This window comes from Neovison vison, chromosome 3 (assembly GCF_020171115.1).
Source record: "Neovison vison isolate M4711 chromosome 3, ASM_NN_V1, whole genome shotgun sequence".
In the NCBI taxonomy this organism is placed as follows: domain Eukaryota; kingdom Metazoa; phylum Chordata; class Mammalia; order Carnivora; family Mustelidae; genus Neogale; species Neogale vison.
Window position 1 is genome coordinate 5214720 of NC_058093.1, and position 72089 is coordinate 5286808.

General features: G+C 38.3%; 1 protein-coding gene across 1 annotated transcript; it reads right to left on the minus strand.

The window, feature by feature from the left end:
- Positions 1 to 31856: 31856 nt before the first annotated feature.
- Positions 31857 to 32196, minus strand: LOC122901706 (60S ribosomal protein L37-like). The gene has a single exon (XM_044240818.1). The coding sequence runs from the start codon at positions 32194 to 32196 to the stop codon at positions 31903 to 31905; it is 294 nt and encodes a 97-aa protein (XP_044096753.1). The 3' UTR covers positions 31857 to 31902.
- Between the last annotated feature and the right edge of the window lie 39893 nt (positions 32197 to 72089).

Here is a 72089-nt window from a genome sequence, read left to right on the forward strand (position 1 = left end):
TGACATCATGGTGATTTAAAATAACGAACTATGATAAATAAAAATATGACAACTTTGAAAAAAGAAGATTCTCATTTAAATCTTATTCTCAGTCTAGAGAATAGATGTGACCACCTATGTCAGAGGGTCTGGTGAAAATGCGACATGGCATCACAAACGCTAAGGGCTCTGTAACCATGCTGCCAGAGTAGTGGTAGGTCATTCTATCACACGGAACCCCCTGAATTAAATGGTGAAATGAGAGCTCTCTCTTCCTGAACAGATAGAAAAATCATCCCACCTCGTGTTGACCAGATTGAGTTTACACAGGCACGGAGAGAGAAAAACCCCTCTGACAGAACAAATGAACAATGAGACCATACTTGAAGACGTTTCTTCCATGCGCATCAACCATTGGGGGGCAGCTTTGGCAAGAGATGCAGAGGCAGGAAGCCCATGGATTTCCTTCAGCACTCTTCTTTTGCTTGCCTATAAGTCTGTCTTTGCAGAACCAGATATCTGGACAACCGGAAATCTTTCAGCTACCGGAGGCAAAGATTCTCGGCTGGGATGGTAAAAGTGGTGATGGTTTTGGTAAGATCCTTCAGCCTGTCTGAAAAATAGAAACTATCTGAGCTAAAAATGCACTTACATTTGGACAATTTGGAGGTTATTTGGTTTGGCCATCAGTAATTCAAAATAGGAAGTATTTTATGAATCATATTCAACAGAGAGAGCTATAAATGCTCAAAGGTGGTATTGTTCCACTGTCAAAAAATATATCCAGGATATATCTAAAAACACTGTGCAATTCAAAACCCCTATGCAAACATAAGGTATAAATCTCAGTTTATAATGTGAAAGTATACTAAATGTTTTACATTTCTTGGCAAAGTGTCTCAAGATCTGCTGGGAAGTTATAACTGTATTTATTTTATTTTCACGAGTGTCATCACACTTTGAGCAGCTGTGACAATTTACTGTTGGAATAACTCCATCCCAAAATTATTACTGTAAATTGAAGTCCTATTTTTCTGTCCCAAGTGTATTCTTAATATTAACAGTTGGTAATTAGTCTGTCCTTTGCTGAGACACTGAATAGTTTTGAAGAGCATTCTGTACATTTAATCAGGAGAACACTTTCCCTGCAAAAGCAGAGTATAAAATAGACCATTAATTGAATTGTGATAGTTTTCACTAATTGCTGATGATATCTCCATTCTGTTGCTTTTACAGTACATTCATTAATATTATAAGGATAAGGTTTTTTTTTTTTTTCCCCTTGTAATTCCTTCTTGAAAAACCCAACTTTGGAGAAAATACAAGATATAGATGCAAAAGCAAAGATTAAGTTATTACAAACTTATTTTAAAAAGATAGATGAAGATGACATATTTTTCTTTAGAAAACTGCTAAGCAAACTGGTCATTCTTTATAACAAAATCTGCTTGCCTGGGGCATATGCAAGTGAGCACATTCTGTTTCTCCACACCAGGTAGGTCCTCACAGTCCGTACACAGGCAGCGTGCTGTAGAGGTGGACAGCAGACACTAGAGTCAATGTTAACGAGAATTAATCCTAGCAGGATAACGATACTTTTAAGCATCTTCTTTCCATTTTGCTTCGATCTTGATCATCAAGCGCTTTTAACTGATGTTCCCTTACTGTTCCCATTTCATGTTGCCATGAGGCTTAGGTAGATGTACATTTGCAAAATTTCATTAAATTATTTTATGTCATTGAAGCAGATTGTCTTTATAATTCATTACATTTTTACTTATGAGTGTTCCTTCCAAACCCATGCTACTTATGACAAAGTAAAGCACCATAAATCTTTTCATTAAGTTCTAAATTAAAATTTTGTTCCAGGGGATAATGGAAGGTTATGGTAGGTTAATGGTTACAGTAAAATAAAATAGGGGACAAGATATAGGAAGTGATATTTAAATTTATCATATTGGGTTAATAATGGAGATCCTGCTTACCCAAGAAGTGAAATAATTTCAGTTAAGACCAAATTAAAATTTGATTAAATTACTTTCCTTATTTTCATATAATTAAAATGTCATATATTAGATTTTGATACAACTCTGCATTTTATACCAAGAGGATTTATTTACCTGAAGGCATCATGTTTATACTTGACAATTTTTTTGTCACTATTTTGAGTGATCATTAGTCACAAAATTGATAAGATTTTATTAAGAGTGGATATTTGGATCATTTCAGAGCTTTACTTTTTTTTTCCAATGCTTTGCTTTTTATAATCATGACTTACAAAAATATGTGAGAGACTTAAAAATTGTCTCATTAAAATGGTTACAAATAATTAAAAGGCACAACCTGCTGGCTTCTTAATAGGTCACTCAAGTGCACATATCTGTGCTCACAAAGTGGAGAATGCACTTTATTTAGAATAATAGAACTAATAATAGACCCTTCTGTAAGATGTTATTACAATAGAAATTTAAGGGATTTTTGCTAAACCAACCCAGAAAACTAACAAATGAAGAAATTATCAAATGCTCGTGCTGAAGTTACTCCTGTATATATCTTTAAAATAGATTTGACTGGAGTCAGAAACAATATATGGACTATCAGCTTCAAAGTGAATTGTACATACACTCCTTCATTTATGCCAAATCATTTTAATAGTACTTTGTTTGGGTAGTAGTTAATATCGCCTGGATACGAGCCAGGGGGAGAAAATGATTATGATAATACATTCGGTTACTAAATAGGCTGGATACTTCCAAGCCTCCAATGATACAGCTGTTACCGACGGTGGCTTTGCTGGTTCATCAGATGTTTGGCCGCTGGGGATTGCCCATGTGAATCGAATCTGACAGAGGCGTCTGCTTCACCTCAAATGTAATGATGCGAGTGTGTCACTTATTAAGGACTCCAGGAAAAATGCACATGGCATTCGCCCTTAAGCAACTAGAGCTCCTGTCCAAGTATCATCCCCATTTATGGTAACAATAAGTCATTCACTGATTGAATAATGATTCACGAGTGAATGCAAGTGCCCTGCATATCGAATAGTCGTGTGTGTGTGTACACGTACATCACACGCATACTGAATGGTCGTGTGTGTGTGTAGATGTACATCACACGCATATTGAACGATCGTGTGGGTGTGTAGATGTACATCACACGCATATTGAATGGTCGTGTGTGTGTGTACACATGTATATCACACGCATATTGAATGGTCGTGTGTGTGTGTGCACGTACATCACACGCATACCGAATGGTCGTGTGTGTGTGTGCACGTACATCACACGCATACCGAATGGTCGTGTGTGTGTGTGCACGTACATCACACGCATACCGAATGGTCGTGTGTGTGTGTGCACGTACATCACACGCATACCGAATGGTCGTGTGTGTGTGTGCACGTACATCACACGCATACCGAATGGTCGTGTGTGTGTGTGCACGTACATCACACGCATACCGATTGGTCGTGTGTGTGTGTGCACACGTACATCACACGCATACCGATTGGTCGTGTGTGTGTGTGCACGTACATCACACGCATACCGATTGGTCGTGTGTGTGTGTGCACACGTACATCACACACATACCGATTGGTCGTGTGTGTGTGTGCACGTACATCACACGCATATTGAATGGTCGTGTGTGTGTGCACATACATCACACGCATATTGAATGGTCGTGTGTGTGTGTGCACGTACATCACACGCATATTGAATGGTCGTGTGTGTGTGCACATACATCACACGCATATTGAATGGTCGTGTGTGTGTGTGCACGTACATCACACGCATATTGAATGGTCGTGTGTGTGTGCACATACATCACACGCACATTGAATGGTCGTGTGTGTGTACACGTACATCACACGCATATTGAATGGTCTGTGTGTGTGTGTAGACGTACATCACACGTATAATGAATGGTCTGTGTGTGTGCACCCGTACATCACATACATCATATACGCTTCGGCTTGGGCCATTAGAAATTTAACATCCATCAGCACAGACAACACCATTTAAGAAACTGAGTCTGATTTGTTAGTAGTTCCCCGAAGTGGAGATAAAAAAGTCATTTGTAAGTAAAAGATGAACTATATTATCCATGTCTTTTCAGCCATAGTGCCATGAGATAGTGGGGGAAAAAATCTGGGTTTAAATCTACTTGAGATGATTTCAACTATTTTATACTGCAGTTGACTTTTGGTTTACTTTTTCTGGAATATTGTGTCCGTTGATTAACCTGAGGCAGGCTTTAAATAAACACACTTGTGACCCTTTTATATTGAACAAGTTGGAGTTCTTGGTGTGGGGTATCTGATGCATTGATTCTTGGCAGCAAATTTCAAGGTTGTGGGAAAATAAAAAGGACAGAAGCTTCATTTTGTGGGTGGATACGAGAAACCAGACTCTCTCCCTCCTTCGGTCGGATCAGTCAGCTGCCCGAATATCGACTTTGTGCAGATGGCGGAGGCCGGTCTTTGGGTTCAGGGCTGCCCTTGGAAAAGAGGGAAGGATGGAAAGGTAAGCAGCAGCGCCGTGTCACAGCGTTGTGAGGCCTTCGTGATGAACAATACCCCACAGACACCAGAGCACCGGCTGAGGGTTTGTTAACTGTATACAAAGGGAAACAGTTCTTTAAACGTGCTTTTGAAAATCAATAAGATTAAAGTCCATTTTGAAAAATGGATCTCACTTCTCTTACGGCTCATGGTAAGGAGTTACCAAGAGCAACTCTTCAAATTTTAAAAGAAGCCTGCCATGGCAGGAAGAAGAGCTCAGAGGAAATGATTTCTATGTTCTTAGTGAATTAGTGATGAAACAATGCATCTTAAAAATAGCTCTATAATAGTATGGGGCAAAAATTATCTACTAGGTTCTTCCTCTTTTCCATCAGTTAGATTGATTGCTGTTAGTGACCTGTTAGTCTCCCCTGGGTCTGTATTATTCACAGACTAAGACTTATGCAGACATAACTAGGTCACCTTAATTACCTGTGGAAATAAGGTGTACTTGTAAAAGTTTCACAGTGATAATTACTCCAAAATGCCAAAATTGTACATGCAAACCTTGGAATCTTGGAGGTACATGCTGTAAATTATTACACAATCATGAGGAATCAAACCAAATGTTTTGTGTGTGTGTATCTCCTCCCCCAATTCTCCAGCATTCCTCAACATCTTTCTTTTACCATAATAAAAATACAATCTTTGCCAAGCAATATATTGACTGTACACCTTACGAATTAGCTGTCAGAATTTTTTTCTTCTTCCTCAGTTCCTTTGCAGTGTTTAAGAAAATCAACAGAGTATTGTAAAGGAACAAAAGAAAGCTAATCATTTTTTTAAAAATCCAAAATGATAACACAGAAGCCTTCTTAATCAGCACGTTTTTTTTTTCTTCCCTGCAGACATTTCTGTACCTGTCATTTTGTCATAGAAATAAAATGAGGAAGATTAGAAAATTCATGGTCTTTTTAAACAGTGAGGGAATGATGAGTAGGAATGTTTCACATTTTCATGAGTAGTTATAAATTTTTTTAAATTCTTGTTCACCACTATATTTAAAAGAACAATAATTTCATTGACCATCCAAAACCCTTGCATATGCCTAAAGGCCAAAGGAACACTGCAGTTTGAGTAACGTTAGCAATTTTGAATTCTGAAAGTTTCTTGAAAATTTTAATGAATTAATCTGTAGAGTAGATTACTAATGTTGGAGATCAGTATTTTCAATGGGGATAATGAAATAAGAACTTTTCAATTATTCCACAAAAAAATTAACTGACTATTTTTAAGCCAATCAACTTAATAGTAGGGGGATTGATTTTTATATTTGAATTATAACATATTTCCTGAATTTTATGGTGTATAATAGCATGAAATTTTTACAAAGGATTGTAGAAAAAAACGTTTTTGAAAGGAATTTTTTTTTTTACCTTGAAAGTGAATGGATTTATAAGAAGGTCACCTAGCAAATATTTAAAGACCGGTAGCTACTTAGGGAGTCCCAAGCGATCCACATTGCAAGCATTAAGAATTTTAGGTTTCTGATATGAGGCAGAAGACAGCAGAATATTTCAACTGAATCTTTTCCCCCATTCTTAAAAGTTCTTATGCTGACAACTGTCCCCAAAACAGAATTTTGTCATCATTGTTACTTTTCTTCTTTTTCTGAGTCTAAATTGGTAGTGATAAGTGCAATTTTCCTAAAAGAATATATTAAGCAAGAATTGGTGCTGCGTTGGGTGATTCTTAAGGAAAGAGCATAATCTGGTTTCTGGAAATGGGATTTTTCTATTTTAAAAGCCTCCTCACACTCTGCCCTACTCAACAAAGTGCTTTATTCATTCATAATACTTCTTAAAACACTGCTCAGGTACTGTCTGCAAGCCTAACTCTACTTTGAGCTTGGGTGGCCTGTTAAATTTATTTTTTGCAATATTCATCTATCTGGCAACTTCCTGAGGCCCCATTAGCAATTTCCTAAAATCCTAATCCCAGCTGGTTTGTAAGTGTTAACACTTGCTGCGGAACAGACAGAGGAGAGTCCGTGCTGAGCAGCCCCATCGTAAGAAAGTGTAACGGCCACCATTTACCAAGCACTAATCCCAGCTTCATTTGTTTACCCTTGTGAGGTCCATTCCGTCATTATCATTGCTTTACTGATTATGAACTTGAGGGTTAGAGACAAGAAACACGTCCAAGGGTGCTCTGCTGGGGCTGGAATCTGACCTCTGGTCTTGCCGATCTGGTCTAGGAGTTAAGCCTCCAAGGGCTCTGCCACATCAGCAATGGCACGAGGACGAGAAACAGCCTCCACGTTGCTCCACGGCCGCTGCTAGACATCGCATTGCTTGGGAAACCGAGTGGAACCCATTTTGGCTGAAGATGGTGAGAAGCAGGCCTTCTGTATCATTCAAATATGCCCTCTTTATGTTTGTTTGTTTGTTTTTCCTCTAGTGTGAGGTTCCATGAAGTCCTAAGAGAGGGTCCCCTGAGATGAAAAAAGTCATCTGTTTTAAATTTGCTAATCGGATTTCATTTTCATCTCATGGTCCCAGAAACTGTGAGAGATACTCTCAGTAATTTGCTTGCTGGCTTCTAAATCTATATGCTCCAAAGTCAAGAGTCGTTGAGGTGTATCATCTAGGACTGTGGAATGCTCTCTCAAGTGTTGTTGTGTTTCAGGGACATGGCAGTTATGGTCCCTAATTTGACTCCTTTTCGAGTAGAGAAGTTTACTCATTAATTTCTTGCATCGTAAAATTGCCTCTGACTTCTGCAGTGCTCTTATCTACGTGATCTCCTGTGGGGGTCTCGGCATTATGATGAGACAGGAATTATTATTCCCATTTTAGAGATGAGAGCTTTAATGATGAGTGTGTTCACATGATGTGTCCCAGGTAATAAAACTAGGAAGTGGAACACTCTGAACTGGGTCAAGTGCTTCTTCTACTCTAGTGTAGCTCTTGTCACTCAGTGCAAGCAGAGAAGTGTGATCAGTGCTTTCACATCCCTGGACACAAGTGAAAAAACCCCAAACCGTAATCCAGACGTCCTGAATCATAATCTGCAGTATCAGAATTTAGGCATCTATGTTTTCTGAACACTACTCTGTTTAGGATTGAGAACTCATGTCCTAAACAATACTCCTCTTTTTTGTTTGTTGATCCATTTCCATTTTTTTTAGTTGTGGTAAAAAAAAAACATAATATTAAATTTGGCATTTTAATCACTATTCAAAGTGTTAAACACATTCACACTATTCAACAACAGATCTCTAGAATTTTCGTCTTGTAAGACTGAAACTTTAAAACCATTAAACACTAATTCCCCCTCTTTATTTCCATTATTGTATTTTGAAATAGTTTCAACCATCAGGAAAGTTGAAAGTATGGAATTAATTTTTTTTTCCCCCTGAAGAATTTGAGGTTAAGTTGCAGTACATTTCCTACGTACAGGGCCATTTTCCTTCATAACCGCAGCACAGCCATCCAAGCCAGGAAATGAACACGAAACCATCATTTAATATCAAATACACAGACCCTGTTCAAGTTTTGCCAATTTTCCTAATGATGTCTTTTATGGTAATAAGATCCAGTTTGAGAATCACATGTTGCTTTTAGTTGTATGTCTTTCATTTCCTTCAGTTTGAAACAGTTCTTCAATATTTGACTTTCATGATCTTGACTCTTAACGAAGTTTCTAAGTCAGTAATGTTGCACAATTGATCCCAAATTGCATGTCTGTTTTTCCTCAATTTGGAATAAAGTTATACCTTGCAAGAAAACCATAGAAGTGATGCTGTGTCCTTCTTAATGAATTCTGTCAAGTAGTCCATGTTTTTGATGTGTCCCATTACTGGTGATGGTAACTTTCACCTCAATATTCAGTGATATTTTTTAAGCTTCTCCACTATAAAGGTACAATTTAAAATTTGTGATGAGTAAGTATTTTCTGGGGTAGTACTTTGAGACAACGTATGTTTTGTGTTTCTCATTGATCTTTTACACACTAGTTTTAGCTTCTATTCTTTGGCTAAGGTAATTATGGCTATGGGAGTGGCCAAATGGTGATTACAAGATTTCATTCTACTTTTCCTAGTTGATATTCTACTATAAGAGAAAGCTTTGACCTCCTTCTTTTCTTAGTTGTTTATTTATATCTCTGTGCACTTGGATTCCTGTTTTAGTCAATGGAACATCATCTGTTAGTACCATTATTATTCTTTTAACACTGGACTCACTCTAGATTTGGCTGAGAGAAACTTATTCAAGCTGTCTTCTTATTTACTACATTAGTTTTTGAGTCCTTCTTTATTTTTTGCACAATGATATGTTCCAGAGTTATTCTATTTTTCCCTGGACTATTATTTACCCTAGTCTTGTAATCAGCAATTATAGGGTAGCCTCAGGTCCTGGTCATGGAGATCATATTTGGTATATGTGCTGCCGAAGCGAGCACATGGAGATCATATTTGGAAACCAAGGTCTGGGCTCTACGTTTACTCAATGCTTTATGGAAGAAGTGAGTCGCTGCTAAAGGTCTTCTCAGTGGACACCTATTTATTTGTATTTTATTTTTATCTTTCAATAAATATATGAAAATCATTGTGTTTACACTAATATTTCTAATTACAATCTGATACCCATGGTCTTTATTCTAGTTTTCTACTTTCCTATACTCATAACTCCCTCATTGAACAGTGAAAACCCTTTTTTATTTATTGACTTACTATAAGAATGCTCTGCGCATGTGACCCATTTTCTGTTATCAGTGCCACCTCTACCTGCTCTCGCACAGATGTCTTTTCAGCTCTGCTCAGGCTCCCACACCTCAGCCTACTGTCTACGATGCCTACTGTCCTGTGTTGATGTCCGCTTTGTTGGGCTCCCCGTAACAGATTTTAGACAAAGCTTCTCTGGAAAGAAGGAAAGAAAGAAATAAAGAGGAAAGGAGAGAAAGAAGGAAGGAAAGTAGGAGAGGAGGAAGGAAAGAAATTGATCAGTAAACATCTTCAAAGCAAACTCTTGTGCACCGTTGGTGGGAATGCAAACTGGTACAGGCACTGTGGAAAATTGTACGGAGGTCCTCAAAAAAAAGTAAAAAATACAATTACCGTATGATCCACTAATTCCAATACTGCACATTTACCCAAAGAAAACGAAAACACCAATTTGAAAAGATACATGCACCCCTGTGTTTGTTGAAACATATTTACGATAACCAAGATATGGAGGTTGTGTAAGTGTCCTTGTTAGAGTCATGGATAAAGAAGCTACAAGAGATATACTTCTACATACACCGAGGATTTGTTTTTTTATTACACACTGTATTTAACAGAGAGTTTTAATGGTGAATTCATCGAGATATGCTATCTAACTCTTGAAAGAATGGAGGAATGAATAAAGGACTTCACTGGTTGCAATGAAGTCTGAGAAACAGTTCATAAAAATTAGTATGTCCAAAATATAGTAACAACTCGAGGTTTAAGACAACTTATTTCTTTGCTGTATTAAACTAGCAATTTGCCACTAACTGTAAGAATTTACAATTTTAAATGGAGGCAAGCCTGCTAAAAGAAAGAGCACAACAATATCTGGTGCTAAACGTAAGGTTATATCGATGTCTTTAATGCATATGTGGAGGCAAAACTCCTGAGCCCTTCCTTCCACCTTCCCTCACCATTTTGCTTAACCGAATAATAACTTTACTTTCACAATATATGTACTGGAGATAGATCAAGGTTTTGAGTTTTATTTTTCACTCAGTGGTTACTTAAGGTTGAAAAACGACTTTCATATTTAAATATCAATATAGTCATCTGCAAAACGGTATGAGTTTTATGTTTTTTTTTTTTACTTTTGTGGAAATAAATGAGAACTATTTTGAATGCTTCAAAGTGCTCCTCAAGTCAAATGTTTCATTTCATAGCTTAAGGATTTGCATGTAAAATATTTAAAATTATCCATAATTATTTTTTATGTATCCTACTCAGTCCATCAATCTTGAAGTGTACTACTGGATTCCATGGTGCGTTGTAACATACCAGTAGCAAGTCAATCAGCAGGATCTCTGTTCTGGTGACTTCTTATTGGACCTCAGAAACTGGGAGAATTCCCTTGAGTTTGCCAACAGATTCCTCAAAATTAGTATTTTAGAGGTCTATATACACTGATGTGTATATATACACTGATGATACTTTACTTTGGAGCACATTAGCATGACACATTAGCATGAGTTTGGAAGTATCTGATGAAATTCAGAAGAAAAAATAACCACATGTATTAAAATGTACATGAACAACACGTATAGAAAGAAGAGATGTACAAATGTTAAGGGAAAGAAGTCACACACAAGAACCTCAGCCTTATTATTTTGTTTATGCAGTACAAATACTGGAGAAGTTAATCTCTACAGCTGGGTATTGCATAGAAAGTAACAAAAGAAGACTTTCTAGCATGCTGGTATTTTTCTATTTCTTACTCTAAATGCTGATTTCAATGTTTGTGAAAAATTTTTAAAAACTGCATTACAATGTGATATTGGTGTTTGGTATGTTATCCTTCAATAACAAGTTTTAGAAAGAATCATGCCCGTGTTTCAGAACAGGGGCAAGTCTTCACTTGGCCGTGTTCAACTCTCCATCAGACTTTTCATTTCTACTAAGATATAAAAAGTACAGTTATTTGATGCATCTCTAAGAAGAAAAAAAATTTGCTGAGGATCTCACAGACCTTGTGGGTCACCCTTAGGAGATGTTTTTGGGGGCCAAGAACTCAGTCACCTCTGAGGTAGATTTGGCAAGGTCATTTGTCATTCTCAAATGAGCATGGTCTTGGCACCTGCTCATCAGCAAAGACGGCCACTGTTGGAAACTCTCTTTTAACAAAGGTTCTCTGCTTCTGATGGAATGGATTATGATACAGAGGAAAAGGTCAAGTAAAATGCATTGACCATATAAATAATCAATACAGGTGACTGATCCAATAATGTCATGATTGATATGACTTGTTGATTTTGTAGTTTGAAGACTATGACAAGCATTATTGTCTGGTTGTATGAAGCCTACAGGACTGTGTCTCATATAACTGTCTTCAAATTTAGCTTGGACTTGCATTCTGGGAATTCTGGATGCTTATTTTTTAGTGGGTGTATTTCTCCCTTTGATCTGATTCATTTTTGTTGTTGTTGATGATGGTGGTAATGACTTTTTGTTTTGTTTCTCCTTTTTTTTCAGGAGTTAGGAATAATATCCTTATGGATTCTATCATCTTTCATATTAGCTTTCAATACAAAATGACATGCTGCACAGCCACAATGATTCATCCAGCTTTCTACAGAACAATTTGTGATTGAACTGGTGAATATGTTTTGCCCTTAGGGAATACTAAATATGGTTAATGTTGAACTTTATCTCATTTCTCTTTTTCTCCTGTGTGCATATGTAAAATAAAACTGCACATAAAAACTGGGCAACAGAATTGTTGTTCATAAAAATAATCAAGGTAGGCATCTGGTTAAGACATGTGTTCAATTGTTTTTTTTCAGCTTAAATAGAGCTCAGCATTTTCAATGTTTGGGAAGTAATTCTCTCATTTTTATCAAGCAAATCTCAGTCTAGATTATTTATCCCTCCAAAAATAACTCATTAGAATAACTTTTAATAGGGAATATCTTCTATTTCTTAATCTGTTTAGTGACTTGCTCTAAGTTTATTCCTAATTAAGGTAAAATTTTAAGAGACTATTCTCATATTTATGCCAGTTTTCTTAAATCTCATAAATCACTTATATAGTTGACTTAGTTTAACTACTGAATCAGTAGATACACCATTGAAACAGGGTATAATTGTCATTATTTTGTCAGTACGTACCTCAACCACCATGGCTCATTTCTAAACCAGTAACTTTCAACCGGTGAATGGTTTAAAATTCATCAAGTGCCCTAAATGCTTGAGAGGTATATCTTGACACTAAAATTCAGGGTCAGAGTTGTCCGGTAATATTACTTATGAACTTAAATAAGTCCTTAGCTTTTGTAATCATCATCTTTTCTCTTTATTTGGGATCTCTTTCTGCCTAGAATGACCATGAAATACTTATCATGTCCTATGACTTGGCCAGGGCCACCTCGCCACGAATAGGTGGGCAGTAATGAAGAAACAGGAATTTGGTATTAGGAAAATCTAAGTCATCCAAGAGAGGCACGTTCAGGTGGGATTCTGATCCAGGCCTTAGTAGGACAAGTAGAAGCAAGCTTAGGAGAGAAACCAGAACTGTGAGCAGTGGAGGGAGACTAAGTGAGGCACACCGGCGACTTGGAACATAGCTAGAATTATTTCCAGGTTTTGTTTTTTTTTTTTAAGTAACACATAATACGTTATTTGCTTCAGGGATACAGGTCTATGAATCCTCTATGAATCTATGAATTCAATCTATGATTCATCAGTCTTACACAATTCGGAGCACTCCCGTAGCACATGCCCTCCCCAGTGTCCATCATCCGACCACCCATTCCTCCCACCCCCACCCCCTCCAGCAACCTTTAGTTTGTTTCTTGAGATTAAGAGTCTCTTAAGGTTTTTTCCCCTCCCCCATCCCATCTTGTTTCTTTTTTTCTCTCTCTTCCCCACAAGACCCCCTATCCTGCCTCTCAAATAAAGGCGGTTCTGGACCAGAGCTCTATATTTTCCAATTTTATTTTATTTTGTGTTTTTAAACTAGAAATATTTGCATCACAGAGAAAAGTATAGAGAATAATTTAACAAATACCTATGTATCAGTAAACAACTTTAGAAAAAATGCATGTTTTTGACATATTTTATTTTTTAAAGTAAAGAAAAACATCACACTTGCTCTCACAATCTCTCTCTTTCAAATAAATAAAATCTTAAGAAAAAAAGAGGGAGCACCTGGGTGTCTCAGTCAATTGTCTGCCTTCAGCTCAGATCATGATCCCAGGATCCTAGTTATATGTGATTTTTTTGAAAAAATAATCACATTTTCAATATTTTCCAAGGAAAAATATCCTGAAATATATTTTCTGCTATTCTTTTAAAAATAATTTACGGTTTTGTTTTTCTGTTTTATTTTATTTGAAATTTGAGATAGAAATATATATTTTTATATGAAATTTGAGATATAACTATGTATATTTATATATATGTAAAAATACTTATTTTTTTAAGAGAGAGAGAGGAAACAATCAGGAGGAGCAACAGAAGGAGAGGAGGAAGCAGGCTCCCCACTGAGCAGGGAACCTGATGTGGTGTTTTTTCCCAGGACCCCAAGATCATGACTTGAGCTGAAGGCAGACACTTAACCTACTGAGCCCCCCAGGCGCCCAGAAATATATTTTTTTAGCAAACAGATAATCCATCATCTGATTTACAGATCATTGATTCATTCCCTACTGATTTGAGGTAGGGAACTTCCACATAGAACTCTCCGAGAGAGGTGTGGGTCTGCCTCTGGACAGTGTTCCGGTGGGGTCTGTACATTTCTGTGAAGTCACTGTATGCTGACTTACTATAGCTTTACCGTAAGCCTTAATATACGCTTCTACACATTCCCTAAACAATTTTTTCTTTGTTATTATTGTTCTATATATTTTTGTCTCTTATCTTTCCTAGGAACTTTATGATCAAATTGTCAAGTTTCATTAAATGGCTGCTGGTGTTTTGATTGGACTTGTATTGAACTTACAGATTGATTTGGAGAAAACTCACCATCTACATGGCATAAACCCTTCAGTCCTCTTTATAGGTACAAGCTTTTCCTATGATTTTCAGTAAAGATTTATAATTTTCTCCATAAAGACTTCTTTATTTTTCCAGATTTGTTTCAAGAATACCTTACATTTTTATTGTTGTGGTGAATGTTATTTTATTATAATATTTTACTTGTTTATGTACATGTATGAGATTATTACTTTTGCATTCTTACCATGTTTTCATCAATTTCATCAAACTTAACTGTAGGTTTATTAAAAAATTTCACTGTATATTTTCTAGGTAAAAATAATTAAAATCCAAAGTACACCAACAGTTGTATTCTTCCGAGGTTAATACTTCCCTGCTCCCTACTCCCACTCCTTATTTTGCTCTGCTGGATAGGACTCCTCAAACAAGGTAAAAAAGTAGAGATCATAATGAATATGTCAGTTTTTTCCTTGGCTGAAATGTCAATGCTTTTAAAGTTTTCCTGGTAATACAATGTTTAATCTAGCTTATATTGTTGTCTTGAGTTCTGCGCATTTGCTCAACAGCTTAGGAAAATCACTTACTATTTTAGATTTTCAGGAGTATCTATCAGGAGTAAGTATGAAATTTTGTCAAATGCTTTTTCAGGATCTATTGAAATGACTATCATATTTTTTTCTTCTTTAATTTATTAACGTGGTGTTTTCACAGCTTAGTTTGGTTAGCCGAATTTTCACTGACATGAACAACAACAATAATAAACACCTGATAAATTTGATACATTATTATTTTACACAGTTTTTGAATCTTTTTAGGTATTATCTATTTTTTTCTCATCTCTTTATATTTTTTATTCTTCCTTTTTGTCTTCCATCTTTCCCTTATATTTCTCTTCTGTCTGCATTTTTTTCCTTTCTCCCTTTCTTCCTGCTTATTGCCATATATTATAAATCTAGAAATCCATGTTATAGCAATTGCTTTGCGCAACCGTGTCATGTGAAAAAAAAGTGAAGAATTGAGAACAAATCTGTAGTCTTTTATTTATTTTTTTGCTTGTATATTTAATATTCACAGTGCTCTTCCTTTCTTCCTATAGATTGGATTTAGCGTCCAATGTCCCTTCTCAGTCTGAAGGATTTGTGTTTTTAGAATTTCTTATAAAACAAGTTTGGCAATAATACATTCTTTTAGTCTTTGTAAAGACAAGTTTTTATTTGATTTGCATTTTAAAATAGATGGATACTTATCAGAATGCCTCGGTGACTCAGTCAGTTGAGCGTCCGACTCTTGGTTCCAGCTCAGGTCGTGATCTCTGGGTCCTGGAGCCCCTCCCAGGGCAGTAGTCTGCTTGAGAGCCCATCTTTCCTCTCCTCTGCCCCCCACCACTGTCTCTCCCTTTCTCTCTCTCTCTCTCTCAAATACATAAGTAAAATCTTAAAAAGAATTAAAAAATAAAATAGATATATAATTCTTGGTAGGTGGTTTTTGTTTTCCAGTGCTTGGAATAGCCGTTCCATCGCTTCTGGCCACCACAGTTTCTGAGGGAAGTCAGCCTGTGTTTACAACATTATCCTATACATTTTGAACACTTTTCTCTTGTTTTCAAAATCCCTTTTCATCTTTGTTTCTCAACAGTTTGACTGTGTGTCTCTGTGTGAACCTGTCTTTATTGAAATTGGATTTTAATTTTTTTTTAGCATTTATTGTTAGGTGAATTGTCTTTTTGAAAAATCCTATTTGGGATGGTTTCGACTATTATTTCTTCAAATATTTCTTTTTACATCTTTCACTCCGTCCTTTCCTTTTGTAACTCTCATTGCTTGTATGTTGGTGTAATTGATATTGTTCCCCAGGTTTATGAGACTTTGTTTACTCTTATTGAATTTTTTTCTTCTCTGCTGTTCAGACTGCATAATTTCTATTGCTCTATTTTCATGTTTATTAATTATTTCTTGCCTTCTCCAATCTGCTAGTGAGCACTTCATGTTAATTTTGCATTTTATTTGTTGTACTTTTCAACTCCACAAATTTCATGGACTCGACTCACTTTTAAAAATAATTTTTACTCATTTTTGAAATTAGCCATTCACTACAATATTGTTACCATGTTATCTTTTCTTTAAGCATTTCTTCTTATTATTTCCATCTACCAATAACAGCTGCTTTAAAGTCTTTCTTGGTCTAAAATCTTGGGGCACTCAGAAAAATTTCTGTGACTACCATTTTTCTTTCTGTGTTTGGGTCAAACTTTCTTGTTTCTTCCATGTCTCTTGATTTTTAGTTGAACACTAGATATTTTTGAAATTATATGAACAATTTTAGATTTGGCTGTCATCTCCTCCCAACCTGGGGGGTTCTTTTTGTTGTTGTTGGTGGTGGTGATTTTTTTTCTGTTTTGTAAACTTGCCTATACTAAATCCGTGAAGCACCTCTCTTTGAAAACGTAAGGTCATTGACCTCTGCTTACATTTTTGGTTGATTTTATTTTTAAGTGATGGTGCCTGTGTTGGCAGAAGTAAAAAATCATCCAAACGTTGGTCAGAATTTGTGCTTCAAAAATTTAAGCCAGTAAAGCTTCAACCATGGCTGATGGGTTTGCCCATGGGCTGAAGGGTTCATTCAAACTTCAGGTCATTTTAAAATCTGCCTCACCTTGTGCTTTGCCGAGCTCCGTTGTCACTCTTCCGAGTGTTCACTTGGTCCCCCCAGTCCTGTGGACTAGATACGTGCAGGAGGCATGTGTCCACCCTGGTCACTTCTGCACACGTGCATAGCCGTGGTGGTTCCCCGACATCTGGTAGTCTCACCTCCGAATCCTCTGTTCAGTTCTCAGCTAATCCATCGTCCCTGCCTGTTTTCTTGCTGCTGAACCAACCCGGACGACACTTAAGTCAAATGGGTGTCTTCCAGCAGGAGCCGCCGCAGCAAAGCGGCTCGTTTTCAGGGCTTGCCATACCCGTGCCTTGGCCGAAGGACCGTGATGCCTGCACACAGGCTGCGAGTGGGGAGACAGGGAAGGAGCCATGGGGCGAGGATGCCGCACGCCTGCACGGTCATTACCCGAAGTTCACCTTAATAAATGTGTGTTTTTCTTTCATGCACAAACACTTCTCAGTTTGTTATGTACCTTTGGCCAGATTTCTGAGTGCCAATAAAATTGTTGGCTTCAAACATTTTGTCCTGCTTTATAGCTGCTTTTTAGCAAGTAGATTTGTCAGCCTCCCGACTCCATCATGTGAGAAGGCAAACCTCTATGGTGGCTTTTTTATGCTCGATGATGACAGGACAATCTAATTTTCCAAGTGAGTACATCCTTTGAGTTCATTCATAAGTATTTCAAGCACCTCTGAGGTCTACACACTTCCTTTCCATGGACTTTTTGTTGTTATTCCTGAACCAGCAAGATGTTCTACTGTCCCCAGAATTGTTTTTGTTTCCAATGTGAATTTGGCCCCGATCTGCCTTTTCTTGGCCAAGCCAGCAGATTCTTTTAGGAAAATCAGGTTTGTCTTATTGACTTACCAGCTTTTGGTAGACTTGAGATATTGGTTAGAAAATTATTGTATCTTAGATTTCTCTCACTGTGTTAATAAACTCTTAATTCCGCTCCCAGCTCTGCCACAACAGCCCCCACATGCCTGGTTTGAGCTTCCTTTTAACATGCACACTTATAGTGAAAAAACATGAACTTAGCTGTCAGTGGCACATAGTTATTGAGTGACCTGGAATAGGTTCCCTTGTTCCTGTTTTTAGACTTTTCTTGATACTAACATACAATTTACTATTATTTTTGTTTCTAGTTCTGTATTGTGATAGCTTTTCTTTTCAGGAACAAACGATTTCTGTGTAAAAGTTTGGGCAGTCCTAGCCTCCTGAGAGAATACCTCAATGATTATTAAGTGATGAGCATATAATTGCGAGTTTCCCGGGCGATCATAAATAGCAGTTTCTGCCTCACCCTGATGCTCACATCAGTGGTCTGGAGAGGGAGAGGGAAGAGTATATCAGCTCCCACTCCTTCTTGCCAGATGCTGTGGTTGATCTGCATTAGTTTACTGGAATTGATGCAGTTCTCACAGTAAAGCTAAGAAGCAGGTACCATAAATATTCACATTTTTAAAGTCAAGAAAGCGAGGCATAGGACATAGCTTGAACCTTTAGTGAAGAGACCACTATGGTTCGGCCACTCACTGACCAGAAAGGTGTTGGCTCCATACAGCCAGGATGGCTTTCCTGCTCCGTAGAGAACCCGGTGCTAAGGGGGATGTGAAAAATGCTGAATCGGTGTTGCACGGAGTTGCAAATGGCAGAAATTTCAAGTAATAACAGCTTAAGTTAGGGACCCATCTTTTTTTTTTTTTTCATTCCCCAATAAACCAAGAAATAGCCTGGCCCTGGAGGGCGTGTGTCCTCACCACAGTGTGTCTATGCCTTTTTTATCTCCCTGCTTTGCTTGCGCGTTTTGTCTTCGGGATCTCAAGACGGATGGTGACTCTTCAGATGCCACACCAGTGTTCCCGAGAAAGACGGTGAAGGGCAAAGGGCCGAAGAGATAAGCTTGTGCCTTTGTAAACTTTGATTCCATGACCTGAATGCGTTGAAGGGTAACATTACCGAACATTAGATGCTTTCTGATGTGACACAGCATGAAGTATCCACACAGAATTAATATTATTTTTTGTAAAGTTTTCTTGCCAAGAAGTTGAACCAAGATCTAAGCAAGAAAAAGCTACACTAACTTCCAATTGACAGTGAATACAAAGCCAAAGAAATGACACAAGAGGAAACAATCATAAATATTCAGAATATAGGCCATTCTGTGGGAAACGTCATCCGGTTTTTTTCAACAATTCAAATCGTTGAGGAAAAAAAAATAAGATTTATTTATTCACTTGGGAGAGAGAGTGAGAGGGAGTGTGCACACATGGTGGGGAGGGCCAGAGGGAGAGAGAAACGTCCAAGTAGACTCCCTGGTAAGCAGGGAGCCCCATGCAGGCCTCCAGCTCCTGACCCTGATCATGACCTGAGCCGATATCAAGAGTTGGACGCTTAAGAACTGGGCCATCCAGGCACCCTGAGAAAATTTATTTTAAAAAGATTTAGGTAGATTATCCTAGATTAAGGGACAATTAGAAGACATTGCAATTAAATACAATGAGTAATCTTTATTTGGATCCTGATTCCAAATGGTGTTTTGTGGAGAGAACTGGAAAAATTTGAATGGGCCATAATTTTCCATAGTGTTAACAAAATATCATTGATTTTGCGGGTGTGATAGTGGCATCATAGTTTCTGCACAGAAAAATACTTTGAAAGACGTGTATGGAAGTATTTAGAAGTAAAATGATATGGTCAGATGTGTGCCTTAAATACTACAGCACCAAGAATATGGATGATAAATGGAAAACAAAGCTGAAAGAAGGTGGTAGAGGAAGGCAGGCAGCCTGGGGCCAATCCACAGACTCTACCCAAGTACACTTCAGTGCATGGATTAAAACAGAAAAGAAAAAAATAAAAGTGAAAAAAAACTATGTTAAAAATAGGAAACAGCCCTAAAGTGTCAGACTTTTTTTCATTCCAGGTTTTTTTTTTCTCTCCCCCCACTCCACTTCCAGGCTATCTTGTGCTAATCTGCAAATTCCCTGGTATTTTACTTTGGAGGCGATTCATCTCTTTCTCCTCTGCCTTTCACATGTGACAGTTACTCACTTCTCCTTGATTTCAACAACAGCCACTCAGGTACATTTGACCATGGCCAGACTTCACCGACATTTGGGGACATAGCAGATAGTCATGCAGTAGAAATGAAAATAACTTAAAATAAGGTTCAAGCTTTGGCCTCTTACCTGATTTCTCAGTTCCTGCTCTCCTCTTTGTCCTCCATGATAGTGCCCAGAAAGTTCCCTGTACATGACTAGACAGAAGACTGAGCTTTCTGTTCCAGTTGTCAGTTGTCTGGGAAATGATTTACCTGCTCTTCTGAGCTTCATCTTTTCTCTGTCCCACACCAATCTCTGTAAGAAGGAGGTATAACGAGATTTGCCTTTTCATTGGCATAAACTATGCTAGCACACTATCTTACCACCCCACACCCCAACCAAAGCAAAACTAGCTATGGTAATTTTTGTTTAAATATTTTTCTCTCTATTTCAAATATATTTACTTAATTGAAATCATAACTTAATGTGAGCAGAATACTGGGTGTGTGTTACCAGTCCTGGAGGAGGACTGTAGACATTTCTGCCCATGCCCATTGTATCTCTCCAATGGAGTCATCAAGGAAGATATGGTACAGTCAAGCACTAGAAGAAACAATGTTTCACTTACCTAGAGAACAGACAAAGCAAGATCAGCTTCGGTATTGGCTGTCAGTCCCAAAGATCAATGGGTGTCTCCAGGTGGGAGGCTCAGGGATTAGTGCAGGAGTGCTCCTTCTGTGCTGCAGTACAAGGGCCTCGGGAGGACCGATACAACAGTGGGACTGCCCAGGTGCCCTATGATGCACACACCTTAACCAGAGACACCAAACATGCTCACTGCGTTTATAACAAGGAAAGATACTCCCACACAAGGCGATAAGCCGACATAGGTTGTGTGGACCCTTTATCTCTTGGTAAGGAAGGCCAGGCCCAAGGCACATATTTATAGGGCCGAGGGCTGAAAGACAATGCACATGAGACAGCTTTTCCAATGCTTTAAATGCTATTTTAATTATTTTAAATTTTCATGCTCTTAAGTGTTATTGGCAATTTAACCATTGTTGTACTGTGTCAATTTTCAAAAAATTAAAAGTTTTTATATATCCTTTGTTATTGTCATTTGCTGTGCAAGATAGATTAGCTATATTCTTCTGTCTTCACAATCACATCATTTAAGAACACTTTGATGTGAAGACTTTTTCTTACTTGGATTGCTAGAACAAAGTACACTCAGTAACAGTCATCACTGTGATAATAATATTAAATTGTAATGCTGACCAAGCAGTTCAAGGTTTCAGTTTTTCCATCTGTAAAAAAAAAAAGAAATTAAGATAGGCACTCATTACTGACCCCACCAACTTTAAGTTTTTATTAAAACTGTACATTTTCTTTCGTTTTCCAAAAACAGAGGGAACTCAATAGTGTAAAAAGATTAACTAACATTCCAAGGACTGTATTAAAAGAGACGGCACATTTTGGTTTCTGTTCTCTTAATACCTTTGACTAAGAAGATGAAGTTCCTAACATTTACTTTTCCAAGTTAAGTAAAATCCTGTATGGACAATAACCCCAGCTATAGGCATTACGCTTGCTCCAGAAAAGTCACACACCCCATCAAAACTTTTGTATTCATGCATAGAGTTGAAAATGGGGAGCTGCGTTCCCTTTTTGGAGCAGTGGTTTTAAAAAGACAGACATCAAGCTAGACACAAAAGTAAAGGTCTATTAAGCGATGGTAATGTCATACCTCTTCAATGCCTTTAAAGGTATAATATCTGCAGACTTTGAATCAATCTGCTTGAATGGTATCATCTATGAGCTCTAACAAATGTACAAAAATAGAGAACAAGATTCCCATCCACAATGTGTTCACCAGCTCCGAGATGATGAAGAATGAAACACGGATGGGCTGGAGATTTATAAAGAGACGATGGCGGCAGGATTCCCAAGGAGCTTTTGAGTGGAAATTTGAACAGGATGAGTTCAAGCGGGAAGGGCAGAAGAAATGGTTTAAGGAAGAACAGACTCACAGTTTCAAGAAAGGCACTCTATGTGCGGATTGCTGGGAAGCCATGAAGCCATGAAGAATGGGGTCATTCTTCCTTGATCCGTGCTTCAGGTTGACCAAGTCTGAATTGTAGATCCATGAATAACAGTCTTCTAAGTGGTTACACTCGAACTGAATGCGCTTAGACCCATAACATAGAATCTATGAATAATTTAAACAGTGCTGATCTGACATCTTCTTTTGAACTACCTGTGGGAAAAAAAAAAAACTCCTTGCTTAATCAATTACATGATAAACTCTGAAATTCCTATGATTGCATAAATTTTCATTATTAGAATCACCAATTTTTAAACAATTGCAGTTATCCCATTACAAATCATTCCCTTATACATAGTATACCAAGTTTCTCAACGTTCTTCACCAGAAAAATCCCTTGTTAATTGATTATTTTTATAATACTTGAATCAGCATTATTTTTTGAATCAAGTAATATTTTTGTTACTTAACTTTGTATTTCTACAACATTTGTCTTAATTGACTACAATTTATTTATTATGGCAAATCGTGAGCTTAGTATGTACCACACACTGTATGAAGCACGTAATTTCTTATTTAATATGGAAACTATCTTATTAAATATGTTGTGTTTTCAATCTCCTTTTACAACTGGAAAAACTGAGGGTTATTGAAGGCAAATGACCTTCTGAAGTTCCTACTGCTAGTGAATTCTAGATCTTGGACTAAATTCCATGTCTCTCTATCTCCCAGAATAATCATCTTCTGATATCTCATATAACATGCTAACACACCCCAATCACTCTTTACCAATCCCAGGACTCAAAAACTCTTTCTGGTTCTTTTCCACATTACAAATTTGCAATTACAAACAAATTTTTAAACATTGATCAGTCAGTATGAATTCAGTGAGTTTCAACTAAATTTAGCACCTTTACTAGATTCTGTGGTTAAATTGCCAATATCAACTCTACCCTAGCTGATAATGTAAGCAAGTCATAGTGATCCCAACTCTCTTGCTTTACCAGTGAGGGGAAAAGCAAGGATGTTGTCCACTTTGGGGAAAGATACGATCATGGAAGTGTGAGGCCATTCTATTCACTTGGGAGCAACTGGTGTTAAGGTAAGTCCAGCACGAAGAAGAAGAGGAAGAACTTGAGTCGTCGATCGCATCGTGGGCCACCACATCAACTCTCTGAGCCCAGCCCTGCTTAGACGCTGTTGTGAGTTTATACATTTAATATTTTTAAGCTAGGTTGAGTAGGGTCCCCTGTTCCTTGCATGTGAAAAGTAGGAGTAGTAAGAGCTCAGGCTTGACAGGTATAGGATCAAAATAGAATGAATTTAAAAGCCAGAGAAAAGCGTGGGGCTGGCTCTGTCGAAAATAGGGAGCCATTCTCAGTTTTTGAAGTGTCGACGGCATGATGCAGGATGTCCTTAATATCACAGGCTTGGAAGCCTGACGCAACATGGATTCCTCGGTGGAGTGTGGTGGCTAATTTTAAAGGCATAAAGTGAATAAAGTTTGTGTTAGAGAGAAGACAGGAGATGAACATAAGCTATGGTAAGAAAAACAGGATTTTTCTTCATTCATGCCAGGTTGTTAGCTAGAGTCCTAGGATAAAAAAGAAGGAAATGACAGAGATGAATAACTTTGTTTAGATAATAATAACAAATAATATTTACATAGAGTCTCTCTAGATGCCTATCATTGTTCTAGGTGTTTCACATACATTAACCCATTTAATTATCAAGCAGTTATCATCATCAGGCTTTTGGAGAAAACAGAGTGACTTGCACTTCAAACATTAGCTTTCACAACAGTGAATCATAGAGGCAATAAGCGTAATATCGCATAAATTCAAAAAGCACTTTTTAAGACTATCATCAAGAATTCCAGTACTGTACTGAATTAATGTGCCTTTAATTTACACTTGTAACATAAAGGGTGTAGATAAAAAAGGACCCCTCCACTCGAAACCCCGGAATTTGGCAGAGACTTCGTGCTTACTCTGAGGGTTACCAAAAAGTGTGTCTCAAACAGGGTTCATGTGTGATGGATTTCTGTCAGTTTATCACACTCTTATTTTATTTTTGTCTAACGTGATAGAAACTCTGAACATTAAGCTGTGTGCACATTATGTAGATGCTTCTCACCATCAGTAGGTAACCTATTGCTCTGCAAAGGATTCTCTTTTAAAAGTGGAGGATTTTTACTAAGTTCCTTTAAATGCATAATCACTTTAAAAAGTGGGGAAGAGTTCAGGGCTGTGGTAAACTCCGGTTCTTCTGTGTGTTTTATTCTCAGAGTAACTTGCTGCCTAGCTCAGCCTTGCCTTATGGATAGAGAAACACCTCTGCAGTCACGCCAGGGAAAAGCCTCCTTTCTTCAATCTATCAGCTGGAGATCTTTGACAGTCTTCTTTGGGGACAATTAGTGACATCATTAACCTACAGTTAATTCAAATCTGGGTTTCAACTGATTTAATCAGACTATCAAAGGCAAATCTGAGTAACTTGAGGCTTTTATGCCGTGGGGTGATAAAAGAAAGAAAATAAACACAAGGAATGAGGGGCCGGACCCTGTCTGTTCTGGGTGCTGACCGAACCACACCGCCGTACCGTGTTTGAATTCTAGGACCTATTTCCATATTTGGGCATAAACAAATAATACAAATATAAAGAAATGAACTTTACCAAATGAAATGTATACATTATACATTCTAATGTATGCACTGCCCACGAGGAATGTATGATCTTAAGACAAATATTTTATCCGGACAAAACAGTTTCAAGATGCACAATTCAAACTATGTTTCAGACTATGTTTTCAAACTATGTTTTCTTAGCCTCAAGTCATTTCCAGAACATGTATAGCTGCAGAGCTTAAATTTAACCAACTAACATATTTAAGTCATCACAAGCTTATAAAATTCTGATAAATTTACATCATCAGCCAATACTTAATTTAAAATTATAAGCATGCTAATATTTAGTATACATTAATTTCTTATTAACTTTTCCTGTTTTTGTGTTTCTGTATTTATTAACCAGCACCTACTATGTACCGAGAATAGGAATACAAGGAAAAGTGGTGCTGACCTCACCCCGAAGTCACTCTCTGATGAGACACAGGTGACATGGAGACAGCATATTTTACTTCCAAAGTTGTTTTTGTTTTTAATAGATTGGCCGTTTCTTTTTTTTTTTTTTTTTAAGATTTTATTTTATTTGACAGAGAGAGATCACAAGTAGGCAGAGAGGCAGGCAGAGAGAGGAGGAAGCAGGCTCCCTGTCCAGTAGAGAGCCTGATGCGGGACTCGATCCCAGGACCCTGAGATCATGACCTGAGCTGAAGGCAGAGGCTTAACCCACTGAGCCACCCAGGTGCCCCCTGGCCGTTTCTTTTTATGAACTATTTTGTGTTACCGTATGCCTCTGAGTTTTGAAGTTTTTGCAAAACAGTCTTAACTTTTCAAGTCCTCAGGGACAACATCTCCATTTGTAAATTTTCGGCCTCATGTGAAGACATATGCATTTTTACACTTTTCTTGAGTTTCCTGTGATATTATCTTCATGCCAAATGACACAAATGACACAAATGAAAATAATTTACTTGTACTACAATGATATACTTTATATAATTTAAACTCATATTTGTATCACTGACTTTACCCTATTTCTTACTTTGCAGTAATTTAAAATAAGTAACTACATAAAATAAAGTGAAGGAAATGTCAAAAATTGTATGAAGGGAACACAGTCCACCAAAATTTGTTATCTTCATTTCCTCTGTTTTCCTTTTTTTCCAAAATTGAAGTGGGGGTATTCCCTCGTTACCGGCACTAGGTGGAAAGAATTCCAATCCTTCACTTTAATCCGACATTAACTGCAAGTCCGATGTGGATTTGGAGAGGACAGATAATAAGTCTACACTCTCTATGGTAAAATGAGTAGATTATTTTTTTACCTGAGCATAAAAACAAGTATATGAAGATGCATTTTCAATAACTAGGTAAGTTAGATTGAGAAGAATATGTTGAAAAGATTAATCTTTGTTTAAAGTCTTCAAGAGGGGCGCCTGGCTGGTCGGTTGTTGGGCGTCTGCCTTGGGCTGGGAGTCACGGTCCCAGGGTGCTGGGACCGAGCCCGCCTCCGGCTCCCTGCTCAGCTGGAGGCCTGCTTCTCCCTGCCCCACTCCCCCTGCTTGTGTTCGCCTCTCTCGCTGTGTCTCTCTGTGTCCAATAAATAAATAAATTCTTTTAAAAAAATAAGAATAAAGTCTTCAGGCGTCTGTTCAGGTAGGGTACAAGAGAACTATTATGTCTTCTCTTAAATGTCCTCAATGCTTTTCTGAATTTTGATACTCTTCACTCTGCAGCATCCAGCAGAGTATTTTATGTAAAAACGGGTGTTGAGTGTGTGGGCTGAGGATGAATAAAAATACTTTGCTTGGAGAGACCGCGACTTGGGTCATCTTTCTTTCCCTCCCACCCCAGTCTCTGAAAACGCGGCTGAAAGCAATTCAGTTCGTGTTTTATCCGGGGTGATGCTCTGCCCCACATCCGCTCCGGACGGCGAGGGAGCGGCCAAGGGGGTCCCGAGGCAGAATCCGACTCATCCAGGGTCCGTTTCCGTTCCTCCTGCAGGGAAGACGACACCTGCTTGCGCAGCTTCCCGGGGTGGACATCCTTTGTCCTTCGTGCGGTTACTGCGCATGTTCCCCATGGGTTAAATGAGGGGAATGCCCCAGAGTTTTAAACTTTGATGCCCCATTAAGATGAATACGCACCTAATGAGCTGAAAAATGACCCCTGCTGCTTCCCCCCACCCTTGCCCCGCGCTACCATGGGGAACCCGCTGGTCCGGTGGGGCGTGTGTCTGCGCTCTGAAACCGCGGGCCATGAAATGTGGCCAAGGACCGTCTTCCATCACACGTTTAGTGTCTTAACAATATAAGCAACAAGTGGTGCTTCAATTAATAGGGAAGAAAGGACAGTTTGCCTTTTAATCAGGAATGCAGCAGTCTCGGGCCATTTGGCTAGAAACAGGACATAAAGACAAAACCCAGTGGCTAATATTCATGGGCCCCGTGTAGTTAGTCCTGTCAGTAATTCCTGTAACCACCTTCACATATACACATATGCCCCAAATATGTAGAATATTCTGAAAAACAAGCAGTTTTTGTCCCCTTAGTAACTCTTGAGGCTTATAAAAAAAAGGCTATAATACAGCGATTTAAGGCTGTCTGAATTTAAAATATGTCTTTGCTGCTTAGGTGAGGTGATATAAGAATGAAGCAATTTCAGGGGACAACACCAGGAGCTGAAGCCAATTATATTTCAGTGTTATTCACGGATATTCCTACCTGCCAAGTGGAGTGAAGCAAGTTAGTATTCACACTGTGATCTAGGAGCACGGATATGAAGCTCAATTTTCTCTCGAGGGAAATCTTCTAACAAACAGTTGACAGAGCAAAACACAGTTAGAACAAATGAAAAACCTAATAAATATGATGCAAATATTTTTTTTAAACAGGCATTTTATAATGTGCAATTCCCAGCAAAATTTCAGCTTCTATGTAAAGAAATCATTGCAGAAAACAATATGGGAACGTTATTCTTGAGCGCAGTTTACTCCTAAAAGATCTCTTGCATTGAGTCAAAGTTGTATTTTTCTTATTTACTGAATTTTTGCAGCTTAGGAAAATAAATGTAATTGCATTTAGTTAAGTATGACACAATTGACCAGATTAATGCTTATATTAAAATGTATAATAAATGCTGAAAAATTTTGTGTTCTTAGTCATATGTCAAATTTTATTCTAGTTTAAGAAAATTAATTGATCTGGGGCACCTGGTTGGCTCAGTCCCTGGAGTGTGTGACTCTTGATCTCAGGGCTGTGAGTTTAAGCCTCACGTTGGGTGTAGTGGTTACTTAAAAAGTAAAAGGAAAGGAAAAAAAAAAGAAAATTAATTGATCTTAGAGAGATAAATTAAAAGATATAATTCTTCTTCTTTAAATAGTGCTTAACTTTACTAAATGTCAGAGCAAAGAATAAATTCCAATTCAAAGCTAAGAGTTTATGCTTTTTTAGATCCATAAGAATTTTCATGTGTATAGAGTTATAAATGCACAGAAAATAATATAGTCTATTCCTATTATCTTGGAATCAGTATTTTCTAAGACTTTTGAGGGTTACATGAAAAGAAATGTCTCAGAGTATAAATATGACAAAAATTAAATGATTACCAAAAAAAATATAACAGAGCCCATTTTTCTAGTCAGAATTTAATAAGTGAGCTGGAATTTGTTGGTCTCTAAACCTAAATTTTCACGATTATGTTTGGTGAATGTAAGCACTTCAGATCACCGAAAATTAATGTAGATATTTATTTATTAAATTTATTTATATAAATTTATTATTATTATTTATTAAAGATTATATTTATTAAATATTTTATTTATTTGAGATAGAGAGAGAACAAGCAAGAGAGAGCACAAGGAGGATGATGGGCCGAGGGAGAAGCAGGTCCCCGCTGAGCAGAGAGGCTGATGCGGGGCTCGATCCTGAGACTCCAAAATCATGACCTGAGCCGAAGGCAGAGGCTTAAGGATTAAGCCACCCAGACACCCCTTAATGTAGATATTTATTTAGCCTAAATTAAATATTTCCTGGATTTCTCATTAAAACAAAAAAGAATATGTTTCTTTTATAACTTTGGAACCTCCTTCCTTATAAATTATTATAATTATTTGAAATCTATATTGGACATTATTTACACTTCCTACATTTAAGCTTAATATTATGGTCCAGATTATGGCCCAGCAATGCAATATAGCCCAATGCTCTGTCCAATAAAGGTTTTCATCATTGTATTGTTTCCTGGACAAATGATTCACTTTTTACACACTGAGTCCTGGAATCATTATGATTAAAATGCAGACAGAAAATTTATTCTTATCAATAACTGCAATTATTTAAAAATTTAGATACTACTTCAGATGTCAGTAATTTCAAAATAAATAAGAAAGTAATTAAAATATTTTAGTCACTTAAAACATTTTAAAAAGGTGTTTTCTTTAGAATTTTCCTTTCACTTATCCTTGGTGGAAGCAACAATTTTCTAATGATAAGCTGGCATCATTAAATCAATAATCATTTTATCACATAGGAGATACATTTGAAGCTTAAAGCATACACTGTACTGTAAAAAAGTCGAGAAGCATATTTAACTTTGCTTTTATGTTCCACGTGCAACACATTCTGAGTATTGATGTGTACGCAATCTTTGTTTTCAAATTCCCTTCTCTGATCACATATTTTATATTTGACAGAAAACGTAGAGATCAATAGACATGAAGGAAATACTGAGAGAAATAGGAGTATATTCAAAATGACTTCTGGTGGTGGGTATTATAGAGGGCACGGCTTGCATGGAGCACTGGGTGTGGTGAAAAAATAATGAATACTGTTTTTCTGAAAATAAATAAATTGGAAAAAAAAATCCTCATATAAAAAAAAAATGACTTCCGATGATTCATGAACGACAGATATAGATGAGGTAAGAGACAATTGTCAGTGCTATGAGAATAAAAAATGACCCTTTTTTAAAAAAAGGTTTTATTTATTTATTTGAGAGGAAATGAGAGAGAGCATGAGAGGGGGAGGGTCAGAGGGAGAAGCAGACTCCCCACTGAGCAGGGAGCCCGATGCGAGACTGGACCCTGGGCCTCCAGGATCGTGACCTGAGCTGAGGGCAGTCGCTTAACCATCTGAGCCACCCAGGCACCCACAATGACCCTTTCCTAGGAAACTCTTTTCAGTGTGTATAAATGTAGTTCTTTACATTTTATTTTTGAATCCTAGAGAATATTTTCTCAAAATGGACATCATTGCCTTCAATTCTTAGCTGGAATACGTAATATCTGTAATACTATGTATTCATTATTACTAACTTTGGTTATTTTTATTTCCCACCCTTGCCTTTATAAGGAAAATGTTGGCTATATGTCATGCTTTGAAGAGTTCAACTTTGCTATTGATTCAGAAAGTCCACTCGAAAGGAGGAGGCTGCCGTCTTAGCCCAGTCGGTTGACGATAAACCTGTGGAGGCCGTTAAGGTATGTGTGAACGATTTTGGGACGTGTAACTGCACACTGGTAGGCCTGTGCTTGTCAGAGCAGTGCTTTATTTTTCCAAGTATAACTGATTTAGGATTTTCCTAAAATCCTCTTATGTGCCGTTATCATATGTCATATTTCACGTATTGTTTTCATTTACTCAAATACCAGCGCAGACAAGATAGATAGCAGCCTTTCCTGTGCTATCTCATTGAAAAAAAATACTAGGAAGACAGCAGCTATTGTCTATAGATAATTTACACAAACTCCAAGCTCGGGAGCATGTAACTCTGTCGTATTTTACACAAATATATCGAAAACTCACTGTGGCCTGCAGTGCTTCTTTGTGGAAACAGCCATAGTAACAATATATTGGAGAGTAAGTGTTTGCTTGTTCATACCAGAGGAAGGAGAAGAGCAGAAGAGAGACAACAGAGTTTATACAATTATCTTTCCCCTTTGAATTTTATTTATGTCCTGGGTGTGTTGTAAATTACACTTAGCGTATCTAGAACGCACTTACAGAAGCCACTGCACTCTGTAGAGTCAGACGAAAGCAGGAACATGACCCATTGATACAGCAAGCTTCCTTTACTCCTCTTTGTCTAACAATGCAATTGTGTTTTTGATAGGATGCGGGAACCCGCTCCTGATTCTTAACAATCCTGTTTCATATCACAGTGGCACAGATCTTCTCTGTGGTGTCGTCCACTTAGGAAGAAATTATGTCCAAAAGGGATTAGAATCCTGGATTTTCTAACCTTGTCTGAACAGTGAGTCCAATGGCAGGCCGCGTCTCACACATCCAAGTTGATTTGTAATGATTCAACTAAGTGCTGACGTGAAGGAAGCCTTCGGTGACTACCAGTGCTTGCTCTTTTTCTCCCCAATGGCTATCTACAAATCATCTCACATACCACAGTGCAGGGCTAGAAGCTAAAAAAATGAATACACCGGTAATTTCTTTTTGACAATGGCTTGACACCGGCTGATGGGAGCAGCTAACAGTATGACCTCCAGACTGTTAGCTCTGCTGAAAGAGATTCACTTGAAACACCCATGGGGTTATGGATTCTTGCTAATAGCAGCAATAGAATGGATGATAAAATTATGGCAGGGTGGAAATGCTTTCTCAATTAATTTCCCATCATGTTAAGGCCATTATCGTTGGATGTCATCTAGCAAAATGGGGGAAATTCTAGTACCTTTGAAAATTTCCCTTTAAAAAAAGTTTCTCTTAGTTAGAATGCTGTATAATAGAAGATAATAGTGAGCCAGACTCTTAGAATTGTTTGTCTTCAGATAAAACTTTTATACATAATGATTAACAAGCCCTGACAACTGAGTTTGGGCTAAAAGTTACACATGTGGGAAAGGATAAAAATGTGCACTTATGGGTGGAGTAGATTTTAATGAGGAAATTCAGAAAACTCAAGTGATAGGTTAAATTACTCTGCAAAGCAGCAAAAGAACCATATGAATGATAGGGCATTAGTGTAGGTTCTAGTGGGTTTCTTATGGCTTTAGGATGGTTCCCATTTTAGCTGATGAACAAATACAAACAGAGAAGAAATATTCTTCATTCCTAGGCCATGTTCATTTAGACAAACTCACAAAAAGCAGTATTACTGAGTATAATACTTCAATTACATGACCATTTATTAAGTCACACTTAGATGTAGCGTGAACAAAAGGAATTCCTCAATATTAGGTGGGCAAGTGAGAGTTACGAGAGACAAAGTGAGGTGTTATTTTCCACGCACAAACATGTAAAGACAGGGTGATGAAGAAACTAACTTAAAACTTTAGGTATAAGTTAAAATTTTTTTTTTTTTTAAACCATGATGTTTGTTCTGACTAATTGTTGAAATCCTTAAGATGAACTGGATGCTGCAACAGCTGCCCTCTTGGGCTTAGGTGTTTTTCCTTCACGGAACCCATGCCTGAATCTGCGGTATACAATTTTTAGGTGCCTCGTGCGACCGGTCCCAGTGGTGTTCCGTCTTTTAGCCTTGGCCTTCCAGTTATACTTTCTCTTGCGCTTGGCAGGGTAGCCGCACTTGCCACACGTGCACTTCTGAAGGTGGTAGGCCTTGGAGCCACCGCGGCGGCACAACGTGTGTGTCTTATTGCGACGCTTTCCAAACGATGACGTCCTCTTCGTCATCTTGTTTCCGCGGCAGGCCCCCGGTATAAGTTAAATTTTATCAAAGTGGTCAGTGTTTTTTTGTTTTTTTGTTTTTTCCCCCCCAAAAAATGGCGCTCATGGAAATCTAAGTCACAGATTGTTTCTCGGTCATCAGCATCACTTTTTGTCAGTACTCCTTGTTTGTATAATAACATGAGTATTATATTAATGCTGAATAATAACCAAAAATGCATTTATTGATCTGTCTTAAATGTCCAAGTAGAATAAGGTATACCTTGTTAAGAAATTATTTAAATATCTTTCTACGGGTCAAGGTTTCATTTGATATCCAAGAAATACATTTGCCCAGAAGAGACATTATTTAAGGAGAAAAACAACTCAGAGTCAGAAGGAAAACTATGAAGTGAGGTTTAAAATCAGGAAAAATATATGGCACAAAGATTCTTTGCACATCATTTAATGAAGCTATTGACAGTGTGGCATCCATCTAATGCAAGTCTGATCTTTTCATTCTTTATATCAGGCGATTTCACCTATTTAACATTCTTTCATGTCTCTAGAGAGATTATTATAAAATCTGATTGCATTTCTGGAAAGATAACATTTTGGTGCTGAGCCTGTATTTTCCCTTCTTACTTATCCTGGTATGTGTACACACCTGTCACTTGACTCAGATACGTGGTATCCATAGATATTCATGTCTCACTGCTTTGTACATACACATCTTACTCAATTATACTTGGTAATGTTATTTTAATAAGTTTCAGCTCAGCTCCTATCTTTGTGCTAATGAATTCTTTGTGCAAAAATATTTGGTACTAAAAGACAATTTATAGATGATCTAAACTTATCCCCTCAATATATTGATTAAAACCTTGCAACTCAAAGAAAGCAGGTACTTGGCTCATGTTACTTACGCTTCTTAGTAACAGGATGGAAACTAAATCTTTGATATCTACTTCAGTGCTGTTTCAGTTAAAATGTTGAACTTCCTGCACTATTTAAACCAATGTAATCTATGTGAGTTCATGTCTGTAGTTAAAATCTGTTGTTTGTTTCATACTTCATTTTTTCATTAACTACATTTTATCATTATATCATTTAACTCCTCTTTTTATATAATTAATAAATTATTTTAACTTATATTCTCAATTTTTATCATGTATACACTATGGCCTTTTGATAAATGTTAAAATTTTGTCTATATATGGTTTTATGACACAAAGTAAAAAATACACATTCCTTGAAAAATGTGCATAGTAAAGACTACTGATATTTGCAGACTAACAATATTTAGGACAATATTCTCTTGCAGAGAACTAAAAAATAGTAATACATAATAGTACTTTCTACTGGTGGTAGTTTACATTCATTTCAAAACAAGCAGTAGTTCAGAGATAGTGTAAAGAACATTGAATATTGAGTGGAATGGTGAAAAAACACTAACAAAAATCAAGAGATTAAGGGTGTGTGTGTGTGTTTCTTGTTGTGTTATACTCATATAATCAGAAGAGGATCGGATTATCAAAACTGCACAGTGACTAAGACCATAAGCACTGGAATCAGATAGCAATATGTTTGAAAGCTAGCTTTGTCATTTTCTAATTGTGAAACGTGAACCAAACTGCTTAATCTTTCTAAGTCTTCATTAAATTCTCTGTAAACTTAGAACAATAATCCCTAATGTGATATATTCTAATACCGTTCAACAATTTATCATCCACTCCGTCTCCACCTTGGGGTAGAGCACGCTTCCTTGACTCCCTGACTTTGGGCTTGGCTATGTGATTTGCTGAGGCTGTGGAATGTGTTGAGGCTTAGGGCATGGAACTGTACACGTGGTTTCCTGGATCCGAGCTGTCCTCTCCTGCTGCCGAGATCCGCTGCAAGAAGAACATACCTTAGGATTAGTGGACCAAACAGGATGGAAAAGCATTTGGAGAATACCAGACCAGCACTGCTGAGATAGCTCAGGGAATAAAAAAAAGATAGATGAGGAAACAGAGTAACGGTTTTGATTGGAGGCATACACTTAGAATTAATACTTTTTGTCTCTATGTTGCATTGCGTTTGATATTCCTGGTGATCCCACTCCTTTCTACTTTCCTTCTTGACTTGCTTTTCTAAACTTAGGTTCTTGCACACTGAAAAAAAATCTGGCTTTTTTTTTTTTTTTCCCTCTGCGGGATTTACTTGTTTTTCTTCCAGGAGGAGTAAAATTCTGTCTCTTCACCATATTGCCAATCATCCTATAGTAATCTTTCTTCTTTATTTTCCCAATATTTTCTGCTGAAACCCTTATCAATTTTATTTAATTTTTCTCTTGTTCTAATTTATGGCTGAGCATGTTCAGGGAAGCGCAACTATCAAAAGCAGCAGACATGTGTCATTTTCTTCCTGCTGCCTACTTTCAAGGAGTAATTAATTTACTGTAGCTCTTACACTTAGAGACTATTTTGGTTTAGAAAATCTATTAGAATCCTCTTATGTATAAAGTAACCTTTAGATATTGTTATGTGGCCATTGTGGTCAAATATTAACAGGAAGATGGTAACAAATTTATGAATGCATAATTGCACAAAAACTAGAATGGAAATGTTACCTTCAAACTACTGACCCGTCAGACTGATTATTTTACTTGATTTTACATAACCCCTCAATGTTATATAAATGAACATTTTTCTTTCTATCAGATTATAAGTGTATTTTTTTATCATAAAGTTGGAAATAGTAGAAAAAAATATTTACTAGAAAACTGTTTAGTAACACATAAAGTTACCCTGTCAAAAATTTGACTCCAGTACTATTTCTAAAGTGTAAAATCATGATTGTAGGTATTGAAATATTTGAACTGAATATATAGTATGCTTTCATTATATTTTGTATATTTAATACATTAATTATTATAAATATACCTGATGTATTTATAACATGTCATACATCATACATTTAATTTATCTTATCCATATTTTCTGCTTGGACCCCTCTCTACCTTCCCTACTGGAAAGGAAACAAAATATGTGTTAAAATGCTCTAAAATATCATGATACCCTGGATAATCACTCAGTAACTATGACTTGATACAATTGATAATTCATGTTTAGGGAAAAAAGGTTTTATCAGCTTACATTTCAATCATCTAAGATGGAACCCACAAAAGAAGTTAATGTAATCAGAGTGGATCGTATTGCGTAGGCATCTGGAACAATACAAAAACAAACGAGTCATACCTGTCTGTGAAACCATCCATTTTTGTGGCTAATGAGTGAATAATGGAGGTTTTTCATAAAAAAAAAAGAAAAGAATTCATTGATGACTCTGTTAAAGTACTGAACAGCTTTAATCCATTAACTGAATTGTCTTAAATCAGTTTTGTTTGAAGATCAATCATACTGATACTAAATAGCATTTTCAAACCTTTCAAATTTCTCAAAAGAATTACGATTATAAGTGTATATGAACCTATGGAGGGTGTCCCTCTTCTGCTTCTGTAACATGTTATTCAAAAGGAAGAACGTTGAAGATCAGTATTCCTTACTGTAGGAATCCACAGAGATTTTGTGAAAATTTCAAGTTTCTTTTTTTTAAAGATTTTATTTATTTATTTATTTGACACAGAGAGAGAGATCACAAGTAGGCAGAGAGGCAGGCAGAGAGAGAGGGGGGAGCAGGCTCTGCGCTGAGCAGAGAACCCAACGTGGGGCTCAATATGTGACATTTTGTTTTGATTTTTTTTAATGTCCCACTCTTTCACGTTAGTTTCTGAAATTTTGTGGAGTAAGAATCATCCCAGTAACTTATCACTGTATTTGCATTAAGTAGGTATTGAAGGAAGTTTGGCTGGAGAGAAACAAGCAGAAGTATGCCAGGGTTCAACTCCTGTTGATTCATATATACTTACATATAAACTTGACATATAAACTTGACTAGCTCCATGACGGTGAATAGAAACAGGTTTGGAAAGATACGGAGCTAACGGTGTACTAGATAGTACTAGAGCTAGTACTACCAGGTGGTTTATAACTGGAGAGATTTTGAAGTTAGGCTGTTGTTCTTGTTCTAGAAAATATGTTTAAATCAGATGATCTAAAGGGAAAGAAAGAAAAGGCAAAAATAGAAGGGAAAAGTGTATCAGAAATTATATGAAGTGAGTTTGATTTTTCCTTTTACTTGGATGGATAATTAAGTTAAAGGAGTTCTTGAGCGGGCCCTGGAGGACTGCAGGCCACCTTGGACCTGTGTGTGCAAAGATACCTGGGTGAGGCAAGGTGAAGCCTGAAGGAAGGGTCCAAAAGGAGATGGCGTCCAATTTCACAGCTAAAGCTGATCGTACGCTTGATGGATAGTCAGCCGGAGGGTGGAATGACCACAGGATTAGTGATTCATAGCGTACAGGACTTTTGAGTTCTCTGACTTGCCACTCTTCATACATTATTGAAGAAGGTCAGAGGTGTCCCCGCTGACAACTATTGCGTCAGCTGTTCAGTTCTCGGGGGACAAGGGTGACATTTGGTCTCTAGCTACTACCGTTCTCTACTTAGGCCTTTGTTGAGGGAGAAAATAGGCATATGTCGCAAGCAGATGGCATTGACGCGCTCCTGTAGAAGGTCATTGGCTACAGCAGAACACTGTAACTCCTAGAATCACCAGATTTGCAGTAAGCCCCAGAAGAAACAAAAATGTTTGCAAAAGCCTTTTTCTTTTTTTTGAAGAGGAGATTGTTCAGTAATGATGAAGACAGTCAACTACATGAATTTTTCACCGTACTTGCATTGCCAACGTCTTTTAAATCCATTTTCTCTTTTTTTCCCTCATACACTCTCCAAATTTGTTTCATTTGGTCACGTATTGGATGAGGTCTGCTTCATGTTTGCAAGTGATTGCGTGTGTGTGTACGTGTGTTGTAGATCCAGATGTTGAAAACGAACTCTGCTCTAGGGTTTGTACTGATATTACTCTGGTGAATAATTCATCAAACAGCGTCTTAGTAAAAATCTGTTCTTGGTTTCCTCAGAGCTTTTAAAGTTATCCTTTCAGGATATGTATAAATTATTTCTATATTATTAAGTATTTTCAAAATAGAATATAAATTACTTCCACATTAGTAACTCGTGAATTGCTAGTGGATCAAAACCACATGAATCTCCTCTTGTCCCTGCTTTCAAATGAATTAATTAGATTTACTTTTGTGTTAGTTGGAACAGTCGTTATAACGGAGTCACTACCAGGTAGAGGCCAATAGTAGTTTTGTGTTCTTAAAAAATTAAATATATTTTTCTATCTGAGTTTTCATCCATTTTAATGTTTAGTGTCTGTGAATGTTGGTGTACATAGGATTCCACACAAAATTATCATACAGGGTCTCAAATATAACCCCTTTGAACATGAAGAACATGAAGTTATTTGTCTTAAAAATATTTAATTTTTTTTCAGTAAGAATTAGGGCTTTAGAGCAATGAATACAGGTTGATATTTATAGGAAGCTGGATGCTATCAAATTAATACAATCTTGACATACTATTTTAACCTTCAGTTTTTATGATTTAGTCTCAGAATATTTTCTAGTCCTTTAAGTTCAGAGATGAAGAATGGTACACATTTTCCTGAGACACATTTGTGTCTTAGCCCTCAGAGGCTGTTTCCTTATGTAAACAAATTACTTAGCTTGAGGAAAATTGTTATGAAAATAAATAAAAAGTAATATAACAAATAATATTGAACTTCAGTTTTATCATCTGTATAACAGGAATAAAATTTGTCACTATGAAAATTTAAATGAGAATTCTTTCTGTGCTAAGGAATAGTGTCTTCTTTTCACTTTCTCTTGAGTGCACATGTATATACAATAAATGCATAAAGAATATATGCATAAAAACAATACATTGTGTTATTATATTACATATTATCACATTATAATATAGAATAACAAAACCTTAATCTCAGTTTCACTATATACACAATAAATGCTAGACATACAGAGGTATAATTTTCTACTGTTCACAAGATACATTATTGATAGAAGGTCTCACAATGGAAGTAGAAATGGGTCCTTGTCCTAACTTTATTCTCTCTGGTATCTATGTCACAATGCCAGGGACTTGTTCCTCATCCTGAACGGCACCTAAGGGTCTCACCTAAGGGTCTTATTTAACACATAAAAGAGAGAATTCAGAGCGCCCTTGGGGGAACCATCTGTAACCAGAAATTCTCCAGTGAGCCTGAAATTTCCCTCTGGGTTACGCGTGGGAAATGGCGGCATGACACTTCCACTTTTCCATATTCCTGGGAGATGGAAGGTGTGAAAATTGTAGTCTATCAGTCCTCACGGAGACCATTCCCCACCACCCTCAGGAAGCTTACTTAGATGGTTTCTTTTTCTTACTTCCCCACTCTTTCTTTCTCTCTTTCTCCCCCAACCCACCCTCACTGTAATCTTCTCAGAAGAATTAAGAAGATACTTGGACTTTCTACTATAATTTTATTAAGTGAAAAATTTTATGAGGACTTCTACTGTTGTTAAGTAAACTCTAAACTATCATATTTTTTCATGAGTGTAAACATTAAGGCCTTTATTGGTTTTACATGTTTTTGTTTTGTTTCATTTTGTTTTGTGGTTTGTTTGGTTTTTGCCAGAAAAAAAAAAATGAAGTGTTTATGTTTGGTTTGGATTGCTGTTTTTTTGAAATACAGTTTTCTTGTTCCCGGGGATTGGCCATGCAAAGAGTATGATGTCTAGGGAGTAAAAATCTGTTAGCTGAACATATCGATTTAATTCTGATTAATTTTTATGCAGACCAAACTTGCTTACAATAAAACTTATCAGAAAGCCATGCATCATTATCAAACACCTTAAAATGAATGGAGCCTAGCAAACTCTAAAGTGTAGTTCAACAAATCATTTTTTAAATGTTTTATAACAGTTTGTCACGTTTATTATTTCAAAATGTTGGCTCTCAGGCTCTATTACTAATGGGTATATCTTCTGAAATACTGTCACCAGCCAGAGACATGTAATAGTTCTGCTCGACTTTTAAAGTTAATATAAAAATATGGTCAATATAGTCTCTAATCAGCTTTTTAATTCTCATAAGTGAATTTTCTTTTTAAATATACTCACAAAACTAGCATAATGATTGAACATCTGATTTGCAAATAATACTGCCATTTAAATGTCGTTGGTAGAATAATAGAATCAACCTGGTTTGTATGAATAATAGTTTGAATATTTCCTTTTAGAAAACATGGTAAGCTTTGCAAACCCACTGAAATTTGTTTTTGTGTTTTGATGTCTTTTCCCACAGAAAGCTGAAATATACTAATTCCTTTTATCCCATCACTCAGTTATTTTATTGCAAGGAGGCAGGATCATGACAGAACAATGTTGCAATCTGACATACCTCCTTTACTATTAATCATAATACAAAATTCAGAATTAATGTTCCTGGAAAATCTACTTGTCGAGGCTAGAACTGCTTCTATCATATTCAGATTTCCTTAACTCCGCACCAAATGCAGATCATTGGAGCTAGACAAATTGGGCCTCTATCCATAAAATGCTGAATAATTTAATTGACTAAGCTTAAAAAAACTGATTAACAGAAGAGGATGAAAAAAGACAATGAAATGTAAAATAAACATCTGTATTCAAATTTCAAAAGTCCCAACAAACAATATACCTCCTAGGTTTCCAAGACCATTTTGTGCCAAAGGGCTTACTGAGTCTTTGTTTACAACCAATTCAATTTTTTCCAAAGGGAGGAAATCTACCATTAATCTTTAATTTACCTTCTTGTGCATTTTTCAATAGAACACTTAAAACTTTCCTTTATGGAGAAAATTTCCATGTTAAGCCATATTCTCAATGCCTTAAGACTGGAAGAAATTCAAATTAAGGATCAGAATGTGAGTTTTGAAAATGGTTTATGTAATGCAGGTTTAGTTTACTGAACCATGAATTAAAGTTACTGGTTTGTGGTACATGCAGTATTAAATGCATTTTCCACCTCTTTAATTTTAAGCTAATGTTATATAATTCTAAAACGATTATCATCTATTTTTAAGTATTGTATTAGCAAAACACATAAGAAGTATAAGGATGAACCAAGTGAAAGCACAATGTTCAATGAAGAAAAGTGATCAAATATTGGCAATCTATATCCATGGTTCAAATCAATACAAAAATGAATTATTATACATATATATTTCAAAAAAATATTTTCACCAAGGCATTTCCTCACTTATTAAAGATAATTATTAAAGATGATTTATAAAGATATTAAAGATAATATTAAAGGTAATCTTTTGAACTCTTAGTGCAAAATCCTCTTCACGTATTTAGTATCTAATCCACACAAAACACTTACTTGCCAGAAACAATTATTAGCTCCATTTTACAAGTGAGGAGATCTTTCTTGTTATGTCCCAGATCAGTATAAAGGTGGCAATGGGAGTCTGGACCCAGTCTATCTGGCTGTAAAGCCTGTGTTTTCAACCCTTAAAATAAAGATGAAGCAGAGCGTAATCAGTTTTGCAACATGCTCAGGTTCAAAATGTGAATTTACTTCCATGTAAGAAAGGGAACAATTTGGGCATAATGCAAATTTCAGTTTGTTTATTCAGGATTTCAACTGAGAAACAGCAAGTAAATGCAGAACACTACAAGACCCAAACCAAGCCACTTAGGAACGCATACACGGCACCACACGCAAACCCCAAACACCGATCATTCATGTCTGATGTTTTAAACTTCCTTTCCAGTCTCAGATAACCTTCCTTCCTCCACCATGAGCCATAACTCACAAGCGGCAACCCTTTCAATGACAACTACTGCAAGCAAGTTTCAAGTCTTTTTTTTTTTTTTTCCTTCAGGTCTTTTTCAAGGTAAAGTGCCATGTTCATTATGGCATATGTGTGTTTTTAAACTATTTAGTGAGTGTAAAATTGTCCTTTTTTATGATTTTATGCCTATTGTTAAATTCCTTTCTGATGAAATTGGTTAGTATGTATTGCTAACTCCATTTTTGCCATAAACCTGGAGGTTTTAGTGGCCGATTTTGTATAGTGCAGTGATTTGTAGGAACATATGTCTTGTTACAACTGATTTGACAGTAACCTATTTCACAATCAGAGGACTAAAAAGGCATTTCCTCAGTTTCACTTGCCTGTTAAGCAAAGAGCAAAGTTTTAAACTCTATCCCAAACGCAGAATTGTCTCTACTACATCTGGCTGATATGTCTGAAGAGCAATACACCTAAATTGATACATTTGAATCAGAGTTGTTGTTGTTGTTGTTGTTGTTGTTTACATTGCAATTATTTTAACCCACCGAGGCACCCAGGCACCCAAGTTGCAATTATTTTAAAGTTGGAACCTTCTTACATTGCCTTTAAGTTAGAATTCATACGATGTTTAATTCTATAACATCTTCTATTTCTTTATTTTAAGTAAGCTCTACACCCAGGGGGGCTTAAACTCATAAACCCAAGATCAAGAGTCACACGCTTTACTGACTGAGCCAGCCGACACCTCTTCATATAATGTTTAATACTGGAAGCATGACATATTTTTACCCTAAGAACAAGGCTGGTCTATGTAAAACACTTTTCAAATGATTTTACGAGGCTTTTGAGAATAATTCATTGTTCCCATTAGAATTAAATTGTCAATATATTTTACTTGCTTATTTTAATGTAGATGATTCTTGTTTTAGAAATCAGTTCTCATATATTTGACCAGGATCTTGGGAAGTTGGCATGGATAATAAAAAGTCTAAATTGGGGTGCTGGGGCAACTCGGTTGAGCAGACAACTCTCGATGAGTGCTGAGGTCCTGATCTCAGGATCCTGACACAGAGGTTCCCCCCCCACCCCTGCCACCATAGGCTTTGAGCTCAGCACACTCTTCTTGTGATTCTCTCCCTCTCCCCCCACTCATTCACTTGCCTCTCTCTTTCTCAAATAAATGAATAAATACAGTCTTTTTTGTTTTTTAAGTGTAACTTTATTTTTGGATCTTTGAATTGATGGCTTTGAATTCCCACCAGTCTCCCCTCCTGTAGCCCCACTTCTGGGCAAGCCAATAAGAAAGCCCAGAAGCTCCCATCTTTTGGCATTAACAGGAAGTTCAAACCACACAAGCCCCAGTCCACACATGGCAAACAAAGTTTATCTCCTCATAGCTCTTTAAGACATTTTCTGACCTGCTTGGGAGCCTGTCCTTGTCTCCCCAGAAAGCTTCATCACGTCTGTGATAAATCTCTTCATACCTTCTCCATGCATTTGTGGCACAATCTATATCAACAGCCAAAATAATCTGGGGTGGCAAGGTCTCCATTTACCTTTGCAGGGTGACTACACAGCATAAAACCATTCTAGGCCTATTCCAGTATCAGAGTCTCTCATAGTCAAACAAAATATATCCTGTCTCTTGGGAATGCTTCTCAGAAAAACTACTTTGCTCAGTATATTGCTGGGTCAAAATGTCATATACAGTATTTTGGTATAATGCAGAGAAAGGATATGGATATAAATATCTATTTATCTATATAACTATACACAAACGCATGCGCACACACACACACATATATATTGAAGAAAGTGGAAAAGTATCAATGGATGACAAAACCACACTCTTATGTATCAATGTTTTAATCTTACAATATAAACAATTATATTATATTCTTATATTTTACACCTCCAGATAACAAAAGCTTAGTTTAGGACATTAAAGTGGTTTATCTATAATTAGTTTTATTTCTGCAAGATAGATATTACCTAAAGAAGAAAAAAAAACTGTTCCTCAGAACCACTGGGCATTTATAGGTAGCTCAACTGACTAGAAGTAGGGGAGATAGTATTAATGTGCGGGTGTGACCAACCAATGAGGAACTTTCCTCAAATGAGTAGAATACATTTCGCATACATGTGCCATTTGTACCTATATTTATGCAAAAACACTCATTTACAGCATTTGTATTCCAAAAAGAGTGAAAGGAGAGAAGTAAACTTATTCTTTGGGGAATTCAGATGGGCTCATTGAAAGGAGAGAATCCGGGACGCCTGGGTGGCTCAGTTGGTTAAGCAGCTGCCTTCGGCTCAGGTCATGATCCCAGCGTCCTGGGATCAAGTCCCACATCGGGCTCCTTGCTCAGCAAGGAGCCTGCTTCTCCCTCTGCCTCTGCCTGCCATTCTGTCTGCCTGTGCTCGATCTCTCTCCCTCTCTCTCTCTGATAATAAATAAATAAAATCTTTAAAAAAAAAAAAAAAAGAGAATCCATTTAGAAACATGGGAAAATGTGCATTAGAAGAATAGCTTGCAATCGGGTCAGGAGAACGTTGTAGTCACCATCATGAGGCACATGTCCGACTGTGACCCAGAACTTCATATCCACTTAATTGGAGAAATGAAAATTTTACCTACAGAAAAATAAAAGAAAACCATATTATTTCTCTAGAGATATCTCCCCCAAACCTGTAAAATATCTCCAAAACTCATCCATTGGCTTAAAGGTAAATGGAAGTTAAGTCTGGTATCTGTATCAATTATCTATAGAGCTCTATCAATATCTATACACATATCTATTTTATACCCATATCAGAAAGTGAAAAAAGAGGGACGCCTGGGTGGCGCAGTTGGTTGGACGACTGCCTCCGGCTCAGGGCGTGATCCTGGAGTCCCGGGATCGAGTCCCACATCAGGCTCCCAGCTCCATGGGGAGTCTGCTTCGCTCTCTGACCTTCTCCTCGCTCATGCTCTCTCTCACTGTCTCTCTCTCTCAAATAAATAAATAAAATCTTAAAAAAAAAAATTATAAGAAAGTGAAAAAAGAAAGTAAAAAAACAAAACAGTAAAGAAAGTAAGACAAGAGAACTGTCATAAATCAACAGACAGTTGCTCTGAGATAACCGGTCAGTGCAAGTCTGTACTTAACCTGTGTTTAATTTATTCGATCAGGTGACTCCCAATGTAGTGTAAATGATGACCCACTTGAAATGGAAAAAATAGGTGTGAAGCTGAAGTAGACATGTTTTCTCTGATTTGAAAATGGAAAAGTAAAGACAAATCCACTTCAGTATTTTAGAAACTTTTTCTGGTACCAAGCACTTGAGCATTAGAAGATGTCTTCATGTCACTAATACTGTATTGAATCTGTTCCCTCTAGAATGGTAGGACTTGGCAGCTATGGGGAAATCTAAGGGTCAGACGTATGGAAGTGGTTCTCACTCCTCTGAGTAGTTTCCAATATTGCTTCTACTCCAAGAAAACCTGTGTGTTGGGAAGTTAGCGCCCCATATCCCCAAAGCTCATCTGCTTGATAAATTCCCTTCTGCCCACAATAGAGGGGGAAAAAAAAAGATGATAACTTTTAAAATAAAGAACAAATATACACTGTGTTCCATATTCGAGGCCATGGAAATGAACAGCCTCTAACACAAATCAAATACTACAAACCGCCTCTCAACTCTTTTACCCGCTGTTGTCCTTTTCTGAAACTCAATTCCTTTCCAATTGATGACTCTTTCTCATAACAGTACGTTTCCCCTTTGTTTCATTTCAGAGTAAACTATTCAGAACGATGCATGTTCCATCTTTTGAAAGATATTTGGACCAGATACAAGCTTTAGTTGAGCCTGGAAAGGCAAAAATGAAGGTGTAGGCTGGAGCAATATTTTCTTTTCATCTGTTTTTATCAAGAATAATTTCATCTTTGCTTTGCAAAGGAGAAAGTTCTTATAAATGGTCTCCTTTTAATGAAAATTTAAGAAGTGCTTTACTAATTGTTCAAGATTAAAATATAGGAAGGGCTCCCTTTTAATCTATTTTTTTTTTTAAGAAATTTTACTCAACCCTTACTATGATTAGGATGATAGGGTAGGAAGGAAGTAGACTCGTATCCAGGGCTTACTTGATATCTCCGTGTGGTAGTCCCTAGTCGTCTTTGTATGGAAAACATTAAATAGTAAAACTGAATGAAGACGATGACCAGGTCATCTTCAACGGAAAATTAGGTATTGTGTAATGCCTCTTACCGATTCTTTAGCGTCTCTACACCTTCCATTGTCCCTCTGTTTACCACTTTATATAGTGTGATTTGATGATAGAAATGCAAATTGTACTTGTCCCCAGACATGCAATGAATGTTGTCTCATCAAACACAATTGATTTCTCTGCAGAAGCTGCATGCTGTGCCTTTCCGCCGGCCCCATGGCTTCTGGCTGCGTCTGCTCCTCACGGATCAGTGAGTTAACAGACTTTTTGACACATGCTCATTTCATATTTCTGTAAGAGTCATGATTTTACCCCCCCCCTTTTTTTTAATACCCTTTAACACCTCATATTAGGACTGAGTCTGTCCCTGCAGATTCTCCTGTGTCAGAAGCACCAGCGACCACGGCGTCAGGGGCCGGTTCCTTCGGGAGTTGAAGGCCCTTGTTCACCGTGTTCCTTCTACTCTCGTCGACTACCCCCTCCTCATTAAATCTATTTCCGAGTCGTTCTTTTGCAAGAGCTCCTGTTCGGATACATCAGATCCTAAGGGACAACGTGTCCAGGCGTCCGCCAGTGTGGACGCCGTCGGGTCAGGACACCCCGCAGCACGCGGAGCCGTTCGGACTTTCTCTGCACAACTGGAAACTCTGCAGCGAACAGTGTTTTGCACAGACGTACTCGTACTCCGTTTCTAGGCTGCAAATACTGTCTCTACCTATTGCTTCAAACCATCTCTTTCGTCCCTGGCTCGCCATTGCTCCAGCTCCCGTCCGGAGGAGAAGCGGATCCGGACAACTGCGAAGAGACTGGTCAGTGGAGGGAGAGGAGGCGGCGTCGGAGGAGCCGGACGGGTGCGGGGCGCGGCGGTCCGGACTGTCCTGGTGAGGGTCCGCGCGGCGTCGGGGTTCTCGTGTCCTGTGTCTGTGTGACGCCGCGTGTTTGCGCAGAGGGGCTGGAGACACACGGGGAAAGAGAATCAGTCAATCATTCAGCACCTGCTGGAAGAACGCGCTTCCCTCCCGCAGCGGTTTGCGGAGGTCGCGGAGACCCAGAGCCGAAGCCAGGTGCCTGGGCGCACGTCGCATCACCGCGCGGACACGGACACGGACACGGACACGGACGCACGCGGACCCGGACCTGGACCCGGACACGGACGCGGACACGGACGCGGACACGGACACGGACGCACGCGGACCCAGCCACGGACACGGACACGGACACGAACGCGGACACGGACGCACGCGGACCCGGACACGGACACGGGCGCACGCGGACCTGGACACGGACACGGATGCACGCGGACCCGGACACTGACATGGACACACGCGGACACGGGCGCACGCGGACCCGGACCCGGACACGGACACGGACGCATGCGGACACGGACACAGACATGGACACACGCGGACACGGACACGGACACAGACACGGACGTACGCGGACACGGACACAGACATGGACACACGCGGACACGGACACGGACGCACGCAGACACGGACACGGACGCACGCAGACACGGACACGGACGCACGCGGACCCGGACACGGACACGGACACGGGTGCACGCGGACGCGGACACGGACGCACGCGGACCCGGACCCGGACACGGACACGGGTGCACGCGGACACGGACACGGACGCACGCGGACCCGGACCCGGACACGGACACGGACGCGGACACGGACGCGGACACGGACACGGACGCACGCGGACCCAGCCACGGACACGGACACGGACACGGACACGAACGCGGACACGGACGCACGCGGACCCGGACACGGACACGGGCGCACGCGGACCTGGACACGGACACGGATGCACGCGGACCCAGACACAGACATGGACACACGCGGACACGGACACGGACACAGACACGGACGTACGCGGACACGGACACAGACATGGACACACGCGGACACGGACACGGACACGGACGCACGCGGACACGGACACGGACACGGACACGGGTGCACGTGGACGCGGACACGGACGCACGCGGACCCGGACCCGGACATGGACACGGGTGCACGCGGACCCGGACCCGGACACGGACACGGGTGCACGCGGACCCGGACCCGGACACGGACACGGGTGCACGCGGACACGGACACGGACGCGCAACGACGCAAGTGTCCCTTATTCAATCTCGCGGACGGAACCCGGCGCAGCCCCGACTCCGAGCTCCGCGCGCTGCTGCGTCCACGCGGCCGCGTCCTGCGGACTCCCCGGATGCGCCGTCCTCTGCGAAGGACAGACGAGGAGCTCGAATTGCGGGATCGCTGAACACTCCTGACACTTTGCTGCGGGTCGTTTGAAAGGGAATGCATGTTCTAGAAGACGGAATTAGCTTCCTCTGAAGCGGACCCGCATCCAGTCCCTTGGTCACTCAGCGCGTGGTGCAGAAACACTCGCCCGAGCTCTGCGTGGCCGGAGCGCCGACCGCCCGCAGCCAGCGCATCGGCAGGTTCAGGCTCGTACTTTCAGTCTCGAGAGAAAGGAGGGAAAAGAAGAAAGAACAGAAAAATGGAAACAGGGTCATTACACACTGATAACCTGAAGCACTGGAGCGTCCCTTTGGGTTAATGCACAGAGTCAAGAACTCCTTGTTATTCTTTTAAAATTCCTTTTAAAAATGTGTCTGTGAGGCTTTTTCTTCCTTTCTTTCTTTTTCTTTCTTTCTTTCTTTCTTTTTTTTTCCTTAAAGACTTCACTCATTTATTTGGCAGGGAGAGAGCACAAGCAGGCAGAGTGGCCGGCAGAGAGAGAGGGAGAAGCAGGCTCCCTGCCCAGCAAGGAAGCTCCAAGTGGGACTCAATCCCAGGACCCTGGGATCATGACCTGAGCCAAAAGCAGCCGCTTAACCGACTGAGCCACCCCGGCGTCCCTGTGAGTTTTGCTTTTCATTATCATTTGCTTGTCTGTTTGAGGCAAAACAAACAAAACCAAGTCATCCCTTACATACATTTTGAAAAACCTGAGAGGTTTCTAAGCGGCCAGATTGATGGACGCTGCTACTCAGTAGTTTCATAAGTGTTATCGAAACGAAGATACCAACTCAGTGGCATGCGGGAAGGTGAGGAATCACGCGAGCTCCTTGGAAACATTCTTCCTTCAGAGACACGCTGGAGTTTACAGGCTCGCGGGAAAGGTGGTCCCTGATTACGTGGGAATGATTTTCCCCAATCGTTCTCCATCTTTACTCTCTGATTTTTTTTTTCAAGAAAACTGAATATGAAAATGAAACATTTAAATTACTTTGCACAATTGCAACATTCTTGGCCGATTAAGATGAACAATGTACTGAATTAACAGCTTTTGACTGTCTCCTGTCAGTCAGTAGATGAAGGCAGGACCTTCACTTACGGTCCTGCGGGTTTTTCCCTCCAAAACGGTTTCCAGGCAAGGGGGTGAGCGGCAATGAAATTCCAATCCATGGTGTGTTTGTAGCTCATGAAAAACGACAACGGCGACTTTTTCTTTAATTTGTGCAGTGGCCCTGGTTAAAGCTGAGAACTGTGCTTTAGGGAGCAATTCTGAGGTCCTGGAGAAATAGATCCATTTGATGGTAGATTCTCTAGAAAAATCGACCTTAAAAGAAGACTCAGTATGAGCCGATGTTCCTTTAGTGCTGTGCTTGTGTCGGTAATGTTTAATTTAATTAGGTCATTTAAATTTTGGCATGACACAGATTTTTAACCTTCTGCAGGATTCGTGATTCTTTAAATCCCACTTTGAGTTTGACATTGTTTATTTGTACTTAACTAATTAATACATTGTTAAATAATTGGATTTTGGTCAAAAATTATGCAGAGAACTGTGAACATAGCTTCACTCTTCTAGTTTATTGCCTATGAAATTCCTGGTACTTTCACGTATCAAAACTGAGGCAGCAGTATCCTTGTTTACCATATCTGCATTACAGGAAGATGAAGCTGATACTGAAAATTCAAATGTATGCTATGGTAGCAATATCCGAAATACGTAAGACACCATGAGCTCTAATAATTATTATTATTTTTTTTCTTAAAATGTTAACTAATTTCAAACCTTAAAAACATAAAAGTTTTCAACATGTAAAGAACAAGAAATATCGCAAAATATTACAAATTTCTATAAGCATTTGTTTTTTGTGTTTGTGCGCACACATGAGCATGACTTGACTGATGAAGAACGCTGTGTGCACACACGATTAGAGTTAGAGGTGGTTTCCAGGACACGTTTTCAGGGTTTTCTCTTCTGGAGCAAGCACTCCGTTAAAGCAAGCACGTTCAGTAGCATGAGGATTTATTCTCCCTTTTGAATACGCTTTCTTGACTTCAAGAGTTCCGTGCTATGTAGATGTCAAAATGCATTGTACATTATTTCATCTTGCACAAGGAGTATTTAAGTTAATTATTAGCTGATTTTATACAGAGTAACTTGCAGCAAGGAAAGCTCAAATGCCTCGCTGGCTGTTGGCTAAATTGGAAACTTGGAGGAATCTTCTTTTCCTCGACATTGTTCTGTCTCAGTATCTGTTCTTTTCTCCTTCCCCTCCCTGAAAGCCAGTCCTCCTGGCCAGGTGATCCGTCATCTCAGGACTTCGTAGCAATGTCATCCTTGCTCAGCCATCCCCGTGTTCTCACCTTGGAGTGCTAATTCCACAGTGCCCATCGTAGAGCGGCACCTGCCCAACAAGTTGTCTTAGTAAAACCCGAGACATCTCTCAGCTAAGCTGATAAACCGATCGCTTGCTAATGCTCATCAGCAAAATGTGTCCACGATGCTTCCAAGCATTTTAGAAGCACCTCACGCAAACAACGCTCTATTTTCTTCCATTCAGATGTTGGGGTTTTTTTGTATGAGGAGAATTGCTTTAGCTTTAAGATCAGGTAGGACAGGTGACCAGCCATAAAATTAGAAAGTCAAGTTTAGAAGTGAAACACTCGTCTGAGAATCAAGGCTTGGCTTCCACTCTCAGCTTCCGCACTGTGCACCTGTGAGCTCTTGGAAAGACACTGAACTTCAGGACGTTGGCTCTCCTTGTCTCTGTTCCATTGAGAAAGCTAGGTCTGGTAAATTTTTAAAATACACCCTCCAGTAGCCGTTCAGATGTGTTTCTTTGCAAGTTTGCAGTTGTGTAGTGTTAATCCATCTCTGTAAGAAGAGGACTGAATGCAGACCTTTTAATCATGTCAGTCCATTTGGTTCAATTCAAGGACCCAGGGATCACATGTTCAAATCCTATTCTTTGGGTAAGCAGAGTATTATAAAATGGATATTTAAATGACACAAAACAAAGCACAGAAATATTAAAATGTCTTTGAAACTTGTATAACTAGTAAATTTTGAGTGGTGAATAGGACTTGAGTTTTCTGATTCCTAATTCAACCAAGGTTAAAGTGTAGAAGTTGTATTTTGAGCCAGATTTCCAGAGATAATTTCTCATTCTCTGCAAGAAATAACACATGTGCCTGCTTAATGATTTGTTAATGCCAAATCCTTCCACTATAAAGAACACTTAGCAGTGCTTACTATACTGTAAACAGTTGGCTATTGTGCCTGTGCCGTGCATGGTGGCTGCTCTCAACAGCATGCCATTGGCAGTCTGACTCTTTTTAACAGATCCAGTACTTGCTTGCCCTAATTACATAGAATTCTGTACCCATGGAACAGAACTTGTTTATCACTTCCACTCTGTTTACAATAGTTGAGGAATTGTTGAGGATGGAGGCCAAGATGGAAAGGGAGAGGGGGAGGTAGGGGGAAGGAGGGAGGGAGGGAGGGAGGGAGTGATAGAGACAGAAGAGAGAGCCAGAGCCAGAGCCAGAGCGAGGGAGACTGAAATAGAGTGGGAAATAATAAGCTTCGTAGAGGAATGGACAGTAGTTAGAAAACCAAATTGAACCTGATCACAGCTGAAATGGGTAACAGCACCACAGAATGATTCCCTGCATTTGTCCAAATGGGAAATCATTTCTTCATCTATTCCGTGAAAATCTGTGAAAATCAGGGATTCTCACAAAAGGTCATGAGAATGGAGACAATACCTCCTTTGCCTTTGCTTCTGTTGTTGACACTGGAAGCACCTGGTTTAGTTAATCATATTATTTTCATTGTTTTAAGCAAAGAACTTGTCTCAAATACTTAACCTACTGATGCAGCTTTTTTTGTTTCCCTTTATTACCATTCCCTTCCTATCTTTTAGGCAACCATACCAATATAGATACTAATACCTGATGTTGGTTGTTATATTGTAAAAATATGTATGATTTTTTGAATGTTAATGAATATACTTAAGTGGTATTGTGTTATGTATCTTTCTATTTATTGATATTAATCATCATTATATTTTCCATGAAATGATATTTTAGATCTGTGTATTGTTATGTATGTATTTGGCTGTTCTCCTTTGACTGTGGCACGTGTGCTTCTGCCACACCTTGTCTACCCACTTCTCCAGAGGTGGACACCCGGATTATTTCCAACTCCGCGTCACTATACACAGCGCTGCAGTGAACAGCACAGTACGTGTCTCTTACTACTGTGGGGTAGTTTCTTCGTTGTATAAAGCCAAGGCAGACTTGCTACCCAACAGCACACCCCCCTCCTTTGTTTTAGCTCCGTCGATCCCACCGATGGGGTGTGAAGATTTGTAGGAGCGTCTCCCCAGTGACACTTGACATCAGACAGCTTTCTCTTTATAGGCAGCCCAAGAGGTTGAAATCGATCTATTCCTATTCTAATTTGCATTACTCTAAGCAAATCTGAACATTTCTGTATATACTCATCTTTTGAATTTCACTTTTTAAAAATTCACTTGTTGATTTGCAAGTGTTTTTTGTCTTTTCTAGTCATTAGTCTGTTGTTAGCTTTAGACATTTCAGATCCTTTATCCTGACGTACCTTCATCTCTTTCATCTGGCTGCTGTATATGTCTCATTCCCCTCATATATGTATTTCCAAGTGGTGGCTAAACTTTTAGGGAGAAATTGGGATAGTTTATATACTGGCAATATGTCCTCCTCGGAGGACTGTGACAGAGATGCTGACAGGCTGTGGTAGTGGTCCCGAGTGACCAAAACACGTTAGATAGCTGAAGAACCCTCAATGAGAGCCTCCTGTCAAGAAAATGATCATAAACTCTTAATTTTCACATATAATTAAATTCATCAATTTTTTTTATTAGTGCTTTTGAAATCCTTTCACACTTCTAATTTTAGGATGTTTTCCTATGTTTTGTATAGATATAACAATTTCTGTATTTTATATATATATAATGTTACAATTTTTGGGTTATATGTATATAAATCTTTTGTTAAGATATATTAAATCTGTAATCCACGTAGAATCCAACTTTGGGTATAATATTAAAAGGGAATTTACTTTGATTTTTTTCCTCTAAACAGTGAACCAATTTCTACAACACCACCCACTCAACAATCCATTATTCCCCATGAATCTGTGTTGCTCCCTCCGGTATATATGAAGCTCCCGTAAGGCCATGGGAGTGAGCTCCTTACTTCCTCTGACTGTTCCGTTTTCTTCCACTGGAATTATCTGTCTCTGTCCTCCTAGGGCGGACGCAGTGGACTGCAAGTATGTCTCTGCAAGATATATTCAATCTGCTAATAAAATTCAAAGAGTCCTGGGAGCTTGAACGAAAACAACGGAGTTGTCGTGCAGCACAAATTCCGGAGTCTGGCTGGGCCGCGGCAGCGCCCATCAGAGTGTCACGTGCACTTACGGTCACTTGTCGGAGGATGTCACACTCATCTCAGGCACCTTTTCAGCATCGCCTCTGCTAGATGGGAGTCGCTTGAGCTCCATTTCTCAGCTGTTTTTGCAGCCCCGTATGCTCATAAACAAGGGAAGGGAATACATGGAATTATTCAGGAGAACCGCAGAAAGACCACAGGGTTTGGGCATGTATCACTATCCTTTGTTTTGGAAAAAGTGAAGATCGCAGTGTCAAAGGGACCAAGAGGACAGATACCAGGGGGAGCGGATTATCTCCTTCTTGCTTCCTGGGCTGGGGTCACCTTCTCCGCGGCGCAGGAGCGGCAGCAGGGGAGGTTTTCTAGGCTGTTTCTCTTCACTATTTATAGAGGTGTGGTGCCTGGAGCATTTCATGATCATTTTTATTTGCACCAGTCAACCCTCATTAGCCTACTTTCCTAGGACAATAGAATTATAAAATCACTGTGTCAGTCTGCCCTATCCTTTTCAACTAATAACTTTTGATCCCAGAGGCTAATTTCAACCAGAACTGGCAGAATGGCAAAGGGTTTATCATTTCTGTAAAAAACAAAGGCACTTGCTGGAATATATGGAAGCCCTCGCACCTCGACCCGTGCGTACACCTAACAGAGGTAGGCTCAGCTAAAAGACCGGAAGTGTGCAAACCGATTACATACAAATTTGCTGGTTGAACTTAAAAATAACCTAATTTCAGCAAAGGGTGTTCAATTGAAGTAGTCTATTTGAAATTTATCTAATAAAACCCAAGTCCCAGAGCCAACTCACATAATAATCCAGACAAAGTTTTATTAGTTAATACATATAAGGTCTTTTTTAGCATGTATTGTAACCTACTTCAGTTTTCTTCTTAATCTGAAGCATGTATTCCAAGTACTTTTGAAATTATTACAATGTAAAAAGAAAATATAGATAAAATCATAACTTATTCATTGTTATTTTATCGACTTCAGACGACTAACTTTAAAAATCTGTGGTGAATACAAATTCGCCTCCTGGTGATTTTTTCACATATAATGATTCCCTTTTCCGCCACATTTTCTTAAAACAGTTTTTTTTGTTTGTTTGTTTGTTTGTTTCTTTATGAACACGAGTCTACGATGACACTAAGCTTTTCTTATGTTTTCTATTTTACTTAAATTTGTGCTGAGTCACTCTCAAGTAACCCTGAATGCTTTTTTTTTTTTTTTTACCCTGAATGCTTTTTATTATATCCTCCCAAATGTCTGATACTTCTGTGTCCTTTGTACTTTCTTGTTTTGCTTTTGTCATTAGATTACTTCAAAATTATATTTTCATACACCTTAATCATGTCAGTAATCAGTCAAGAATTTTTCATGTTAAGCAACGGTGGTTTAAGCTCACCTCTCCCACACAACAATGCTAATAAAACTTACAATTTTAGACACATTTAAATATTCTCTTTCAGATTTGGTTTATGCTTCACTTTTTTAAATACACTTGCTCTTAATTGTACTTTTTGTTTATGAAACAGGAGATTCGGACTGAGTCCTGGTCCATGTATATGTAGCGGAGGCTGCCACAGTCTCCTGGGTGGGGGGTGGTCATGGAAATGCCAGCCCGTTGAGGTACAGTGGTAGGTGCAGGTGCCAAGAAAAGGTCATGAAACTGCTGAAACAGAATTCAGCAAGACAGCAGGAGGAATACCTTCACCAAAGACGAGGGTCCAAATGAAACTCTAGTTCTTGGTCTGCGGTACTCCTGAGACCCAAACGCTTTTATAACCCAAGCTTCCTGACCTTGCAGGAGTTGCCTCTGGGAGACGACTCTGTTGTGATACTGACAATAGTTTTATAATAAGCAGATGGAGGAGGATCATTCCTGGTCCATGAAGAGCTATGGTGTCTGCATTAAGGAATCAGGCTCAGGAGGGCTAACAGTAGCCAAACAAGACACAGACTGAGTCACAGAGGTTTGGTCCTCAGGAGCCCGTCCACCAGTAGCATCGCCACGGTCTGCTCTCATTAGCAGCTTGGAAGTGGAACATCTCTTTTGAAGGACCAGGGTTTTTTTGTTCGTTTTTACTGGTTTTGTAATTCTAGGTCTTCTCTGCTAAGGAGTAATGGTGGTAAAACCTCAGCTTTGGGAACTGTTAGCAGCTGGGGCAGAGGTGACGGATTTCTCCAACTTTTGCTGGCTAGGCCAGAATCGCTGAGAAAGTTCTTTGGGTAATGTACATTTTTTAGAATGTTTTTTTCCTCTCTCATTTTCTCCTTTCCTCCCCACCTCCCTTCCTCCCTTCTTCCTTTTGGTTCGTGATTTTCTTTGCTTAAAAAAAGGCCTCCTAGAGGCAGTGTAATAATCTGATTGCAACGTTTTCATAAATTTGTCACTCTCATCGATATTTGATCTTCCAACATATAACATTATTTCATGTTTAAAACTTTAAATAATATATTAACAGTGTACCAATGCTTGATCAGCTAACTTATTTCAGTCAATATGTGTTTTTCCTGACATTCCTCAGTGTAAATGTGTTTAGAAGTAGTGTAGTCATTTTAACTGCCATACTATGTGACTTTACTACGCTATTGTATTGTGTTGTTATTGGATTGTATGTCTGTATGACTTTACTATGTTATTTTTTTGTCAATTTCCTGACCTAGAAACAACAAAGTGATTTATTTATTTTTCTCATTATGATAAAGGATGCCACTATAAACTTTTTTTTCCTTCACACATTTCCTAATACTCAGTGTTAGGGAGTTTCTCCAAGGGAGATGTGTAGAAATGGAAGTGCTTTGCCAAAGGTAGGGAGTCTTCAAATTTCTAGACATGACTGAACTACTTTTTAATGGGATCTTAGTAATTTTATTTATTTAGTAATTTATTTAAAAGATTTCATTTATTTACTTGACAGAGATAGACAGAGAGAACAAGTGAGCACAAGCAGGGGGAGCAGGGGAGGGAGAATCAGGCTCGCCGCTGAGCAGGGAGCCAGACGCAGGGCTCCATGTCAGGACCCCAGGATCTTGACTGAGCCAGAGCCAGACACTCAACCCACTGAACCACCTAGGCACCCCAATCTTAGTAATTTGAGCTCCCATTTTTTACAAAAAATGTTAAACCATATATACTGCTAATTTCAGATACCTTAATTGTTTTAGACTTAGAAATATTTTCTAGTAGTCATTAGTCATTGTTTTCTAGGTTGTCTGTTCATGTTCTTTACTCTTTTTCTAAAATCAGGTTTTGACTTTTTAAAATTTATTCTAAATGTATTTTAGATAGATAGGTAGATGGATAGATGGATAGGTAGAATATATACATTTCAATGCCCCTAACAATGATCCATATCTTCCAATATTCACACTCTTGGGTAGTTTTCTACACTGAATCATCAGATTAGAGCTGATCCTAATTACAAGAGGTTGTTTTGTTTTGTTTTGTTTTAGCTTTCATACCTCTTGGAGTATACCTCTTGGAGCACACTTTTTGGAGCTCCAATCTGCCATGCAAGACTTTGAATTACACTGAGCTGTCATGCTGGAAACAGCTTGTAGAGTCTGCATGGAGAGAACCTAAAATTACATCAAGAAAGATGCCCATGGATCACAGAGCAAAATCAAGTCGTTCCTGTTAAGTATTCTGCACACTGCAAATTAGTGAACACAATGAATCATTTTTGTTGCCTTAAATCATTTTGTTTTGGGGTGGTTTTTTTGAATGGCAATGAATAAAGGAAACTGCCTCTCTCTCTCTTCCTTTCATCTGTTATCTATGTAGCTATTTCCCTACATAAATTCAGGTATACCTCCATGTTGTACATGCTAATCTTTTATTATTTGTATGATTGCAAACTTCTTCAATATCATTTTTTCACCTTTTATTTTTCCAAAACTCACATAATGTTTTCATTTTAGATAAATTTGTTATTCTTTTCCTTAATGGCTTTTACTTTTCCTGTTTTCTTTTTTTAAATTTTTTAATTTATTTTTTATTTTTTAAAATTCTAGTATAGGGGCACCTGGATGGTTCAGTCAGTTAAGTGTCTGCCTTTGGCTCAGGTCATGATCCCAGGGTCCTGTGATCCAGCCCCACATGCTCAGTGGGGAACGTGCTTCTCCCTCTGCCTGCTGCTCCCCTACTTGTCTCTGATAAATAAATAAAATAAAATAAAATAAAATAAAATAAAATAAAATAAATGTTCCAGTGTAGTTAACATACAGTGTTACAGGGGCTTCAGAAGCACAATGTATTCAAAAATTCTATTCATTACTCAGTGCTCATCTGGTCGGTGTACTCTTAATCTCCCTCACCTGTTTCACCATCTCAGCACCCCGCTCCGGTCACCATCATCTTGTTCCCTATAATTAAGAGTTTGTTTCTTGGTTTGTCCCTTCCCTCGCCTTCCCCCGCTTTGCTCATTTCTTTCTTAAATTCCACATATGAGTGGAATCATAGGATATTTTTCTTTCTGGGACTGGATTATTTCAGGTAGTAGTACCCTCTCTGGATCCATCCAAGTTTTGTAAATGGCAAGATTTCATTCTTTTTATGGCTGAATCATATTCTATTATAAATTCCATAATTCATGTTCTATACATTCTATGTGTGTGTGTATGTACATGTGTGTGTACACATACACACACATACCACGTCTTCTTTATCCATTTATCAATGGACACTTGGGCTCTGTCCATATGTGACTATTGTAAATAATGCTGCAAAAGACATAGAGGTGCATGTATGCCTTTGGATAGTGTTTTTTTGTATTTTGGGGGTAAATACTCAATAGTGTGATTACTGGAGTATAAAATAGTTGTATTTTTAACTTTAAAAAATCTTATTTATGTATTTATGTATTTATTTATTTATGAGAGAGAGCAAGAGAGAGAGAAAAGGGAGAGAGCAAGCAGGGGGAGCAACAGGTAAAGGGAGAATCAGACGCCGTGCTGAGCAAGGAGCCCAATGCGGGATTCTGTCCCAGGATCCCAGGATCATCCATGACCTGAGCCAAAGGCAGATTCTTAAGTAACTGAACCCTCCATGTGTCCCAGTATTTTTAACTTTTGGGGGAACCTCCATACTATTTTCCACACTGGATGCACCATTTTGCACTCCCACCAACAGTATATGAGACTTTCTATTTCTTCACATCTTCACCAATACTTGTTTTTTGTGTTTCTGATTTTAGCCATTCTGACAGGTGTGAGTGATATCTCAGTGTTATTTTGACTTGTATTTCCCTGATGACGAGTGAAGATGAGCATCTCTTCATATGTCTGTCAGCCATCTGTATGTCTTCTCTGGACAGTCATGTCTTCTGTCCATTTTTTATTAGAATATTTATTTTTTGAGTGTTGAGTTATAGAAGTTCTTTATATATTTTGGATCCTAACCCTTTATCAGATACATCATTTGCAAATAGCTTCTCCTATTTTGTGCTTTGCCTTTTAGTTTTGTTGATTGTTTCCTTTACTGTGCAGAAGTTTTTATTTTGATATAGTACATAGTTCACTTTTGCTTTTGTTTCCTTTGCTTCAGGAGACTTACCTAGAAATAAGTTCCTATGTCTGATGTCAGAGAACTTACTGCCTGTGCTCTCTTCTCTGATTTTCATGTTTTCCTGTCTCACATTCAGGTCCTTCATCCATTGTGAACTTATCTTTGCATATTGTGCAAGCCAGTGGTCCAGTTTCCTTCTTTTGCATGGAGTTGTCTAGTTCTCCCAAAACGATTTGTTGAAGAGGCTTTTCCCCATTGCATATTCTTGCCTCCTTTGTCAGGGATTAATTGACCATATAAACATTGGTTTATTTCTGGGCTTTCTAATCTGTTCCTTTGATCTATGTGCCTATTTTTAGGCAAACCATACTGTTTTGGTTACTGTGCTTTGTAGAATGACTTGAAATCTGGAATTTTTTTTTTTTTTGGTAAGGTATAGATGCAACAATCTAATTTTCCTCTTTTTCATACAGATAACTAATTTGTCAGTATGTTCATGAATTAATCAATGTTTTTCCCATGTATTGTATCATCACCTTTTCTACTGCTACACACATTACATCTAACACTGTCTCTGAATTCCTTGTTTTATCTGATTGGTTTCCCAAACCACAATGTTGTAAATGTCTTAAGCATTCTGTTAATAGAATCCTTATATCTGGTAATTACCTTCTTGGTTCTTAGTTCTATTAGTAATCTTCCTATATGTTTATTTTCTTAACTAATTACATAAGCTCCTTTCTTTGTATTGTGAAATTGGACAGTCAATATCTATAAAACAATAACTGGATTTTTATTAGAATTCCAGTAAACTTATAAATTAATGGTGGAGATGGATTACATCAGATGCTGTGTTTTCCAAATTATAAAGATCCTTTGTTTATATGGATCTTTACAACAGAGAACTTTGAAAATACCAAGTTTGGGGGGAAGATTTTCTTATGTTTTCTTGGAGTGGGGGTTTACAGTTAAGACTGCATGACCATCAGGGACAGGTACCACAGAAGGCATCCCAGCACTGAGTGGAAAGTTGAACTACATAACCTTCAAAATCTCTTCTAATTTTAAAGTTCTAGGTAGTAAAATCAGTTATGCAAACTAATGTTTGAATGTTATTCCTGGGCCTTTCTAACTGAAAAGTTTGGGAAAATTGTTGAACTTTCCTAAGCAACTTACTTTTATTATCTGTAAATCAAAGTTGGTCATACTTACTTCAAAGTATGGTTGGAAGGGTTAACCAAATACTTAACATAGTATCTGTTTCTCAGCTGATCAAAAATTTAGTTCCCTTTTCTATCTCTGTAATAGTTTGCAAATGTCCTCGGAGATAAAGCTGCTCTTTGTAAAATTATAATGATCACAAAATGATTAGTGTTAAGCTTAAATCATTGTGATGGACAAGCAGAACCAGATCTCAAATATTGCTTTAAAATACATATACTTCCTGAAAGAATTAGATTAGTTCAAATTATTGCATACTCATTCTTTTTGAAGTTGAGGGAACTTATTTCTAAGAATTCCATTTTAGACAACTCTTATAGAGCTCTTGCTAGAAACTTCTGCTATGAAAATTTTATGGGTTTAAAATATGACCTATGGTAAAAGTCTGGAGTGGTTGTTCATTTTTCTATATTCAGAATTATTCTCTATTAATGTATTTATAGTTATAAGCCAACAAAACAAATAACTTTACAAGACACCATAATAAACAGGATGAGTCTTTGGCTAAATCCCTGCTTTAAGTACATCAAACTTTTCACCTTTGCCAGCGCCATTTTCTTTACCCTTTTTCTCAAACTTTTTTTTTCTCTGTATCCTTATCTATGTATCTATCACCTATTTTTTGAGGAAAAGGAGAAAGATTAGTATTCTTACACCAAAATTACAACACATTCCCCAACCCTCTTCCCCTGCGCAGGTTCCTTCGTTACATTCACTATTGGTTAATGGACGGATTATTACTGGTATATGGTAATTTTGCACACATTTTCTGCCATTTCCTTTTCATTCCTAAATTCTCACCTCTTCCTTTTCTTTCTACAACCTCTTTCGTTTTTCCTCTAAAAGTTACTTTTTATAACTATTTAATTTATTTATTTGACAGAGAGAGAGAGAGCACAACCAGAAGGAGAAGCAGGCAGAGGGAGAAGCAGGCTCCTGACTAAGCAAGGGGGGGGTCGATGTGAGGCTCCACCCCGGGACCCTGGGACCATGACCTCAGCTGAAGGCAGATGCTTAATGACTGAGCCACCCAGGCGTCCCTAAAAGTTACTTTCTATCCCAAAATTACATCTCCCTTTGTTCAGACAGGCAGACCCCCTCTCCCCCCTCAAAAAAGCAAGAATGACATAAGTCCCCATTGCAGTTATGTAGGATTTATAGGGAAAACAAATCAGACTTGGCCCTTTTACAGATGAGCTCACACTCTTCCATTTTCCCCATTGGAAATAAAAAGAAAAGTCAGGGAAGAAGTCCAAATCAGAACCTTTATCTCAATGCCAATAATTTAATTCCAACTTTCCTGAATGTCTTCCTCTAAACTTCTCACCATTGCTCTGGGCTCAGAAAACAAAAAATACACAGAACTAGAAACTCACGAAAAAAAAGGAACAAAGCTAGGTAGTTCAAACCCTTGACACTTGACAAACAGCTCTCAAAATGTGGCAGTTTACGTTCATCATTCCGTTTTTTATCTCAAATAAAAATAAGGTAAGAGTCATGCCACTTCATGGTACAGAAAAAGTATATATAATGATCCCCAGTGGCTTCTTATTAAATTTAGAATAGACTCCAAATTCCTTACTATGAACTGAAGACCTCCAGGTGTAACCGGACATTTCCCGTTACTTTTCCTGTTATGCTTTTCACATCCAACACAAAAGCTTCTTTTGTTTTCTTGAACAGATGCTGCCCTGTTCCCACCTCAAGGCTGTCACTTCTACTTAAAGCAAAATACCCTCCATATCCCTAGATTTCTATGAGGCTGGCTCCCACATGTATCAGCCCCTTATATGCCCTTGTTATCTGAAAGTTCACTCCCACCAGGCACTGCCACATTATCCCTTTTTAATTCCTTCAGAATATGTATTACTACTTTAAAATATTTAACTTTTCACTTATTTTCCATCTAACTCAGTCGAACTTAAGTTCCATAACAGCAGGATGTTTTTTTTTTGTTGACTTGCAACACCTAGGTGAGTTCTGTCATTGTATAGGTTCTTGGTAAATATTTTTGGGTACACAACTTAATGAAGATCAGCCTTCACTACAAAGGTAGTATTTATAAAACACACTAATAAATAGTTATCTACTCTAACCTCATATAGGTTTGCTTTAATAATCTGTTCTTCCAGAAAAGATATATTCAGCTATCAAAAATTTGGTGAAATGGAAGAAATTACATGATCAACTTTTTAATACGATTTTCATTGACTAGAATGAGGATGTAGTATTTATTTTTTCCTTATAATTTTCTGTTGTTCATTTATAGATAGATAAGGGGAAAGCTTGGCATTATAACAATAATTAAGGCATCATCCGGGGGGAGAAGAAGAGGAAAGGGAAAGCGAGAGAAAATGGAAGCATGAATCCATGGTGATGGGGTGAAAGCCTGTTCTGCCTACCCGAACCAATGGACTTCTGCCCCAAGTCCTGGTATGTCCCATCAATGCCACTTTCACCGTCAATGTCTACATTCTAGAGCTGGTGCATTGCTAAGGCTTGACTCCCAGGTCGGGGCTTCCTGTTGCCTTCTTAGTATCACAGGGCTGGGCTTCTTCCTCCTTCTGGTGGAAATTTAGGGATTTTGTGGTAAAAATTAGTTAATTTGATGAACAGATCTATACTCACTTACTGATAGGAGATGCTTGAGGCAAGGCGTCTTGTTCCCGGGTTCTTCCACTTAGGTTCACATATTTAAAAAGTGACGTTCAGCAGATTGTGCTCTGCTGTGACTTAGAGACAGATGAATGTCTCTAATGGAGGGAATAGAAAGACAGCTAGAAGGAAGAATTGTTTGTTCTTTATTTTATTTTTTTAATCCTAGTGGGATTGGTTAATTAGCATATTTGGAGGCTCCTGGAACCATATGGCTTTCCTTTCAAATGAGCTGCTATAGGATGTTTATTTAGTCATCCAGTAACCTACGACCCCCAATCTATCCACTCTTTCTGTGTGTTGTGCAGGAGAAGGGCAAAGTCACTAAGCCTGAGTAAAATCACCCTTCACTTGTATGGACCAAACCATACAAGTCCAGTAACAGTCCTTTATGTTTATCTATTATTTTTTCCTTCTCTCTTACCTTTGGCTTTCCAGTCGTCAAAGTTCAGTAGCTGCTTGATTATCTTGAATCTTTGTTACATACTTTCAAATGGGGAATCTAAACAACTAATATTAGCTCAATTATATCTGATTTTAGTAGGGATATCAAGTTCTTTGAGGTTCTCAAAGAATGTTGGCTATCATCCGAGTTTCCCAGTAGATCAACATTTCTAGCATTCTCTGATGGTTGAAAACACTGGGATAGGCAGGGAATCTTGTGTATATCACATATAACTTTGTTTTGGTGGTATGACTCTAGGGAAATGATAAATCCATTAACATTTATAGAGTCTAATGTTGATTTAAAGTTGCATTTTATCACGAAGCAATGAAATTTCTAGTCCCATCTATTTTTAATATATACTGCATACGAATTGGTTATGTAGGCATATAAGTGAAAGCATAAATGCCTAGTCAAAGAGTACTTATGTTCCCTGCAGTATTTTAAAGAGGAGATTGAGAAGATAGGTTTGAAAGAGAGCTTTCAGACTTGTAAGGCAGCTTAGTAGAAAACCTTGTTGGAAGAAAGGGCACAGTGCGTGTGGGAATGAGCAAGCCAGTCAGCATGGAGAAGCCAGGACGGGTAGAGCAGGGAGGGACCTGGCTGGGAAGAGCTGGGGGGAGGGATGCTGGGGGGATGGGAGGGGGGAGGCTATACATATGACAGATAGAGATCCTTGAAGACCAGTGTGTGAAGAAAATGTCACTTGTCCTGCCTGGGGCAGGAGAAGGCCCACAACCTGAAACAGGTCATTTGGTTAACAGGACTCCAGAGAAAGCCCAAGTCAACCTTCTGAGTGCCAAGCAGACGAAGCTAATTAAAAATACATCATTTAGTAACGAGTGGGCTCGCAACAGCAAATACAAAGGAAACCAAGTTATACATAATTGAATATGTAGTTTTATCTACCAGTCTGCTTACTCCTAAAAAGAATGATGTAGTTACATGCAAGATGCAGTGAAAATGCTGAATATAAATCGGGTATTAAAAATGGATGCGTCTGGTATATACAGAGGTTAACTTTTTTTCCCTCTGTAACAAGGAAGAATGTCTGTGCATCTCACATGCAGCCCAGCTTACTTTTCCCAGACAACTGCAAACCTGACCGTTCCAAGGTGCTTGATTTCCAGCTCATCGATCCTAATTATTTCTCTTCCCCACTCAGGGTTAAATATACTTTAATGGATCTTAAATCTGCCCGACAAAGAGGCTGACTTAGAGACTCATCTTACCCATGACATACAATTATTAATTAATGAGGGTCAGCTGCGTAAGGGGATTGCAGCTGATACGTTTAATAAGGGTGAGCACTGTGGGCTGAATTATGCACTGTAGAACAGGAAAGAGTACATTTTATTAGAATCATCAAAATTTCCTGTTTCCAGACTAATTAGATTAACTCTTTCTGTAGTTTAAATAAATTGTGTTTATGTCTTTCAGGTTACTGCGATTTTCTTCTGGCAAATAAAATGCCTGTGTCTTTTCATTAAGAGCAATAAGCTTCCTTCCTACAACAGTTAAATTTTCTTCTGGCATCACACTTTTTTCCTATCGGGTGGGGTCAAGTAGAGTGTGCATTGTTCATCTTTGAGGCTTTAGTCAGTGTTGGCAGCCCACTGTGGCTGAGTCTAACACACACAGAGAAGCCTCTACCGGCTTCCAGTCCCCTTTCCCAACTGAAGAAGAATGCTTTGGACAGGAATGACAATTAGCTTAAACCTGCATTTTCCCTTTTGGGACATTCTTCCCACCTGAACGTACTCAAGTTATCTAATATTATCTAAGACTTTATTTGAGAATGTTCATCTCATGGGATCTCATGGGAGTATTCTTCTGAAGTTTGAGATCTTATTAAAACAAAGGATGTCTGATGACCTTAGCTTCAATCAACTGAACATATCACAGACCAGATGTGCAGAATCTCTCAGAAAAAAGATCTGTTTGAAAAACAAAACAAAACGAAAATCACAATGCTTCAAGCTAAATATATTGATTCGTTTCCACTAGGGATACTGCATTTGTTGGAATGCATTCTTAATATAAATTTACAACATTGGCCTCCTGTCCAACGACTGCACTAGCCAGATACACTGATTAAGATCTCACACTTGCTTTCCCTTTAGAGGTAACTAGAATAACCCAGATTTACCTAGCCTCTCCTGAATCCTTTGGGTTCCAGCCAACAAAGGAATGGAGACAGGGAGCACCTTTACAGACTACATATTCATTGACCCTATGGTGATTTGTTAATTTATTGTCCATTAAAATGTAAAATCATAAAGGCCAGAGATTTTCTCCTTCATTCGTTTTGTATGGCAGCTTCTTCATATGCTGTGCATGTTAGAAAAATTTAAAAATTACTTGTCGCTAATTTCATTTTTTTAAAATATTTTTATTCATTTATTTATTTGACACAGAGAGATCACAAGTAGGCAGAGCGGCAGGCAGAGAGAGAGAGGGGGAAGCAGGCTCCCTGCCGAGCAGCGAGCCCCATGGGGGACTGGATCCCAGGATCCCTGAGATCATGACCTGAGCCAAACCCACTGAGCCACTCAGGCACCCCTTGTTGCTAATCTCATACAAAATGAAGAAACATCAGTAAATTTCCTGCTCAAAGAACTATGCCCCTATAAGTTAAAATAAATTTTAATATGTTGTTAAGGAAATGTTTAACACCTTCCTTTTAATAGGATTGCCATTTTTGTTGGCTTCTAGAATTCACTCTTTTTCAGTTTAACTACTTGAAAATCTCATCTGTGACAGTTCTGTCCTCCTGCCCTTTGGCCCATTATTCCAAATAATGGAATAACGTTCCAGATGTTTTTCTGTGAGGCCCGCTCCCTTGTCAACTGTTGCCAGTTGCCCCATGCACGGCTCCTGTTTCTCTCCTCTATGCCGACAGCTGGCAGGAACGCTTCCTTAGCGCTCTCCACACATTCACTCTTCTGGCTCTCTATCTTCCTTTTCAACAGAGGGACCCAGATGTCCCCTTTCTTTCTTTCTTTCTTTCTTTCTTTTTAGGATTTATTTATTTATTTTAGAGAAAGAGAGAAAGAACATGAATGGGGGGAGAGAGAGAGAGAGAGAGAGAGAGAGATCTCAAGCAGACTCTGCGTCGAGCGCGGAGCCTGACCGTAGGCTCCATCTCATGACCCTGAGACCGTGACCTGAGCTGACATCAAGAGTCAGACACTTAACCGGCTGCACGACCCAGGTGCCCCCAGATGTCTGATTTATTAATAACACAATCAAAATGGGTGTGACTTGAAGTTGAGTTAGAGAACTGTTCCCAGTTTGAAATCTAAAAACCTACCATCCTGAAATCACTGTGTAAGTTTATGTCATTAGTTACCAATCGGTTTGAAGATTTTGAGTTACATAATATACACTTGTGAGGTACACTGTTCTTTTTTGCCAAGTGTACATTTTATTCATAACATTTTGAAAAGAGCTCAGGCAGACTTATTTACTAAATAAAGATCGTAATTAGAAATGTGGACTATGAAAACCATAAGATATTTTTAAAAATAATCTCAAAAATCTGTGACTGCTCAGTCCTAGATATACAGCCTTCTTCAAAGTACCTTTATTTTCTCTCTCTTCTCCCAGATGGCTTGATGTCAAGAGCCAACGTTCACATACTTCGTTGATTCAGCATCAACGTTTCAGGATTCCACATCTATAGCTTTCACACAAGTTAACCTTAATGCCGTTCAGCTGATTAGAGTAAATGTCAAATACAAATTATTTTTTGGACACTCTACAAAATGGAATACAAAGTTGGTGCTAATTCTTTAGAAAACCAGATATATTTCTGCAAGGCTGGCCCATGACTCATTGGTGAAATTCAGTGTAGTTTTAATTTCTCTCTTTTCATGACTTTCTCTGGTTTACTCTCATAACCTGAGTCTAGTCCATGGAACTCGTAAGCTATTTCCTGGGTGGAAGAGAACTTTCTCTTGACTGAGTCTGGGTAGATCTAGGGCAGACTCCCTCCTCTCATGCCCTTAGTTACATCTCCACATACATCGATTTGAAGACTGATTTCCAGAAACCAACGTAAAGCCAGAGCCCTTAATTCCTCTACTCTGCATTCTCAGATACTGGAGAGAGAAAGCAGCTTCCGGGCGGGAATAAAAGGCAGCCCCTACTTCAGTGCAGTGTTTGAGTTTGGAGCCAGAGATGATCTTATTTCATAATCAGTTGACTCAGCCTTTGTTCCTGTCCACATTTGGACATTATGCAATTTCATAGTCTTCCCCTCCACATAAATGATACTATGTGTAAAGCCTGACTCTGTTTTAGAGTAACACACAGAGCCTGCTTCAGTGTTTTTGCATATAGTGGGCATTTAAAAACAAAACAAAACAAAACAAAACCTCCTTTGGTTGTTATCAACGAGTAGCAACAATGAGGTATTAGCTTTCTCAGGAAATGTGTGCTTTTTAGAAGAGGGGTGTCCTATCTAACCACAAACAAATGACTTTGGTGAGTGTTTCAGACATCCTGCAGGTTTCTTGAACAGAGGGCTTTAGACAAGGGGGTGATTTGGTTCATCTCAATTCACAGAACAGAGAGGTAAGTATTATTAAAATTAAGTACGCTAATAAGCTATGTTTAAGCAAAAGTACATTTAACTTTAGGAGCATACTTATTTGAAAAAGGTAAAAAGTATACACATAACACAATATTTGTATCAAATATGGGCAGATTATCTGAATAATTAATTCTAACAATTACTTAATTCCTAGTATGAGAAATTATGTTACTCTCTATCCTCCCCTTAACTTTGTTTTTATACACATCAGGTCTTTAGTCAGTAAGTCCTAGAGTATTACTGAAATCTCTTGGGAAAAAAACCTACACTTATTGCTTAATTATTGCTGTGCTGATTGTGGTAGGTGTGAAGAAATTACACAGGAGAGCAGGAGAAACTTATCACCTTAATGCTAAGGGGCCTTCATAAAAATGCTTCTGTCTTTGCTCATGTTAATTAAATGTGTTGGTAGAATTAACTGAGGCAAAATCCTACACATAATTTTCCTTAGTTCTTTCATTTTTTTTTTCTTTTTTTGCTCAAACATAGCAAGACAATTTGGCTACTGGGCATATATGATTGAAGATTTTTAGATACATCACCTGGTACACGAATGTGCTATGGGCCAATGGGTTTAAGCAACAGGTTGGTTATTTATGACAACGTGTATCAATTACACACAACACGCTGAGCACAAGCATTGTCGGGTTGTTAGTAACATGGTACCTTGTGCAATTCTTTGACTTATCTTAGTTTGCTCCGTTAATAGGATTTCGGTGGTCAAAAACATTCATTAGTTCAAAAGGTGTTTCTTGAGTTCCTACCACGTGGCTGACACTTTTCTAGGTACTATAAGCACAGTAGTGTCAAAGCTTAAGGCAAGCAAAAGGAAAGCAAGAACATAGAAGGGCCAGAAAGAGGGAATTAAGTGAGCTATAGTATATTCATCAGAATACTCTCTTAATATGGGATAGCTTTACACAATCTAGATATTGACACTAACACAAAAATATGAAACCCCTCACACTTAAAAAATATGCTAAACATAACTTACGTTACATGTAGGTCATTGAATTAGCTGATGGTGTAAATGTATTAGACATGGCAACTTGTTTTGGGAAAGGAATAAGTACATTACATTCTCCTCAGTGTAACTGTGTTTTGAACTAGAAATGGTAATAAGTGTAAAATCCTAGTAAATTATAAATTAAACAATGTGAGTTAAGCTGTTATAGAAATTCATACAAGCTGTTCCTAGCTTCATAAATCACTACTTTGGAATTATGAATGGAATGACTGAATCGCGCATATTGATTTAAAATCTGGACCTTTTTTTGTAAGTTCGATTTCAACATACAAGTTAAAGATCATGAAAGATAAAAAGCTGTTTGCTAAAAATAAGAAACTTCTTTAAGCAGTGTCTGTGAGGTCAGGATTGCTCCTGGTGCAAAAACCCTTTCCCTAGGGATTCCTGGGTGTCCCCTCACCCCTGTTCCCAGACATGCTCTGTCTCATGCAATATCTATTTGCTTGATCTGGAAATGACTAATTAGCACCCGTTTCCCATCTTTTCAACAACAACAACAGGGCACGTACGCAAGAGCACACACACACAAAACATCTTTTATTCTGAAGATACCTAGAGTTTCACTTACATTGCTAATTGAAATAATTTCAACTCTATTTCCTCGACACCACCTATTTTCATAGATATTTAAATTACCATATATGAAAAAGGAGAGGGACATAGAGAAAGACACAAGGTGACAGAGATACAGAGAAAGAGGAAGTGTGCACAGTTACAAGAAGAATTTTGAAGAAAATGCTCATGGACTCATTCAACATTCTGTACTACCTGGAGGTCAGGTGAGTAGGAGGCCCAACGATGCTTTAACTGTGAGTTCTCCCTACTCTGCTCCTGCGGGGAAGATGGCCTGGCCCCGTAGTGCCCCCTGTCAGATAGATCAAGGGCAGTTCCCACTTACCTCTAACAAGTTTCAGTTCACTTGCCAACTGGCAGAATTATTCAAACAAATCAACGATACCCTCCCATAGGAACCATAGGCAGTGGCCTTTTCGATATTGCAAAGCCTGCCTTCCACAGCCTCTGGTTTTTCACTCTGTTTCCACGTGCCTCTCTGTGGCTCTGTATGGCACATGGTGTCCTCCTCTCCTGGTCTGTGCGTGTCTGAATTTCTGCTCTCAGTCTATTCTGTCTGCTCCTGGATGTCCTTTGTCCAGCCAGCCCCATAACTCTACAGTGAGAATCCCTCCTTCGCTTGTGGAGCAAACAGATAAATACGAATAATGAAACATGACTGAACCGTGATATACATAAGAATTTTATATATGATAAAAAATGTCTCAAAAAACCTGGGCGTGTATATTTGGAAATAATCCACTTAATTTTTTTTTTAAGATTTTATTTATTCCCTTGACAGAGAGAGCACAAGCAGGGGACGCAGCAGGCAGAGACAGAGGAAGAAACAGACTCCCCGCTGAGCCGGGAGCCTGATATGGGACTCAATTCCAGGACTCTTGAGATTATGAACTGAGCCAAAAGCAGATGCTTAACCAACTGAACCACTCAGACGCCCTAAAAATCCACTTAAATTCTTAAATCACACACAAAACATATTTAAGGATTATATAAGGGAAAAAGACAAGTATAAAGTTAGAAGAAAATAGTTGCAAATACTTTTAAATTTCTTAACAGGAAAGATTTTTAAAGTGGGTGTGACAGAAGAGAGAAAAAAAGATGCAATTTAAACATTTCTATATATCAAAAAACATCAAAAAAGCAAAATGATAGAAGCAATAAAAGAGAAAACATCACTTAAATTTTCATATATCAGAATCATAATAAAAAGAATAAATTATTTAAACATTGGAAATTTTTGGAAACTATTTAACAGCATATGATAGGTAGATATAAAGATAGCTTGTGAATCAATAAGAGAAAGATAAATGACATATAGAAAAAGCAGATTGTCGATATGTGCATATAAGTCACAGTAAAAGAAATATAATTGTTTCATAAATATATAACTTTCTGTTTCATGAGTAATTAAGTCTACATTTTCTCTAACATCAAGATTTCATTCTGCCTGCCTGATTAGCAATGATCTTAAGTGTGAATATATTCATTACTAGTGAGTCTGATGAGATAGATCATTTCCTAGTGAGAGTTTGTTGCCAAATCACTATAAAAAATATTTTTATATATTAGAGTTAAATATGTTCACACCTTTTGATTGATTAATAAGAAACAAGAACAGAAATTACATAGAGATGGTTCTCACAGTGTAATTTATGACAATGAAACAATGGAAACAGTCTCATTTGCAACAACAAGGAACTGTCTGACACCACATTGAGAAACATACAAATGATGGAAAACCATGAAGCCAATTAAGTTATGTTTCATGAGTAATTGTGTAATGTAGTGACAGGTTATGATATGTTGTAAAAATAAATCCATAAATAATCTTCCTATAAACAACATATTTTGCTATGATGGTAAAATATAATCCTAGATGGAACATTTTAAGAAATTATCAAAATTCTGACAGTTGTCTTTAGATGTTACATTTGAGATGCTTTTCATTACAGTAAATGTTTTGCATGTTGTAGTTTCTCCAGTGAACATGCGCCATTATTATAAAAAATCAATTTGATAGCGAATATCTTTCTTTGAAATTAGGAAAAAAAATATAGGTTTGGGTCAAATGCTTCAGTCATTATCAAGTGATGGAATAGGCGATATATGGCATTTACTTTGCCAAGATAAATTCATCTGTTACATAAGAACTGCACAAAAGAAGTCAGTGAGCATAAACTATTCCAGGAACATTCTAAGTAAAAATAAAGGGATTTTTTTTGGATTGTTTTCTTAACTTGTGCTTTGCTTTTTGTCTTCCTTTGTTTTTGTTTTAATTTTTGAACTCTAAGGAGTTGAGTACGTTTCTAGGCTATGCTAAGGAGCCCATAGTATAGAAGGAATTTAAGATATTTCATAAAACATGACTTTGAAAGAGGCAGAAGAATGCTTCCCAGAACAAATGCTCAAGTCTAGGTTAAACTGAAATGGAAAAATGATTTTTTTTTTCATTAGGAAAAGGACAAAAGATGGGGTGCCAGGGTGGTTCAGTTTGTTCAGCATCCAACTCTTGATTTTGGCTCAGGTCATGATTTCAGATTTTGAGATTGAGCCCCACATCGTGCTCTGTCCCAGCACGGAGACTGCTTAAGATTCTCTCTCTCCTTCTGGCCCTCCCAGACTACCCTCCCCTCCACACGTCCTTTCTTTCTCAAAAAAAAAAAAAAAAAAAAAAAAAAAAGGACAAAGACAGGGGATGACAAATGAACGAGGACAGAGCTGAAATTTTATTTGGAGGGTAAGGATGAATGAACTGTGAGTGAAGCCCTCTACTCACCGGCAAAGCCTTCACCCTTGTTATTTTAGGCCGCCATCCGTGAGTGAGTGAGGTCGGGGCGGGTGAGAGCCTACGACGGGGCCAGGATTTGAACAGGTGCTGCTGGCAATGGAATGAGAGCGGCTTCCTGGCTCACGAAGGGGCAGCTGGGCAGCTCTGAAGACCCGCCTGACCCTGGAATGAACGAACACAAAGGTGTCTTGGGATCAATTTTTTCATCAGCACTAGCTCTAAAAATGATTAAAATGCATAGAGATGGTGTTTTTAGGGTTTGAAGATTTTTAAAGTGACTGCGTTAAAATTTTAAGGGCTGATAAATTTGAGGGAGTTGGTGAGAATTCATTTAAAATGATACATTTGAGATGAGGCTAGGTACATAGAAAAGTAAATCTAAAAGGAATTCAATAACCTGGATATTGGAGA

Excerpts from the sequence above, each read along its gene's own strand:
- LOC122901706 (XM_044240818.1), bottom strand. The coding sequence starts at position 32,196 with ATGACGAAGAGGACGTCATCGTTTGGAAAGCGTCGCAATAAGACACAC.